The 61,353-nt window shown below is 35.7% G+C and overlaps 1 protein-coding gene across 4 annotated transcripts; it reads left to right on the forward strand.

Annotated features, from left to right (window-relative positions):
- The first annotated feature begins 2,311 nt into the window (after positions 1-2,311).
- On the forward strand, positions 2,312-59,899 carry LOC121727547. 4 transcript variants are annotated; one of them, XM_042115427.1, is made up of 3 exons: positions 2,312-2,456; positions 57,220-57,345; positions 59,472-59,899. In XM_042115427.1, exons 1-3 carry the CDS (start codon positions 2,336-2,338, stop codon positions 59,696-59,698), a joined length of 474 nt encoding a protein of 157 aa, XP_041971361.1. In that variant the 5' UTR covers positions 2,312-2,335; the 3' UTR covers positions 59,699-59,899. The 4 variants fall into 4 exon arrangements, with proteins under 4 accessions (XP_041971361.1, XP_041971358.1, XP_041971362.1 ...); XM_042115424.1 differs by lacking the exon at positions 2,312-2,456 and adding an exon at positions 20,648-20,877; XM_042115428.1 differs by lacking the exon at positions 2,312-2,456 and adding an exon at positions 43,993-44,300.
- The last annotated feature ends 1,454 nt before the right edge of the window (positions 59,900-61,353 follow it).

Raw genomic sequence — 61,353 nt, forward strand, 5'->3', positions numbered from 1 at the left:
AACAGGAGTTTTTAAGTTACACACACGTTACACGCGCTGATCTCAGAAACTACTGATCCGATTTGAAAAATTCTTTCAGTGTTAGATAGCCAATTTATCGAGCAAGGCTATATTTCATCACGCTAAGTTTGGGATGCACCAGAGGCGTGGTTAAAGTTATGGTTATATTTAAATATGGCGTGCTTTAGCTTTAACTTTAAGCGGAGAAATTCACAGATGTCTGTTGCGTTTATTTATTTTTTACTGAAACTACAGGTAATGGGATTGAGGGTATAAAAAACAGGAAAAATATAACACTGTAAAACATAGTAAAGTTTCAGATATACGTATGAGCGGAGCGGAGCGGAGCGTCCTTGGACGCCATGTTTAACTTTAACCAAAGATTTGACATTTTGCACTGTAGTTAAAGTTATACTCCGTACTGGTATAGAGCGAAAGTAGACAAAAAATTGTGTTTTTTGTATGGGAGCCCCCCTTAATTAGATATTTACTTTATTTTAATTTTATTATTAATTAATAAAGTACAATTATAATTAAGGATTTTGTGAAAATTTCAAGTGCCTAGCTGTTACCATTATTGATTACGAGCAAAAAAGGCCAAAAAATTCACGTTTCTTGTAGTGGGAGCCCTCCTTAAAATATTAACTTTATTTTATTTTTAATATTTGTTGTTATAGCGGCAACAGATATACATAATCTATGAAAATTTCAGAAGTCTAGCTATAGCGGTTCTTGAGTTACAGCCTGGAGACGTACAGACAGACGGACAGACAACAAAGTCTTAGTAATAGGGTCCCGTTTTTACCCTTTGGGTACGGAACCCTAAAAAGAACCTCTTCGCGCCCAAACCGCTAAACCGATTTTGCTGAAATTTGGTATGGAGATAGTACTTTGAGACCCAGGTAAGGACATAGGATACTTTTTATCCCGGAAACATGTACGACGCGATAATCGAATGTTGGCGCAACAGAGTTGCGGGCGTCATCTAGTAGAGAATATTAATCAAAAGGCCTATGTAATATGTATACAGCCTACAGGGTGTAACAAAACAAAGTAATAATACTTTAGGGTGCTTATAACTGTCAAAGTAAAAGCGCAGTTTGTACAAAGACTTCTATCAGTTTAAATAGAAGTCTTTGAGTTTGTATGGGAAAAATTTAAAACGAGCATTTACGCCGTTCACGCTCAGTTTGGCTTAAAACTGTACTTTTCAACTTGAAAATATCATATTATCTTTATAAAAATGTTGATTACTTATTTTTATAGAAAATTTCACCGTCTATATAGTTAGTAGAGAAAATAATACGATTTATAGAATACTTATTCCGCCGCGAGGCTTGTATGGAAACATGTGATCCTACAAATTATAGGCATATATCGATTCTACCAACTCTGAATTTGAAAAATTAATTTTAAAATAGTTATTTATATTACAATTTTAAATAATTTATTGCACAATAATCAATACGGTTTTACTAAGAGTCGATCCAGAACGGATGCTGACGTATCCTCTTTCTAGTGTAGGTACCTATATTTTGAAGCATGTGAGAAGTCGCAGGATGCCCTAGGTCTAGGAGTACTATGCGACCTATTCAAGGCTTTTGACTGTGTCAAGCATTCAAAAATAGGGTTCAAAGGGTTGACATGAATAGTAAAAGTTCCAGTGGGATCGAAATATAATTAGGCATCCCGCAGGGTTCTATTTTAGGTCAATTTCTTTTTCTCATCTACATAAACGACTACCTTATCTAGTTAACGACAATGATAATGAGATACAGACAGACAGAGGGACAGACATCGAAGTTTCAGTAAAAGGTTCCCGTTTTTTACTCTTTGGCTACGAAACCCTAAAAAATCGGATGCGTTATGCCAGATTAATTTATTAAAAGCACACAAAAAAATTAAAAAAATGTAGCCTATTTTTAAATACGGAATACTTAGTTTAATTCTTTATTACTCGGTCCTGATAACAAAGCATCAGACACTAAGTTAAAAGTAGACAATATAACAAGTTTAAAGCTACTGAATACAGAATAAAATCTTAGATAGTGAACAAAATCTCAGCAAAAGTGTACCAGTTTTCGTTGCGTATTTTTCCACACTTTTCCACGCATGAGAAAATATTTATTTAATGATAGTGATCATTATAAAGCCATGCCATTTGCGACTAACAAGAAGTCATATTATCGTCGTTTATTTACGATACAGCGAGATTATTAATTTGCTATAAATACTACGTTATTATGAAACCTGCCAATAGTGCTGGAGTGACCGCGTGTGAATTATTAAAATGTGTACATTATTACATTAATTCATAAATAATTATTATTATTCAATGTATAATATAGTGACAATGGAATTGGAGTTGAGTTTAGTTGACCTTGTAGCTGCGTTTTTTATGTTCGTAATATTTTGCGGTTTTACGTGGTGTTGTTACAGTGGTTTTGTTTATATTGGTAAGTTTTTTGTTTTTCTTTTTTAACGATGGCTATTAGTGGATGTTAGTCATTAGATTACAAGCTATACCCCATGTCCCTTCCCCCGAGGGGGCAGGGGATGCCTAATGCATTTCCCCTCTTTAATAAAATTTAAAAAAAGGTTACAAGCTATGCTTTTTTAATTTTTTTGTAAAAATTATTTTGGTTTCTAGTTTAACCCTTAGCTGGTTTCGCTAAAAAGGCAACGTATCTGGTATCAGGGGTAAAAAGTGGCCCCACTCCAATGAAACATGAAAAATAGATTAAGACAGCTTTTTCTCAAATTAATTACTTTTGTATAGTAAAATTAATCTCTTAACCTAAATAAATTTTAGCTTTTAAAGACCAATAACATTATTGAATTAAATAAATAATAATTGAGGGGGAGCTCCCATGCAAGACACACAATCATTGTCAATTTTTGCTCTATAATGGTACGGAAGTCGGAACCCTTCGTGCGCGAGTGTTATTGCACTTGGCCGATTTTTATTTTAGCATGTTAATTTACATTCATTGTATAGTTAAGTATTAATAAAATAAAAAATATCCTTTTAAAAATAGATTAAGCACATAGGCACGTCATGATTAAATAGAATAGTTAATTTGTTAAAACAGATAGACCACGTTTACAGCTGACATAACAATAATAATTAATAAAAAGCACTAAAATTGGTTATCTAATAATAATAAATATTAAAACAGGCTTCTTATTTTCACTAAAAATTTTAATAAGCGCCCAAGATAGGTCGTTTATTTTAGCATAGTTTTATGTTCTGTTTCGGCAAAGTTGTTTTGCCATGTAAGGTACATACTTCGCCCATATATTTTATTGAAGTGACTAAATGTCACCATGTCAACGTCCATCGCTATTCCGTCGCACAAACAATAGTCGCCGTCAGTCTCGAGTTGTAACAATTTACTAATTACTATTATTTATTCAACAAAAGCACGTATCAATATAAAAATGTTGATTCTCAACCCTAGCCGATATGCTCGCTAAGAGTCACGAAAATCGGCCGAGCTGTTTCAGTCATGTTCAATTACGCACACCGTGACACGAGAATTTTGTAATATAATATTAGAATTATAATTTTAATGTTTTGATAGTCATACTGGCACACTTAGAGACGATTATTACAATTTACAATTATTTCATTGTAGGTAATTTAATGAATACTTTGACATATTATAATATTATGTAGCTTATGTCAAAATGTTCCGCTAATCATAACAGATAATTATAATATAATTAATATTCCTCTCTGTCTGCGGCAGTTAAGAACTTTATGATTTTTTAACATCAACAAAATAAAGACGCATCACATTGCTTACAAAGCAGGTACTTATTATTACATAGGCTTTTGAAACCAAACGCCTATACCGTTATTAATAGCAAAGCCAAAAAGTTACATTGCTAGAAGGTGCGACAGGAGAAGGGTCACAAGTTGTACTTAAAAATTTTGAATAACTAAGATCTCAAAAGTTGAAATAATGTCAAATTAAAAAAAAATAGAAAAAGATTGGGAACCCCTGCCCTAAAGTATTATCACTTTGTTTTGTTACACCCTGCTTAGACGAGTAGGGTGAACCCAACGAGCGTAATTTGTGAGTTGTGAGTCGCAGAATTTCGGTCGCGTAAATATCTTTTCGTACAAATCACGACTCACAAAATTACGCTCGTGTTAATCAAACAGGATTTTTGTATGAAACTGAATGCAGCAGAATTTCTGCCAGCCGAAATTCTGCGGCTCACGACTCACAAATTACGCTCGTTTGGCTTTACCCTTTTGGGTTTCATCATTAGCTTCATGAAATTTTGGCTATTTCTAGCCACCCAAGCAGCCCCGGATTTATAAATAGGCCGTTATAGGCCACGGCCCATTTTGGGTTTCATCATTAGCTTCATGAAATTTTGGCTATTTCTAGCCACCCAAGCAGCCCCGGATTTATAAATAGGCCGTTATAGGCCACGGCCTAGGGTCGCAGTGTCCATAGAGGCACTAAAGATTACGTACATGGGGCGGCGGAAATAAAGTGGCCTACTTTCAAAAAAATATAAATTCGGCGCCGCCTAAGTCCCTGCTGCCTAAGTCCATACACGAGCCTAAAATGCGGGCCTAAAATGGTCGCTATGGAGAATCATGATATGAAACATAATGATTATTTTTTCTAATATAGCAAAATGCAAATCTGCTTGCAATTCATTAATTGCAAGCAGATTTGACATTTGTCATTTTGACAGTTTTGATAATTCATTTGCGGAATTGATTGAGAGGAATTGCTAAATGTGACCATTTTAGCCCCGCTGTAGCTCACGGAACTGCAGTTTATTTTGAAACGAGCCGGCAGAGATAAGCTCAGTAAATATAATTAACTCCGGAGGTTAAGTAAACTCATTTGAATTAACACCAAACGTAGGAAATACTAGAAACAAAAATTCCTAATCCTTGGAAAAATTTAAAGTATTTAAGTACTGACTCTTTGAGTTAGGGACACTTACAAAATAAAGCTAATTATATAACGGGAACTTTCGCGATAAAAGCTAATACTTACAAATTTTTATCTAAGTAATTAATTTTTTTTGATGACTTGATAAAAATTACTGCATAAAATATTACGTAAAAAAAATATCGAAACCACTTCTGTATGATATTTTATTATATTTTCTTGTGTTTTGTAAGTAAATAATACTTTTCAATTGTTAATTGTTACAACAAGTCCTTACTATCTATATTATACCCATAAGATATAATAGAAATTTATAGCCTACGTAAACAGCTTCAGGAAAAAAATAAACAACTCGAGCTGTACGACTCTGACGACACTTTAACAAATAGTCCCTCTACACCATCATATAAAAATCGCAATTTACGATCTCTATCTCCCAGTGCCTATGAAAGTAATTTAAAACTTAAAAATAATATAGAGAAAGAACGGACCAATAGAAATAGAAGTTACCAGCAGTTCGACAAGGAAGTCATTTCATCATCTTGCAATAAAAGCACACAGCAGAACAAACAGAAAAACTGCGTACATATTATAGGAGACAATCAAGCACGTGGATTGGCGTCTCAATTGTTTATCCAACAAGAGCGACATCAGTCTAACTTGAAGAAAACCTACGACATTCTAAGCACAATTAAGCCATGGGCACAGAGTGATGAATTGCTTAAATCCTGTGAAAATCTAATTAAATCGGCTAGCCAGGATGATATAGTCATCCTCATATTCAGGTCACAAGACAAAAACCCTACAAAATTTCTCACGAATTTAAGCAATTCGCTCTATCTGTTTCGACACCATAATGTTTTTATTATAAATACACAATATAATAGATATTTAAATGAAAACATGTTAAACAAAAATATAAAACTACTTGCAAAAAATTACAAGAATTGCAAATTTGTAGACATAGGTAGCAATATTATTAATGGGAACTCTCTTAATAATCATTACGCTTTTACGCGATTGTTAAGTTTTAAAATTTTGGTAGAACTAGAATTCTTATCAACGCTTAAACAAAAATATGTAGAAATGTCTCCCATCTACTGTATAAAACAAAAAGATGACCAAGGGTCAGGCAATGGAAATAGAAATAATACGCTGAATAGCTCGCAAAAGGGTACTATCCCATTCTACTTTAAACCAACTCCAAATCGCCAACATAGCGCTAAGGACAGTAGGAAAAGTGACAAACAGAATATACCAACCTCTACAGAAATTGACTCACATGATACTCTACCTAATAAGTTATTTCGTTCCAAAACACAATAAATATAATTTAAGAATATTACACCAAAATATAGCGGGTGCAATAAACAAAACCGAAGAAATTGACTTCGCATTGCTATATTTATCAAAACAGTGTAAAAAAATTGATATCATATGTCTGACTGAAACCTTCATAAAAAAGGGGAGTGAAAACCTATTGAAGTTAAATGGTTACAAATTAGTCGCATCATTTTCGCGTAATACCAAAAGAGGAGGATCCTGCATTATTTTGAAGAATGACATTATGAATTTTAAAGTTTTAACTTGTATTAATAAATATTCCTGTGATTTTGAATTTGAATGCTGCGGAATCGAACTATTAGAACCCAAGATAATTGTGATTTGTATTTATAGAACTCCAAATAGTAACCCCCATATTTTCATATCGAACTTAGAAAAACTTCTCACAAAAATGTCATATCGATCCAAAAAGATCATCTTGTGCGGAGACTGGAATTTTGACACCTTAAAGCCTAATAAAAATTGCTACGACCTAATGAGTATCCTAAAGAACTTCAACATAGAGATGCATATAAAATCAGCAACTCGTCAACATGCATGTCTCGACCAGATCGCGAGCAATATTAAAGAAATTAAAACCGAAATTTCTCATTTAGGACTTTCAGACCATGAAACATGCCAAATTCTTACTTTAAACACTAACAAAAAAATACATTTAACTAGCTGGAGTGAAAAAATTAGGGATTTTAATAAACAAAACATCATGAAATTCTGCGACGCTATCTCCTCAATTTCATTCTCTGAAGTATATGAACAACATACTCTGACTGACTCATTTAATAAATTACACGAATTATTTGCATTATTTTTTAATTTGTGTTTCCCAATCTATACAATAAAAAAATACGGTAATACAAGATCGAAAAGCACGTGGCTAACTAAAGGCCTAAAAAAGTGTTGCATAAAAAAAAGGTTACTGTTTTTAAAATGCTTAAAAATTAAAAACAACAACTACAAATTATATAAAAGATATGCTTTAATATTAAAAAAATGCTTACATAAATCAAAACAACTACAAAATAAAAATTACATTTTAAACAATAAAAATAAATGTAGAGCGACTTGGAAAATAATAAATCAAAATACTGGTGATCCTATGTCAAATCGAAACATAGACGGAATTTATCATAACAATAAATATTACAGAAATCCATCTGACATTAGCAAAATATTTAATGATTACTTTATAAATACGACTAATAATAATAATCTTAAAATTGACATTTCTTCTTTAAGTAAAACTATAGCTTCGCATACAAATACAATGTTTCTTAATCCAACAGATCCGTTTGAAATATACACTATAATTAACGGTCTTAATAAAACAAATTCGGTAGGCTTCGATGAAATTAACACTAATATTATTAAACTCTGTTCAAAATACATCTGTAAACCGTTAAGTTACGTTATCAATCTTTCATTTCAAGAAGGTAAATTTCCGGATCTCTTAAAGAAATCAATAGTGAAGCCACTGTTCAAAAAAGGAGATAAAACAAATGTTAGTAACTATCGCCCAATCACCCTCATCCCTATCTTCTCAAAAATTTTTGAAAAAGCGATGTTAATAAGACTCCAGAATTTCATATCAAGGCAAAACATCATTACCAACGTGCAGTTTGGGTTTCGAAAAAACAGCACCACATCTTTGGCATGTTTCAATCTTATAAAACAAATTACCGAGTCTCTTAATAACCATGTACCAGTGACCGGCGTATTCCTCGATATGAGTAAGGCTTTTGATTTCGTCCACCATGGTCTCTTACTTCAAAAATTAGACAAATATGGGATCAGAGGTGTTGCTTATGATTGGATCAAAAGCTATCTAACAGGTCGCGTTCAGTGTGTAGAAATAACTAAAATGGACGGAAATGTCAAAGTCTCTAGCAGATCTGAATACGAATTAAACGAATATGGTGTACCGCAGGGAGGTTTATTAGCGCCCGATTTGTTTCTGCTATACATTAACGATCTCCCCAACGTCACCCACCATGAAACAATTTTATTTGCCGACGATACAACGTTAATCATTAAATGTGAAAACAGAGAAACTTACGAAGAAGATATTAACCTAGCACTTAGAAATATTGTTAAATGGCTTAATGACAACAACTTACACATAAACACTGACAAAACACAAGTTATACAATTTCAAAACTATAGAAGAGAAAAAATAAATTTAGACATAAAATATGACAACAAAAAAATTTGTGAGGTAGATAACGCAAAATTCCTAGGTATCATGATAGATAAATATTGCAATTGGAAGGTCCATGTAGAATACATTTGTGACAAGCTTGACCGTTTTGTTTACGCAATTAAAAAATTAAGGCAAACTGTGAGCACAGAAGCGGCTCTAACGGCATACCACGGCTACGTTTCTTCTAATCTTTCCTATGGTCTTTTGCTATGGGGTAATTCGGTAGAAATTGAAAAAGTCTTCAGAGTGCAAAAAAAGTGTGTTAGAGCTATTTCTGGCGCCTCGCCTATGGACAGTTGTAGACCGCTTTTTAAAAAATACAACATATTGCCATTAGCTTGCATGTACATTAAAGAAATATGTATCTTTGTTAAGTTTCATCCACAGTATTTTGAATTAAAATCAGAAGTAGAACGTAAAAATAACAGATTTAAATATAAACTTTATCGTCCAAAATGTAATTTAGATATTTATAAAAATAATGCATTCATACAAGCCATTGACATATATAATAACTTACCTGACTGTTTCAAATCTCTGTCATTTAATTCATACAAAAAAAAGTTAAATATATGGCTCTTAGAAAACTGTTTTTATAACCTAAACGACTACTTGTTGTATTCAGAACGAAAACATTACCCGACCTAAATTAACTCTATAAATTGTATTAATTGTAATCTAATCTAAATTACTGACATTTATATTATAATAGTTGACATGTATAATATTTATATTGACAAAAAATGTGATACTCTTGACTAAAATGAAATACTGGATTGGTTAATATGTAGAAATAATTTTGTATAAAAATATCTAATTAATTTATGAATAATGTTAAATTTATTTTAATTTGTTCTGTATACAGTAATGATATTCACACACCATTGTTATGGTAGGATATGTAAGAACTATTATAACCTTTGTTACCCTTTTGACTACATATCTGTGAATAAATGATCTTGATTCTTGATTCTTGATTCTTAAGCCTTGTTATTATTTTTAATTGGTGAGCAAAACAAAAATATTGTTTTTCACAAAGAGTTTTCATCTAGATAAACAAAAATATTTTTGTCTAAACACATATATTCTTGTAAGGCTTTAACTGCCAAAAACAATTCCAAGAACATAATATTATAATCGCATTACAAACAATAACAACTTCCGACATTGTTACGTGCATGTTACAAAAAATTCTGAGGTTTATCAGAGAGGTGACGTAAAATAATGTAACTGCATATCTTATGTACACCAACGGCAAGGCCTTATGAGCTCCAATTATGAAAATAAGAAATAAATATACTGAATTTTTTATCATATTGTAGGATTAAATAGAATATAAATATTATAGTTGGGGAGGGGAAGAGGGGATTTCGGGAGTAGCTCCAGCGTGTCAGATTAAGCTTGTGTAGGCTTCCGACATGTGTCTAGTTATCATGGTATAGAAATCAGATTTCTCATGTGGTGGGTTAATTTGATTTTTTTTTACATTGAAATGTCATCGGATCTGTCAGATTAAGATACTGGATGTTTAATATACCTTAAGAAGCTTCCATATAAAGCACTGACGATTCAATGGTTTGGTAATTTTCCTAACTAAGCTTCGCAGATATTTTATTTTGCACTAAACTAAATGATTTAGTCCTTGCTGTCTAAAATATATTTATAACTGACTTAAATAAGAAATTTTCTGAATATATTTTCTTTTTCAAAACTTTAAAATCACTGCAGTTTCTGAACCACTAAAATAAAAAACGCTCTTATTATTTTTAATCAGTTTTATGTAATGTACACAACCTACTAAGTCTCCATGACGCTCGAGTGACTAAAAAAATAGTACCCTCCCCTCCTCTACTATTATGTTTATCAAACAACAAAGACACAGTTTCTTTGATCACGTAACAAGGAACTAACTTTTCTGTAAAATTTCCACACGACGCGACGGTCGACTTGCGTAGGTACGTCTGAACTGATAAATATACCAAATTATGAACTATTAGCTATAGCCCTTATCCCTTATACTTTCAAACCAAATGATAATAATATTAAGAAACGAATGAAACTCAGTTTTCAAAATTCCACGCCTCTGGAGATGCAAAAGTCCCCGTCTGGCTTAAAATAATATATTTTTTAAATATTTTTACTAAACTCCACTTAAGGTATACTTACACTATACACACCCTTAAGTAATTTCACTTTGTTACACCCTGTAGTGATGATAGTAATGGTTTATGGTAGAGTTTGCAAAAAGTGACAAAGGATACGAGTTACGACATATCACATATCACAATATTATAATTAATCACCTCAATAATCATTATTAATGGCCTAATATAAATCTAAAATAATCACTTCTATTTCTGTACATTGTACCGCTATCGCCTGTCATCACTCATCAGTATCTAAACAAACGTCGCACGTACGGTGATGACTGATGACTGATAAAGTATTAAAGATCAAAAAATTAAGATAAGTATTTAATCAAAAAAATGGATTTGGATTTTTTTAAATGATTTTTGTGACCTTTCCTTATTGTTGACATTTGTAACATTCGAGGACAATCCCTTCTCCAAAATTGTTAGGTATGAATATTTTTTTAAAACCTGATAGCTTCTCCAAAGGCACAGAATTATCAGTACAGTTTTCCACCCAGAAAAAAAAGTTTTCTTCGACAAACCTGCACTTTACTAGCAACAATTTAATGTTAGCGTGTATCACATTATTAATCTTAATTAGTTATGATCTTTTAAAAAGTTCCACGGCCAATAAAATTTTTCTTCAGCTATTTAGTGCTATTTCTGTCATGCCAACTTGAACTTGGCTTTGACATGATGCCGCATGTTCAGATATTGCTAATGACAATGTTGCCAGGTGGAGCAAGTCGCAAGAGATAACCCAGCATTGACATGGCGCGTACTTATTATCAGTCCAGCGCGATCCGCCTTTAATTTTCGATATTCAAACTCTTTAAATTAGAGCTATTTATAGGGAGATATCGAATCTGTCAATGAATCGTATAAAAATTAAACTAAGCCTTTATTTTTATATATTCCAAGGCATTTTGAAATGACGAATAAAGGAGTGAGCACATTGAGACGGGCCGTGCCGGGGCTCAGCGTGCCGGGGCTCATCGCAAAAATCCGCCTCCATACAATTTGTATGGAAGCGGATGCGCGTATCGCACACTGTGTCGCGGCGCAGCAGATTTCCGTCAAGGCGACAAGGCCCGGCAAGGCCCGACAAACCCGCTGCGCCCCGGCAGCAGTGTGACCACACTTCACATAGATTTCCACTTTTTGGTAGATTTGAGGTCAAATGAATGACGATTTAGTAGTCCAAAATATTTTGTAAATTTTAATAGAAGATCGATATTATATAAGAAATAATATAAAAAATTTAAATGTATAATGAAGACAGTCCATATAAACATTTTAGTTTTATTTTAGTTTCAACCACGTAGAATACACTGATTAATAAAGGTAGATTTTCGGTAGAACTTAGAAGCTAAAACACGGTCTAGTAGATTTTAGTAGAATATAGCAACGATTTTGATATATCGAGTCACGAGTGATTTAAGAGTGGTCACACTGGAGCTATCCAAAGTACTCAAAATTTGTCAATGCGATGCGGCCCGGCCCGGCAATAGTGTGCTATAGCGCAAACAACGTCACTCGAGACTATCATCGTTTGATAATCACAACGTGATCGTGTGACGTGATGACGTGTCACGTGACCACAGTTTGTAAGTGATCACTTGAGGTCGGAATTAGGTAGAGTTATTATGCCACATACTACCACATACGACAGTCTTCTATCCTCATATAAAAAGTCTACAATGTCATAAATCACAATACATTGAGTCTTACGAGATTATTACTATATTATCGTTTGATAATCACATAATCAGTGACCACGTTCACAAATGTGGTGAGTGATTAATTCTCTCCACGAACCGAGTGACCTCTTTGCAGTCTGTTATCCTGGAAGAAACGGACTGCAACGTCATAATTGCATTCAAACTTACGAGAATATTCAATTATTTATTTCAGATTTTCATTATACATACATAGTGTTAGTAATTATTAGCACATCGTTTGATAGTCACATGGTCAGTGATCACGATCACAAATGTAGTGTGTGATCCCTGTCCATAGATAACATACTAATCACTAAAGGAATGACCTCTTTGAGGTCTGTTAGCCTGGTAAAAATAATCTGCAACATCATAATGCATGCAGAGTTCAGACTTATTATAGTTTGATTATCACGAGATCAGCGATCAAGATCAAAGATATAGTGATAATCACGAAGTCAGCTGACCTTCACACTGGTTGAAACAGTTATGCTACGACAAAAACACAATACACTCAGACTTACAAGATTATTAATTACTTTCGTTCTACTATCGTTTGATAATCACTCAGTGACCACGTTCACAAATGTGGCGAGTGCAGAGTGATCACTTATCTGAACAGCGGGGCTAAAATGGTCGCTTTGGAGAATCATATTATGAACCATAATATGGTTCAATTTTTTAAATCGCAAAATGCAAGTTTGCTTGCAATTCATGTCTACAGCTCAACAAGGCTTTAAATGAACGTGGCGAAATAAGGAACTAGCGCTGCTGATGGCATGAACTGTCAAAAATTACAAGAATGTAATTTTTGACAGTTCTCCTTTACGAGCAGCGCCACCGCCCACGTTCATTTAAAGCCTTGTCGCACTGTAGTAATTCGTACTAATTCATTTGCTGAATTGATTGAGAGGAATTGCTAAATGTGACCATTTTAGCCCCGCTGAACTCTGACGCACTCTGCGATTTTCATACAATGTATTATTAACTATTATGTAGTGTGTACTGTAGATAGTCGTTTAAGTCGGTAACAGTGACATGTAAGCATGCACAGAATACTCGAGTTATTCCTTTGTCTAAATTTTAATAGAATATCCAGCTAATCCAGGATATAAATCAAGATTCGAGCCGATACTGTATAATGTATATAAGTACGTGAGAGTATGTACACTGTCTAAATTGCTATACACCTTGAATCGAAATTTAAGGTCAATCATTAAAGCATTTAATTAGTATTCATGCTCATTATTTAATTATTATTATGTCAGTTTGAATACTAAATTTGATTGCTCCATAGTAGACAATGACAATCATTTTTCATACAATGATGATAAAAACTAAACTTTAGTGGAAATACACAATACATTTTAAATATAAACTGGGATTTACCAAACCTTTGATCTACGTTCAAAGTACAGCTTTTGCTTACAATTTTCAATTTTATGACTTATTCATATCATATTAAAATATTATGTAACAATGTTTATTATGTTACATATGTCGCTACGCAAAAAAATTTTTCTTGAAATCTGATTGTTTATGTTTGAACCATGTTTATTATATTGTTACGTATGTCGCTACGCAAAAAAATGTTGCTTGAAATCTAATTTTCCATGTTTGAACCATATTTATTATTTTACGTATGTCGCTACGCAAAAAAATGTTGCTTGAAATCTGATTGTCCATGTTTGAACCATTTTTATTATGTTACGTATGTCGCTACGCAAAAAAATGTTGCTTGAAATCTGACTGCCATCATGTAATTTGTTCTACGTTATTCTTTTTAAAACTGCTGAAAAAACCATAGCTGATGCTGGGAAATCCATAGCTAAAAATTTATTTGTAGGCAAGGATCCCGCATAATATGCGTACACTGACTAATTTAGAGTGCCTTCACATTAGGTCGCCAACAGTGCGGCAGCAGCGCGACTGCCGAAGAGCCGCGCGGCTGTCGCGCGTGTATACAGAGTGTAACAAAACTAAGTGATAATTGATACTTTAGTTTAGGGTGTGTATGTGTCCTTTGTAGAAAGAGTTCTAGAATTATAGAAGTCGTGCTGCTGCCGCACTATTGACGAACCAATATGAAGGCAGTCTTACTTGACAGGTTGAGGTTTATTTTCGTGTAATATTTCTAAAAGTAATAATATTTATACTAAATTGTTTAACTATTAAAACTGCTTAACAGTTACCTTTTATTTAGGTATAGCTCTGGTGTGTCAGCACAATAAGTAGCAGATAGCTTCCTATCAGTGATCAGTGTAATAGTTTGACTTTTATTTGTTTAAGGGCCTGTTTCACCACTTCCTAATAAGGCTATCCACCAATTAACTTGACAGATCAAGTATGGAGAATCTGCCAAAAAAGTTGTAAATAGCCTATTAGGCACTTTATCAGAAAGAAACCGGAGGCCCAATCCCTTACCCTATTCCCTTCCCTACCCTCCCCTATTCCCTTTTAAAAGGCCGGCAACGCACCTGCAGCTCTTGCGATGCTGCGAGTGTCCATGGGCGACGGAAGTTGCTTTCCATCAGGTGACCCGTTTGCTCGTTTGCCCCCTTATTTAAAAAAAAAAGTGGTGAAACAGGCCCTAAATGACCTATTCCTACCGACTATTTCACCTTCATCAGAACCTTTTGCTGAAGACTTATGGATCATTCTGACAGGCTCCAAGGCAAAAAAATTTTATTTAAGTATTTGTTTATTTAAATAACTCCGAATGGGCTAAAAATCAGTTACTGATCATTATTAGTCTAACCGGGATCACGTGAAGCCTATCACATTAAATAGGAGCACACTTAGCTGCCTTCGGTATTGTTGAGCAGGGCTCCTCAACTGTTCATTTCAAATATTAATGTTCAAATCAAAAAGGTACTTACTTATAAGTTATAACTGACATAAGTGTTATTAATTGGCTAGAGGTACAACAAAAACCGAATATAATATAAGTCTCAATTTTATCGCATTCATTAAAATATAGTTAAGTATAAATCTCAGTTTATTCGCGATTAAAACAATGGTACCGAACGTGCATATCAAGGTAAGAATCAAACGCTTTATGTTTTATTAGCCTGTAAATATCGATCTTTTATAGTAATTACAATGAAAATATTTCTTTTTATCAGGCACTTATCAGAATATTATATTGATTCGCGCTGATTGCTGTTGCCTGTTAGCTGTATCGCGACAGCCATAACGGTAACAGCCCGTTACCTTGTAGTTCAATATTATGTTGTTGATAATATAATTAAAGGCATTTAGTTCTATTTATCGTGCATTGAGCTATTGTTCTAAAATGTAAGGGGTTCATTGAACATAATATTTGTTATTTCCTAATCATGTCTGGTATAAATATATCACTAATATCTTCACTTTTAATGTAAAAAATGGGTCATAATATCATCGCTATCAAATGAGTCTAAAACATTATTTTCAGTGCATGATATCAGGTTTTGAGGAAAATGGCACTTGTGAACCAGAGTATCAGGGGAAGTACATTTCGAGACACGAAGATGAATCGCATGACAGATAAGGAAGCAATAATAAAATCACAGCTATTTTATCAATTCCAATACACAAAAATAGATTTAAAGAATTTCTGAATTGATTGAAAATACTTTTGGAACGAAGTTCCTTATCGCGCGTTGCGAATGGGGGCTAGACGGAAAAAGTTGTAACGAAACATTTTTATTAGTTCCTGTGCTGTAGGGGCAGAGGGCATTGATAGTATTCCTGGGCGTCTAGATGGCGTTTTTAAGCATAATCAGCGACATCTACCGGACGTTTAAATAAATTTTACTACAATTTCACAAAAGTGTCGTTGTTAGTATTCCTGGGCGTCAACTAGATGGCGATTTTTTATAACTTCGTTCCATCCGAATGTCCCTTGACAGCTCTCAAGTTTTTTATTTTAAACAAGGTGCAAAAAGACCACGGCTATGCCAAAAATAACGAAATCATGGAGAGTTAAAAAGTCATGATAGATACAGTGTTAACATTTTTTAAATATCATGACATTTAATTTTCAAAGAAAAAGACAAGATAAAATACAATTTGAAGTCAAGAACAAAAGTTGAAAAGGTTGTGTATCCTTGCGCGATACCTATATGCGCATTGTGTAAGAGGTGTTGTGGTATGTTATTACTGTAATGTTTAGTTTGTCTAGAGTCTAGACTATAACCTACTTAGAACTGGCCTAAGGTACCATCAAATATTGGTTCAAAGACTGTTCGTGGACCTATTTATTAAACGACTTTAAAAGAAAGGTTATCAATTCGACCCGTACGTACTACGTAAGTATTTCCAGAACTGACGTTTTCGTTTGTTATAGTTATTCCATATCAGCATCTGAATAAAATATGTGCCAAATTTCAAAATTGTATGTATGTTTTTATGTTTTTGTCCGCATATCTCCGCAACAATAAGTCCGATTTAAGTGATTCTTTTTTAATGTATGTGTATAGATTTCGCTGTGAAAGCAGCAGCTCCGAAAGAGCAACTTTTTTTTAAACTTTTGTTTGGGAAAATCCAAGACGCTGGAGCCCTTGCCCCTAAAAAAATCGGTGTTTCAGTGAATTGCTACTTCCATAGTGAACTCTACAGGGTGTTAGGTTTAACACCGTTATCCTTGAAACCATCAAATGAGCCCGTCAAAATGAAAAACTTTTTCTATGAGAACAATGCTGGAAACTCAAAAAAATCCGTCTTCATACCCATACAAATTGCCGATTCGGGCATCCTGCATAACATAACGTTACATCCTGTAGATACAAAGTCTTCTCAAGGCTTTTATCTTCTCTTTCTTCATTATACTATAAATAATATCGTTTCCATAAATTCCATAGAATGTTTGGGTATGTATTACGTATTTTTAGCCGTGAACCTGCTTGGTAGACAGTTGTGAAATAACTCGTTTTGTGCATTTCCATAAATTGTTGTTGCTAATACAAGAATGTTCTAGACCAGAGGTACTCAACCTGCGGCCCGCTGGGAATTTATTAGTGGCCCACGTGAAGTTAAACCATTGTTAAATTACGCCCACTGACAAAATAGTGCAATGTCGTCGTGAGAGTCGTGAAAATTTTGCCACTTTTAAACCGGCAATTTTGAAGAACGTAATTATTTTAGCCTAAAAATTTTGGTTGCAGCCGTCGCGTCGACCGCGACACTAAGACCAATTTTACGTGATTGTGGCCCGTTTAAAAAAAAGGTTGAGTACGACTGTTCTAGACGCATTGAAAAGTATTCTACAAATGACAAGGACAGGTATAGAAAGATTTTGACAAAACAAAGACATCGAAAAAATCCATTATCTATCTATACTTTGAGAGCGTTGTGTTATGTGTATGTTTGAAGTTTTGAACGCGCTAATCTCACGAATTACTGAACAAATTTAGCACATGTAGAGTAGATTACACTACATGTGCTAAATTTGTTACATTAAGCAATTCCTCTCAATCAATTCAGCAAATGAATTGTCAAAGCTGTCAAACTGACAAAATATGTCAAATTAGTACGAATTACTAGACATGAATTGCAAGCAGACTCGCATTTTGCGATTTTAAAAAATGAATCATATTATAATAATTCATAATATTATGATTCTCCAAAGCGACCATTTTAGCCCCGCTGCGCGGAACATAATATAGAATTTTCGGTGATACGAAAGGGCATAATAAGTAATATGTATTAAGTATAGACGAAATTAAACGTGTTTCTTTACAATTTTAGCAAAGCTTTAATTTAGGTTTCAGCAGTATTTACCAAAAATTCGTGCCAATAATTTCTTCTCTCAACTCTCAAGGCGACTTAAGATAATAACGAGCTATAAGGTCATCTTAGTGAACAATTAACGAATTAGATACAATTATATTAACGAATAATTAACAATTAATTTATCCTTGACAATTAAATTGAACAAAAATGCGAATTGATATCATAATCGCGGATCTTAAGAGCCCATATGACCCTAACTTGACTACATACTTTAACCTAGATCTCAAAATCTGTAAGGTCTAGAAAACTGATTTTTTGACACAAGTGACTTCAGTTCATAAAGATTAAATGCTCAAGACGAAAACACGATTACTCAAAAAATGCTCGATAGTTTCTTTTTTTACAAAAACCTTGTTTTAGACACATTTTTGCTTGGATCTTCGAAGTTTGCTGTCTTTTCTTTAATATTTTTTAATATCTAAAAAGGTATTGATAAAACCTAAATTTGCTCAAAACACTTTTTTCATAATCATTATAGTTCGTCTTTTATTCAAGTAAAACTAACTCGGCCATGATTCCGCGCCGTCCTTTTTCACCTGGCATATGAAAGACGGGCGTGAGTGTGAAGAGAGAAGGACGATGTTTGATTTTTAGAGTCAGGTGAGTTCTTAAACAGGTCTCTTAAAATGATTAAGGTATTAAGACTTAATCAATTTACTAGATGATTTTCCGGGATAAAAAGTATCCTATGTCCTTTCCCGGGACTCAAGGTATCTCCATGCCAAATTTCAGCAAAATCGGTCCAGCAGTTTGGGCGTGAAGATGTAACAGACAGACAGGCAGACAAACAGATACACTGTTGCATTTATAATATTAGAATAATATATTATGGATATATGGATGGAAGTATGGATAATATTCACGACCTCTGTGGCTCAGTTGGTAGCTCAAGCCGGGGGTCGCGGGTTCGAATCCCGCCGACGGAACAAAAACTTTTCAAAGTTTCTGGCTCATGAATCATGATCCATGACCCAGGAACTTTGAAAACTTTTTGTAAAAAAAATTAATACACATCCATGACTCATGGATGTGTATTAATTTTTTTTTAAATGAAATAAGGGGGCAAACGAGCAAACGGGTCACCTGATGGAAAGCAACTTCCGTCGCCCATGGACACTCGCAGCATCAGAAGAGCTGCAGGTGCGTTGCCGGCCTTTTAAGAGGGAATAGGGTACTAGGGGAGGGTAGGGATGGGAAGGGAAGGGAATAGGGAAGGGTAGGGAAGGGATTAGGGTAGGGGATTGGGCCTCCGGTAAACTCACTCACTCGGCGAAATACAGCGCAAGCGCTGTTGTACTTACCACGGGGCCAGACTGACGGGGTGTGAAGCGTCCGTAGATAAAAAAAAGTATAAATAGGTAAATTGTTATTACAAACCGATCTATATCCCAAGTCCAACAAAAAACAAAATGCGTATGTCAAACCTGTTCTCGAATTTTTACCTAAATGTTATTATTTGTGTTATAAATTATAATAATATGTGATAACGCTGTAACAATAATAAAGACATAAGTGGATGAAATGGGTAACTAACGTTTTACAACATACTCTGAGCCATTACTCATTTTTCCCCAATAATAATATTATGAACAAACCTTAAGTACTTAGGATGAAGCCAAACGAGCGTAATTTCTGAGTTGTGAGTCGCAGAATTTCGGCTGGCAGAAATTCTGCTGCATACAGTTTCATATAAAAGTCCTGTTTGATTCACACGAGCGTAATTTTGTCAATCAGTTCTCGCGAGATCTTGGCCTTTTTAGCGAGATTGATCTCGGACGAAAAAAAGGCGATCTCGCGAGTTTCACGAGATTGCACTTGAGCATAGAAATTTAAAAATGTTTTTCGAAGTGCGGACTGACACGGACGGAGTTGCGATCACGGAATAAAAACAAAGAGGAGCTAGCCTGTGCACTGTGATTTTCAACTAGGTCCGGAGTACTTAGAAGTTTATTAAAATTATAGACAGATACGTCAAACAATGTTTGATGCATAAAAGTCTATTGAAAAAAAATCGTGGAATTAAATATTTATCTTATAAGTACTTAATACTTATATTTTATAACGTTTATAATTTTTTCCTAATTTATTCAAATATTGTGATTATTTGCAAGAAAAAACCCACTAGAAGCTAATCTCGCGAGATCTCGCAATATTGTTATTCATAAACTCGCGGGTTCTCCTATTTTCCCAGTCCTAAAGCCTTCGTTACTGCTAAAACACGACAGTTTTCAAATGCATAGGTAGTAACCCACTGTAACAATTACTCTTGTCTTCAATTAACAAATACACATATGTAATTTTTATATCAGTTATCAAAAAATAAACTGCACTGATCAGAATGTTTACATCTTAAAATTCGAGCGACTTCTAAGTCAACTTTCAAGATAAGCGACTGGCATGGCGGCCGACTCAACATTTACAATTCGAACCGCACCGCCTTGGAGACGTGTGAATCGTAGCTTCGAAATTAAAAAAATAACCAATCCATTCGAAATTTAAAATAAAACGTTCCATTCCAAATTGAAAAATTAAAAAATGAATTTTTATTTTTTTCTGCGACTATAAAAAGTGTCCAATGAGCGAGTGTAAAGACAGTAACTGTATTTTTTTTACTTTAATAATGGACGACAAGTCGGTCAACAATAGTGAGAGTGACGTGTTTTACGTAGTTAAGAAAGAGGTACACAAACAGATAAACGATGAGAGACTTTTGGGACTTCTTCCTGTTTTTATACTGCTTGTGATAATATTTGTGAGAATCATATACGTCATTTACAAAAGCAGAGGTAAGTTTCTTTAATAACAAACGTACTTACTGTATTTTTAATGTAATAATTTGTTGGATTGCTATATTAAGGTACACAACTTAGATTTAGGGCCTGTTTCACAACTTCCTGAGAAATGACGAATAGGCTATCCACCAATTAATGTGACAGAAGTATTGAGAATCTGTCAAAAAAGTTGTGAATAGCCTATTCGGCACTTCATCAGAAAGTGGGGAAACAGGCCCTTTATAAATTACTCAACCTAAAAACAAACACATTTTAATCAAACACACAAAACAAAACTTACCTCATTAAAAATACTTAATCTTACAATATTATGTTTAAAATTTTAATGAAAAAAGGGGTTTTGTTTTGCTAATTTACATTTAGAGTTAGTACTCTAAGAGCCTGTTTCCCCACTTCCTGATAGGTGCCGAATAGGCCTTCCACCAATTAACTTGACAGATCAAGTTAATAGAGAATCTGTCAAAAAAGTTATGAATAGCCTATTCGGCACCTTATCAGAAAGTGGTGAAACAGGCCCTAAATGTTAATTGAACCTGCTACTTTTTTGAAAAATTTCAATGGTTTTTCATTTTACAATCAAAAAATCTACATTTTCTGTTACAAAATTCCCAATCTCCAGTCGTATTTAAGACGAAAAACTTTCTGGCAAGTCGCAATATTTCGGAATTAAGTTCATTCCTACTTACAGTAGTAAACTTACATGAACATAAATTATGTAAGTAATTTCCATCATATAGGATCAAATCTTGGAAGATAAGTATTAGCTTGTCTTTTTTGTAGACCTAAGCTGAAGTTTGTAAATTAGAAAAAAATCTAGTACTTTTTTTTTGGACATTAATAACTCTTGACTAGAAACTCTATAGATATTAATGTTGAATAAATTTCTTCTAGTGGCAGATACATAATTTGCATATTTTATAATAATACTAAGTAGATGACGCCCGTAACTTATTTGCGCCAAAATTCGTTTATAACGCGGGAACCGCGGAAAAAAAGGATCCTTAAGAGGATACACCAGGGGCTAGAGAAATGAAAAAAAAGCACGTGTAATATCTATAGCTGTCTCCCTTACCTCAAGCCTATACCGCAGAACGCGATAGAGACAACTGCAGAAAATCCAGAAAATCAACGATTCGTTGTCCCCTGATTCCTTCTCCAAAACTTAACCGATTTAAGTACTTTTTTCATTAAAGATTAATAAAAGGCTTGAGCTGTGTTCCTATGTTTTGCTTTTTTTGTATACTTAATCTAGCCAAATCTGTTTTCTGGACGTTTGAACACAGCGGAAAATCTGGCCATTTTTTGGGTTTTTGAACGTTCATAGCAAAACATGGGAACACAGCTCAAGCCTTTTTTTAATCTTTAATAAATTAGATAGTAAATTACAGTGGGGTCCTCATATTGCTAATCTTGCAGGTAAGCTCAGTTCTGCAGCATATGCAGTCAGAAAAATTAGGGAAATTTCTGATGAAGACACGGCAAGACTAGTTTATTTTAGTTATTTTCACAGTAGAATGTCTTATGGTATCCTTTTATGGGGAAACGCTGCCGACATCAATACAATTTTTGTGCTGCAGAAGCGAGCTATACGCTCAATTTATAAAATGTCAGCTTTTGAATCTCTGAGAGAAAAGTTTAAAGAAATTGGTATTCTAACTGTTGCTTCTCAATACATTTTGGATAATGTATTGTATGTTAGAAAGAATTTAACTAAATTTAAAACTAAAAGTGATAGTCACGGTAGAAACACTAGAAATAGGCACAAGCTGGAAATACCAGTGATCAGACTTAGCAAAATAAGTAAATCTTTTAAAGGTCAATGTATACGCCTTTACAATAAAATCCCGGAAAACGTTCAAAATCTATCAATTAATAAATTTAAAAAAGTAATTAAAGAACGTTTGTGTGCCAAAGCCTACTATACGGTCAAAGATTTCCTAAACGATAGCACATCTTGGGAGTAGGATGGCTGCTTGCAAGGCTGCTTCTACATTTATTATATGTGACTTACAATTGTGTATTCATATTGTATAGATTAAGTTATTTACATTGTAAATTTTATTTTTTTAAAAGACAAATTTTCCACTTTTTTACTAAAAAGTGGCCCCGTGCGAGTTTCTTACGCCGGTTCTTCTCGCCGGGTTAGTTCCCGAACCGGTGGTAGGCAACATGTAGTTCAACATTCTGAAAATATTTGATTCAAATTTATTCAGAAATAAAACAATTTTTATTTATTTTATTTTATTTAATGAAAAAAGTACTTAAATCGGTTAAGTTTTGGAGAAGGAATCAGGGGACAACGAATCGTTGATTTTCTGGATTTTCTGCAGTTGTCTCTATCGCGTTCTGCGGTATAGGCTTGAGGTAAGGGAGACAGCTATAGATATTACACATACTTTTTTTTCATTTCTCTAGCCCCTGTTGTATCCTCTTAACCCTTTTCTGGGAGTTCAGTAGTTCAGTAGTTTAGGCGTAAAGAGTTACCAGACAAATAAACATACTTTCGCATTTATAATGTTAGTATGTTGGTGATATTGTTATACTAATAGCTATGCGAAAGTGAGATATTTTTGATATAAGTATATATACTTATATCAAAAATATCTCACTCAGGACTCAAAGTATCTCTATATACAGGGTGTAACAAAAATAAGTGATAATACTTTAGGGTGTGTACGTGTTCCTTGTAGAGAGTTCACTGTGAAAGTAGCAGCTCTGAAAGACGAAAATTTTTTTTCACTTTTGTATGGGCAATGGCCCGAGCGTCACGAGTTTCCCCATACAAAAGTGAAAAAATTTTTTGGCCTTTCAGCGCTGCTACTTTCACAGTCAGCTCTCTACGAGAAACACGTACACACCCTAAGTATTATCACTTATTTTTGTTACATCCTGTATAGAGATACTTTGAGTCCTAAAGGACATAGGATATTTTATATCCCGGAAAAATTTGCGGTTTCCGCGCGATAAACGAGTTTTGGCGCAATGGAGTTGCGGCAGTTATCTACTTAGTACAAAACTATAGTATTTGAAAATCTAGACCCGCAGGGGCGTGGCCGAGCCTGGGCCCATACCACGAAACGGTTTTGAGACTCAAACAATCGTACGAGAATGCTGCGTCCTACTGTAACAAACGTGAAATGACGTTCTTAGAGCAGGACGCGGCATTCTCGTCCGATTATTTGAGTCTGAAAACGGTTTCTTAGTAGGCCTACTGGGCCCGAAACAGTTTTGAGGCTCAAACAATCGGACGAGAATGCTGCGTCCTACTCTAACAAACGTGAAATGACGTTATTAGAGCAGGACGCGGTATTCTCGTCCGATTATTTGAGTCTGAAAACGGTTTCGTAGTAGGCCTGCAGGTTCGGTCACTGACTTGAGTCTGAATGTATTTTTAGCTACGAATAATAAAAACTAATTTTTAGCATATTTTTAGAAACGGATCATTCGATACTCAATAACGCTCACGAGATTGGCCCTGGATGCTTGCATTAAAACAGTCCGGTTTTCAAAGTGAAAACTTCTTTAGCGCCGTTGTGACTTATTTTAGGAACCGTACATTTTTCCGGGATGAAAAGTATCCTTTGTCCTTTCCAGAGATTCAAAGTACCGCCATACTAAATTTCACCAAAATCAAACCAAAAGTAAAACCAAAGTTTTGCTGTTTTTTTTAATGAAATAAGGAAGCACACAACGGGTCACCTGATGGAAAGCAACTTCCGTCGCCCATGGACACTCGCGGCATCAGAAAAGATGCAGGTGCGTTGCCGACCTTTTAAGAGGGAAAAGGGTAATAGGGGAGGGTAGGGATGGGAAGGGAAGGGAATAGGGGAGGGTAGGGAAGGGAATAGGGTAGGGGATTGGGCTTCCGGTAAACACACTCACTCGGCGATACACAGCGCAAGCGCTGTTTCACGCCGGTTTTCTGTGAGAACGTGGTATTTCTCTGGGCGAGCCGGCACATTCGTGCCGAAGCATGGCTCTTCCACGTCGGTTTAGGCGTGAAAAGGCAACAAATAAACGGACCTTTGCTTGTATAGTCTGTCAAGAAAGTGAAGAAATTAAAAAGTGGCAACATCGTAGTGTCATCCCTTTTTTCTTAGATTGATTTGAAAGGGATAATACTACGATGTTGCCACTTTTTAATTTCTTCACTTTCTTGACAGACTGTACGTATGTTTAGAGTTTCATATTCACTTCTGCCAGCACTCCCGATTTTTTTTAATTATAAAACATTAAACAACTGAATCATGATGATAATGATCAGAAGTCCATTCAGGGATTAGTGGTCCGATGATGGCGATATAATGACTTTATCTCGAGTGGCCGCGGCCGTCGATCTCACGAGTCACGATAACGGCCGGCTAGAATACTCGAAGGGACAACATCACAACACTTACGACTGGATTATTTATACCGGCAGTACTTAGATGTAGCCTGCAACTTCGTTGCGACAAAATTTGTTTATAGCGCGCGAACCGTACATTTTCTCAGGACAAAAAGTAAGTACCCTATGTCCTTTCCCGGGACTCAAAATATCTCTATACTTAGCAAAATCAGTTCAGCGGTTTGGGCGTGAAGAGGTAACAGACAGACAGACACACTTTCGCATTTACAATATTAGTATGGATTGAGCTACCCAAGAGCGTCCGTGGCCTAATGGGCAGACCTTCGGTTCGCACTCCTAGAGGGTACAGGTTCGAACCCGGGTGGAGGCGTGTACCTATGAGACATTTTCTGATCTCAAGTACATAATACGGACGCTCGTACGGTGAAGAAAAACATCGTGAGGAAACCCGCACATAATTGATTCCAGACGTATTGACTAGTTCTTTCCTCTGGACTAGGCCGACTATGATGCGAGAACGCCGTATGCGCTTGGGCAACCATACGGACATTTAAAAATCTTATCCCAGGCACTACAGTATTTGAGGAGTGGTTACTTCGCTCTAAAAAATACTGCATAAATCATCTACAACGTAAAAACGTGTAAAGGCCTAGTTTTTTTTGAGCTACCCAGCGGCAGACTTAGGGGGTGGCGAACAGCGCAATCACCCGGGGCCTCGCGCTCTCAAGCAGAAGGTCATCCATACTAATATTATAAATGCGAAAGTATCTCTGTCTGTCTGTCTGTCTGTCTGTCTTGCTTTCACGCCAAAACTACTGAACCGATTGCAATGAAATTTTGTACACAGTTATTCTAGAGTCTGAGAAAGGACATAGGCTACATTTTGATGTGGGAAAATAAATATCTTATTTCCATGAAAATATCGATGAAAATGAATTCGCATTTCGCGTGGCCAGCGCTCATCCCGGGGGTCCTGGGTTCGAGTCCCGCAGGCGGAACAAAAAGTTTTCAATGTTCCTGGGTCTTGGATGTGTATTAAAATAAAATTTCAAAAATCTTAAACATATTTTATGTACTAGCTGTTGCCCGCGACATCGTCTGCGTGGACTTTAGTTTATAGCGCGCGGTGTCAACAAAATTTGTTTCAAATTTAAAAACTTTTTAAAACCCTGGTAAGTGGTACCCCTCTTAGGGCCGCGCTACACTGGAATGGCAGCGCTGAAAGTGCTCGCCTCGCATGGCAGCGCCATTCCGGTGTAGCGCGGCCCTTAATTAATCAAAATACCCAAAAACAGCTGTGCAGTGTGCACATAATCTATACTAATATTATAAATGCGAAAGTATCTCTGTCTGTCTGTCTGTCAGTCTCGCTTTCACGCCAAACGCCAAAAGTATCTCTGTCTGTCTGTCTGTCTGTCTGTCTCGCTTTCACGCCAAACGCCAAAACTTCCGAACCGATTGTAATGAAATTTTGTATACAGATAGTCTAAAGCCTGAGAAAGGACATAGGCTACTTTTTTACTGGAAAAAAAGGGTTGTAAGGGGGTGAAAATGCGTAAATTTGTTCAAATTAAGTTAGTTCCAACAATTCATAATAGATGGCGCCGTGCGTCTTCTTACATTTAAGTTTCGATTTTTTTCGATTGTTATATCTATTCTACGGTATTAAATAACTCAGTACTTTATCTGTGCAGTGACGTAACCTTAAATCTATCAATGATAAATAGTTTATGGGTAAAGTTGTGTAATTGGAGGGCTAAACAAGCTTTAAAATTTGGCATAAAATATAAAGTTTAATATAAAAAAATGAAATACTATTGTGTGCACACTGCACAGCTGTATTGATTTAAGGGGTACCAGGGTTTTTTTATAAAAGCTTTTGACACCAATTTTGTTGACATCGCGCGCTATAAACTGAAGTCCACGCGGACGAAGTCGCGGGCAACAGCTAGTAATTTCATAAAGCAGCATCTATTTTAATTTTTGGCGGTGAGGTCCCGGTGCGGCGATGAACAAACGGCCAAAGGGTCTCGCAAAGACCTGCTGACCGGAGCTTCGCAAAGACCTGCCACCCTGGGCCTCGCAATGGGTAAGGCCCACCAGTACACTTGGGAACCAGGATCCAGGACTAAAAAATTCCATATTAAATATTAATATCATAAATTCGAAAGTGTGTCTGGTTCTTACCTCTTCACGCCTAAACCGATGAACCGATTTTGCTCGGTATGATATCTTCATATTATATCTTTGAGTCCCGGGAAAGGACATAGGATACTTTTCATCCCGGTAAAATGTACGGTTCCAACGCGATAAGACTTCACCTTTTTTCAACAACGGAGTTGCCGGCTTCTAGTAAAGTTATATTTACTAGGTACATCATAGTATTTTTTTTTTTATGAAATAAGGGGGCAAACGAGCAAACGGGTCACCTGATGGAAAGCAACTTCCGTCGCCCATGGACACTCGCAGCATCAGAAGAGCTGCATGTGCGTTGCCGGCCTTTTAAGAGGGAATAGGGTAATAGGGGAGGGTAGGGAAGGGAAGGGAATAGGGGAAGGTAGGAAAGGGAATAGGGTAGGGGATTGGGCTTCCGGTAAACTCACTCACTCGGCGAAACACAGCGCAAGCGCTGTTTCACGCCGGTTTTATGTGAGAACGTGGTATTTATCCGGTCGAGCCAGCCCATTCGTGCCGAAGCATGGCTCTCCCACGTATATATGTATTTATAGTAATGTATTTTTCTTGCAAATAACAATAATAAGTCGATGATGATTATATTTCACACCCGTTTTATGCAACATCTACTTTATAAATCAATTTATCTATAGATTATATACATAATGACCGTTATTGTCATTTTCTAAGATAAATTAATGCAAAGGTACATTAAAATGAGCTAACGACTGACGAATTCCTTTGTTTATAATAGTTCCATTATCACCAGTAATTGATGATAAGTTCTATTTTATGGAAATTTTCAAAGCCATGTTGAAATGCACATCATTTCCGTTTGAAATTCTATTTTCAAATTCGTCAAGGTATTGGACAAAGTTGTGGAAAACCGTGTAAAGAGATAATAATATTTTCGAAAGGAAGAATAGTGTACGCGAATACTAAATTTTAAAACGACCCAAAAATGGTCACGCAAATGCGTCACAAATATCAATAGACATACAAGATCATAATGTTCGCCGAGAAATCGAGATCACATCAAATCACACCAATACAAAGTGTACAACTAACAATACAAAGTGAAAATATTTTAGGGTTAGTATATTGTGTCCTTTATGTCTAGAGTTCACTGTGAAAGTAGCAGTGCTCCAAGAGCATTTTTTTCTGTGATTTATGTGGGCAAGCCGCTCCAGCCCCCCATAGAATATATATATATATATATATATATATATATATATATATATATATATATATATATATATATATAGGCTCCAACGATTTTCATTACTTACTCGTATACTATTTTGTTAGCAACTAATTATTTTAACGACCAGCAGATGGCTCGGTCATCGAGGTACTATTTAGTAATATTTAGAATTTGTTGAAGTTTGGCTTTTTTTTTTTTTGATTTTGACTAGCCGTGTAAATTCAAAAGCTTGGCTCTACATGAGATCTGATATCTTGTTTCACAGAGCAAACCTTATGTGGTCGTCTTGGCAACATTTTACATGAAATGTTGTTGGTGGGATCTATACTTCCAGAACCTTGCAATTATGCAATTTCAATCCATCAATCCGAATATTGATAAGACAAATCACATGATCGTGGCACAGCGTGCTAAGGAGATAGTGCAAGTGGCTATTGACACTTGAGGTAATCCGAGCGGTACTTTGATCTACGGTACTATCAAAAATAGATGTTTATTGTTTATTAATAAAATTCTGGTTACAGGAAAATAAACTTTTCCTCGTCACATGCAAGAAACGATAAGCATAGACAGCGCGCTCAATCGATTTAGACTGATTTTGTCTTTGATGAGTGATAACTCATGAACGTCATAACTTATCCATGCTTCCATACTAATATTATAAATGCAAAAGTGTGTCTGTCTGTCTGTCTGTCTGTTACCCCACGCCCACGCCTCACGACCAAACCGCTGAACCGATTTTGCTGAAATTTGGCATGAAGATACTTTGAGACCCGGGAAAGGACATAGGATACTTTTTGTCCCGGAAAAATGTACGGTTCCATGTAAAAAATTTTATAAATCTAGCTATAGCGGTTCTTGAGATACAGCTGACAGACAGACGGACAGACAGACGGACAGACAGACGGACATCGAAGTCTTAGGGTCCCGTTTTTACCCTTTGGGTACGGAACCCTAATAAAATTATAATCAGCTACATTCAGTTCCATAGAGTCTAAAGTAGATAGCTATAAACCTAAGAGCTGGTACACATTGGACGTTAAACGCGCGCTTGCGTGTGTACGCTTTAATAGAATGGGTTCTCAAAACATGCGTTAGCAAACCGCGCGCCTAACACGCACTTCAAAACGCCCAATGTGTCCCAGCGCTAAGTGTAACAACCGCACTCAAAAAGTTCTACTATAATTTAGAGTTTGTCAGAATATAGAGTTTATGTCAAAATCTAAAATAAAATCTTAGATGGCGACTAACCCCAAAAATCAAACATCGTCCTTCTCTCTTCACACTCACGCCCGTCTTTCGTGAACAAGAACGATGCGGATTGCGGATTCATCGCCAAATTAGTTTTTTCTCTATAACTCGAATAATTTTGCTAATTTAACACAATGTGTTAAAATATTAACTTAGTTCAATGCAAGGTTATGGCAATAAGTAAATGAAAAATTCGTGAAAATTAGATGCATCTTTGTGATTTTTTTCTATAGAGAAATTTTTAAGGTATCCTGTTTTTGCTCAGATCGACTTCTCGGAAATATAATGTAGTATCTAAATTTTGAAAATGAAACAATTCGGGGCTTATTTTCAAGTATAAAAAAAAATATAAAATCGACACTTTAGGGTTAGTCGCCCTAATTCTTGTTAATAATAATAGTGTTACGGTACACGGTATACGGACATGTGGTGCCATCTAGCGGCAAGCCAGCGAAACTGATCAACAATATAATTATTGGAGTCTCGGAATCGGCTACAACGATTTTCATGAAATTTAGTATGTCAACTAGAATCGGTTTTTAAACTTTTACCACCAAAAAACATTAGTTTTTTCCTAGAATTTTTTTTTGGTGTGACTTTTTTGGTGACGTGAGAGTGACAACTGACATCCCCTAAGGGGAGCCTAAGGACAGTATATACATATTAAGTCTAAGGGCATATGTTTTTGTCCTTCCTCAGACGTGATGCCCTAGTTATTTTTTTCTAAGTTCGACTTTTTTTTATAATATTCTCTTTGTGTCAAGAGCAGACTATTTATACGGGCCTTAAACCTTAGTATTGAAGGTATAATTTCATTGAATTTGAAAATTGATTTGACGACAAGCAACTCAAAATGAAGAATCAAAACTAAAATGTCACACTTTCGGAGCAACTTCTTTTTTTTTTTAAAGAAACAAGGGGGCAAACGAGCAAATAGGTCACCTGATGGAAAGCAACTTCCGTCGCCCATGGACACTCGCAGCATCAGAAGAGCTGCAGGTGTGTTGCCGGCCTTTTAAGAGGGAATAGGGTAATAGGGGAGGGTAAGGATGGGAAGGGAAGGGAATAGGGGAGGATAGGGAAGGGAATTGGGCCTCCGGTAAACTCACTCACTCGGCGAAACGCAGCGCAAGCGCTGTTTCACGCCGGTTTTCTGTGAGAACGTGGTATTTCTCCGGTCGAGCCGGCCCATTCGTGCCGAAGGATGGCTCTCACACGTATAAACTTACATCTCATGGTTTTCGGTTTGCACGCACGAAACCATGAGTCATGACAAACATTTATACAATGATTTTAATATCATGTTTTCAGAATACATTTCCTAATTGCTCCAATCGATAAATGATATCACGATAAGCTTTCGCGAGCTTTCGACTTCGCACATCATTCTGTATACAACTAGATCTCAGTCAATTAAAAAGTTAATAAAAAATAAGTACTTAATTTCTTTTGGATTGAGACATCTGTGCCTTTTGTTCGCGCGATAAAAAAGGATTATTTTAAAAACCTGAGTCTTTTTCGCGCTATAAATAAAACAAAATGGATACAATAACGAGCGAAGAAGAACATGTTGCCAAAACTATTTGGTTCAGAGTAATTGTCCTGCCTCTCGGCACAGCGTTTGTAATACTGTCGTGTTTACTGTGGAAATGTTACAAGACGAATAAGAAAATGTGAGTATTTTGATCTAAATAACTGCAGCATTCATAAAAAAGTATTTAATTGGATATTATAATATTTTTAATTTTTATGAAGATTCTATTTGACACTTATCGGATCAGGAGCTTAGGCGCTGCGGTAGAACTAACATACACCAAATTACCCTTCGTTTTGGCTACGCAGTAGACCGTAGTCGAGTACCTAATACTTAAGTATATTATTATAATTAATACTGGGTGTGCAGAAACAAAGTGATATTAATACTAGTTTAACGTGTGTACTTACATATTTATTATGTTTCCCTAATATGACGTATTGAGTTGACTGTGAGAGTAGCAGCGATGAAAGAGCAACTTTTTTTTGTATCCGGGTAATCCGGGGCAAGCCCCCTCTATCAGTTACCTCTACATAAGTATTATACAGGGGACTCATACACACTCTAAAGCAAGGGTGGCCAACCTTTTCGACACTTGGGCCGAAATTCGAAAGTAGAATTTTACCCCGGGCCGCACTACCAAATTTTATGTATACTCGTAGTGGAATGTAAGTCAAAATCGGATACTAATTTTCCTATTAGTTAGTTAGAGCTTTTATTTAAAAAGTAAAAGAAAAGAAGTGTTACAAGTTTGCTTTTTATTGTAGGTATGAGAAGGTAATTTTAGTATTAACTTTTTTACTTTAAAAAAATATGCTCGGCTCCGCGGGCCACAAGGTAACAGACGGCGGGTTGCATGTGGCCCGCGGGCCGCGTGTTGGCCACCCTTGCTCTTAAGTATTATCCTCTGTTTTGTTACATCCTGTATAGTTAAAAATGATTTTTTAACTATACAGAATGTAACATATAAGTTAGTCTCGCCTAATATATATTCTGTGGTCTCGCTAAAACTGGACAACGGCTGAACCGATTTGGCTTAAGTCTTGAAATATTCATGAAACTTGAAAGACCCTTGTTTTGAAATTTCATATTAGAAGGGAATGTGAGGTTCTAATAAAGTTATAAATAAAATTTGTAGGCCCGATTACCTACAAAGGCGTTGTTCACACTTAACAGCTAGGTTTCAGCACGGGAAGCGCGCGGTTTCTTTGTCTGAAATATCACCAATTATAAGTGCAACAAAAGCTTATTTTTTTATGTTGTTGTCGCAATATTATATCCCACTCTACTTCACTTCATGTGTATTTTTGTAGCGCGATCATACTCCAGTGAAGATTTTATTTTTGTCAGCGCCATCTATTACTGAGTAGCTTCACTAATCACAAGCCTACAATTCACTTGATGTACGCAGAGCCCTCTCGTGGACAACTGCAACGTTAATTATTTTTTTAATTTTAATCACCATCTTTACCCATATTTATTATCTAATCGATTTTTCATTATCTGTTCAGATTGTTCTACTTCCTTTCAGTTTTATGTTTACACAACAAGCGCCACAAGTTTTTTTATAAAGATTTAAAAAAAAAAAATGGACGTGACAATTCAATTTATCGGCGCCTGTATTTTGATTTGTGCTTTTATGATTTTGTACTTGTTGATACGCTTTAGTGGTAAGTGACAAATTGTTTTTTACTCGACTTACCGCCGTACTCAGAGACATTAGTATGATTCACCTTCAATTTAATGAAGAGTTTGACAGATAATGTATGGGGCTTATATCAACGAATTAAATAGGTACATAGTTCTTTTACTCTGAGTGCGGCAGTCAGACGCTAAAGAGTCTAATCATTGTGTCAGTAGATGTTTGTATGTTTCACCTTAAGAGGAGTCCACACCGCCCCTTTTTCCATACAAACGTTGTCCCCGGTTTCCTCCCTGGATAACGCTAGTAGAGTTATAATTTTTTTCCTGAATATCTACGGCCACTAATACAATGTCCCTATGTTTTCTTTTTTTTTTAATAATTTAATTATTAAATAAGATATGAACGCTCAAAAACCCAAAAAAATGGCCAGATTTTCCGCTGTGTTCAAACATCCAGAAAACAGATTTGGCTAGATTATACAAAAAAAACATAGGAACACAACTCAAGCCTTTCTTTAATCTTTAATGAAAAAAGTACTTAAATCGGTTAAGTTTTGGAGAAGGAATCAGGGGACAACGAATCGTTGATTTTTTGCAGTTGTCTCTATCGCGTTCTGCGGTATAGGCTTGAGGTAAGGAAGACAGCTATAGATATTACACGTACTTTTTTTTCATTTCTCTAGCCCCTGGTGTATCCTCTTAACACTAGCAGTGACGGGACAAGACCTAAATATAAATTATGTTGTGGGCAAGAAATATTTTACGAGGCCCTCTGATGGATGACGCAAGAGGACGGATTTTAGTAAAAACTTACAATCTACGCCTTACAGCGTGGCTCTTAACCCGAAGTTCGTGGGTTTGATTCCTGCGTTGGAAACATGTTATTTCCAAGTTTGGTTAGGACACTGATAGGAGTTAGGACAATGTAGGCTGATCACCTGACTGTCTAACAATTAATTAGATGATCCAAAAAGTCCGTCCTGCGCCTTATCTCTCGCCAGTCGTGTCTGTCGTCCGTCCCACTCGGTTAGGAGAGAAAAAGGAAAAGACAGTGCTCTTGTGTACTGCGCACACACCTGGGTACTATAAAATTACTCCTGCGTAAGTTGCCTTGGTTTCGATAAAGCCGGACACCGTCATCGAAACCGGTGTGGGAGTTATTATTACAGGGCCTCTATCATGAGCTCTTAAATCCATTCACTTTACGTCCTTATACAGTAAGTATAAGGACGTAAAGTGAATGGATTTAAGAGCTCATGATAGAGGCCCTGGTCATATGACCAGGGCCTCTATCATGAGCTCTTAAATTAAAATTTATGAATATTCATAAAGACGTTATTTCTTGGTAGTTACAAGCACCTTCTTACTAATGACACATAATTTATACGCTGGATTACGCTATACATACCCCGCGTTCCATTTGATGTTAAAAACGATCAAAACGCTCAAAGTATTTCGAGCGTTTTGATCTTTTTTAACATCAAATGGAACGCGGAGACATTATAATGTTTTGTCCTCCACTAGTCCATTGGAAAAGTCGGTCAAAAGACAAGAAAGAAAATTGTAAACCTTATTTATTAATCGTGATTATTTTTTGTTATTATTTGGGTTATACCTTACTATGATAACTATAAAGTTATTGATAAGTATATTTATCATTGCTTTAATATAGTGTTGCCATTCATTTTCCAACTTTTAATTTTCATCACTACTATTAGACTAGCTCAAAAACCACTTTAAATTATTAGTTACTACTAGTTTGACACAAAATATATTGTGGCCAATTAATTAATGCTATCTTTGATACAATATTTTAAATAAATATGACTAACCTACTTGATAATGCATTAATCATAATGCGTAATAATAACAGTTAGTTCCGATCATTAAACTTTATTTAAATTGAAATGATTTTTCACAACTAGTACAAAATTTCCTTGTTCCGTACTCAAGGATAAAAACGGGTTACAGGTAAGACCCTTTACAAGACTTCGCTGTCTTTCTGTCCGTCTGTTGTCAGGGCTGTATCATTTTAACCGCGACAGCTTTTCTGAAATTTTCACAGATTGTGTATTTCTATTGCCGCTACAACAACAAATACTAACAATTAAATAAAATTTATATTTAAAAAGGAGGACTCTCATGATACAACCCACGTGATATTTTTGGCCTTTTTTGCTCGATATTTAATAATGGCAACAAGCAGGCACTCGAATCAAAACTTTTCTAAAAAAATATTAAGTAAGATATTTTTGGAAAGGAAGAATTTAAAAATAATAATATTCAAAATATACCTACATTTAAATAAAAATATTATGTATTTTACCATGAAACAGCGCCACCTATTTTCAGAAGACAACTATTCTTATTATCGTTGGATCGCGTTGTTTGATATTTACAGCAGATGGCGCTGTAACTTCAAAATAATTTTGCTGCACTGATAATAGTTATTAGGATTATTATTAATTATTGAGATTTGAGGATAATTTAGAAACAGTTACAGGATCATTCGGTTAGTTTTTAAATATTTGCAAAATTGTGGAGAAAATAATCCAATTTAGTTGAGTTGTGAAATAAATTGATACTTACAATGAATTTCTATTAATTTGATTAAGCTTTTGATTGCAAATCTTTCAACGTAAGAATGGACTATGTTGGGGCAGAGCTGGTAGCGATGACGGTGGTGGGATTGGTGGTAGTGCTTCTCATGTGGTGCAGCGGTTGTGAGTACCCAATTTTTATCAAACTGGATAACAGTTACAGTTGGTTACAGTGGACGTGGGTTGCACCAGAGGCGTTGTTATAGTTAAGGTTATCATCAAATATGGCGCCCATTATTGACTTTTACTAGGGATTTGACCAAGAATCTGTACGTGGGAGAGCCATGCTTCGGCACGAACGGGCCGGCTCGACCGGAGAAATACCACGTTCTCACAGAAAACCGGCGTGAAACAGCGCTTGCGCTGTGTTTCGCCGAGTGAGTGAGTTTACCGGAGGCCCAATCCCCTATCCTATTCCCTTCCCATCCCTACCCTCCCCTATTACCCTATTCCCTCTTAAAAGGCCGGCAACGCACCTGCAGCTCTTCTGATCCTGCGAGTGTCCATGGGCGACGGAAGTTGCTTTCCATCAGGTGACCCGTTTGCTCGTTTGCCCCCTTATTTCATATAAAAAAGTCGATTTTTTTTATGCATTTGATTAGTTGATTAGGTACATAAAAAATACGTTATTGTTGTGTATGTGCGTTGCGTTATTTTGGTCGAAGGGGGGGTGGGGTGATTTGAATTTGATTTACCCTGGAAATTTTCAGAAATAAAAAAAACGACTTTGTGGTGCACTATTTCGGCACGTGTTGGTTTATCGCGCAGGAACCGTACACTTTTCCGGGATAAAAAGTAACCTAAGTCTACTCCTGGGACTCAATGTATCTCCATACCTTTGGGCGTGAAGGGGTAACAGATAGACAGACACACTTTCACATTTATAATAAGTATTAGTATGGATGTTTATTAAACAATGAGTAACTATTACGTTATAAGGAATGCACTAAATTTTGCTATTGAGTTCCGTCGAAAATTTCGCTTTTCAAAAGGGTTATGTCGTCAAAAAAGTATGAGAACCGCTGGCCTAGACCGTAGGCGTAGGATTTCGCTGGTAGCCGAGTATTTTCGCTCACATATTATCACAAGCTCGGGTCGGGTGTCAACTGGCAATTGACTAAACGCATCCTGTGTACTGTCCACAAAAAAAATCCATAGCCAAACATAGAACCTCCTCCTTTTTTTAAAGTCGGTTAAAAATACAATACGTTGTCGGTATATAACCTTCTAGGAATTATTATGAATCAAGTCTGAACTCTAAATACTGTGTTTCATTGAAGATAAAAAAAAAAAAAATCAAAATCATGTATAGTGCTGATTAATAATGTAGGAACTTAAGTTTGCTTTTCAGCCCTGGATACAATATTTTATGATTTTTTAATTAGCCTATACTGTCCCACTGCTGGGCAAAGCCCTTTCACTCTTTTTAGTTATTTACTACTACTACAAGACAAGGCTTTATGCGTAGATAATCACTACGAATATTAAATACCTATTCATATTATAATACTGTAAGCAAAATTGTGGTAAATGCTTGGAGTTATCTAAGCGATGCTGCAATTTCCAAATTTTCATCTTTAAAGGTTCAGGAGTTCTGTTCAGTGCCTTTGGACCAAGAGATACCTTCGTATGAAATTTCTCTTATTCGTAACATATGTTTAAGTTACTAGAAACAACATTTTAACCACTATGAGTGTTTTGATACATTTCAAGGATTTCCCTCGATTGCTCATAGATCCCATCATCAGCTCACCACTTTCGTAATTGTCATACAAAATTAAGATTATATCCTATACAACATACTAGAATTTTGAAAATCGGTCCATAAACAGCGAAATAATCATCAAAAACATCTGCTCCGATGTAAATATCATGGAAAGTACCAACAATTGGGTCTTAGTGTGATGACCCATGGTATAATTATGATTGTGATGATGAGGATCAATCGAATTGATGTGTTGGCTTATGCTTTCAGTTGTTTAAACGACGCCGAAATCCCCGAACCTGTATCTATAAGGATTCAAAAGTTCTGTTAGGTACCTTCGGATCCAGGGTATAACCTGATGCGAAATCTTACTTTTTGGTAGCATTTACCTCGAATGCTTCAGAAAAAAACGAAATCACTATATGTTTCCATACAAATTTCAAGGAGTCCCCTCGATTCCTCATGGATCCCATCATCAGATCACCACTTTTATGAACATGATACCAAATTCGGATTCAACCCTGTACAACAACAAAAAAATCATGAAAATCGGTCCAGAAACGGCGAAGTTATGGTTGAACATACAAAAAAAAATATATACAGACGAACATATAACCTCCTCCTTTTTGGAAGTCGGTTAAAACGACGTTTTGGAAATATTTAAAGTGAGTAAATTATCTTTAAGCCATTGAGTTACTTTCTGCAGTCCAGTTTCGGCATTTTTGTGAACCTCAGTCCAAGTGTCCCCATAGAAAATTAAAGCTGTATCATCAGCATAGGTAAATATCTTGTTTTTAGTTAAATTCATGTTATTGTATGCTCTTATATCGTCCTATACACCTGCAGGCGTAGCGGAAGAAACGGTTCCTTTCTACGGAAGAATCGACATACTGACTTGACATTTTATCGAGAAAAAACTGTCAATTTGTCTATTCTTCCGTAGAAAGAAACCGTTTCTATGGTGACCATGCTACGCCTTCTGGTGGTTCATATGACCCATCCATTTTCGATGGGCCTGTAGTCTACTATCAGAGAAGTTGATTCCTAGGCAGTTGACGAACCCATGTCATTTGGTTGGATTACGTCAATTCAATATTAGTCGTGATTATAGTCGGCTAGGTTTGGCACAACGCGACCAAATTACGCAGGTGTGCAATCTACCTATGAATCAACTTCTCTGATAGTACTCTGCTGACCGTACATTAATTGCATGAACATTAACAACATTAGTTCATAAAACAGTAGGGTCATATTTTATGATGATGATGTAGTAAAAATATAGTTTAGTATATACCTACTTACTTTATGCTCTATACACGATTTTCGATCTTTTCGATGATAATGTAAACAAAAATACGGGGACTGCCGCGGTAAAGCTATTGCATAGCATTTTTTGTTAACTTATGCAATTAAAATTAGCATACGTCTACTCGCACGCACACAAACACCGTGCCGAAGTCGGGTAACGCCGCATCGACCGACGGACCATCGGAGTGTGTTTGGGTTTTTTCGTTACGGAATTACGGTCGCCGCGCTCAAAGCCCGCGGTAAAAACTATGCAATAAGCTAAGTACTCACATACGGTTTTGCTCGATCGAGCCATAACGTCGACCAAAACCCGCGACTCGGGATTTCGTCCACACATTCAGCATTGCTCGATAGTTTTATTCTAAATCGATGTATTTCATTCCATCAAGCCGGCTCGATGCCAGCCTTCGAGCGGCTCGATGTGAGACTTCGAGCGGCTCGATGTGAGACTTCGAGCTGTCAGTTTTGTGGTCCACACAGTAATTATTACTCGATTTGGAGTAAAACTATCGAGCATAACCGCATGTCAGTACTTAGCAATAGGTAGCTAAAAATAGCACAATAAAATGTGACACTAATAATAAAACTCCGCACTCAGACGAAAATTGACTACTTAACTGTTATAATTAAACTAGGATTAAGGGGAGGTTATTCCTAAATTAGCAGGTCGATGACTGTCAGTGCGAATATCGACGTAAATGACATTAAAATAACATTTATATCAGCGCGCCTTGTACAGTGCCGGTTACGACGCTCGCCGCGTCCATGATAGGGCGAAATAGGAGAAAAAACCTTTTTACTTAGATAAAAAATAGTATAACTAAACATGTATCCGTACATTTCCCTGTAAAATTTTAATAGTAATCGAACTATCCAAATTATTTTTTGATTGAGTCCCTGTAAGTCCTATGAAACTCAAAAGGTTTTTAAAATCGAGGTTGTTTCGGTTTTTTTTTTATCGAGTAAAATTATCTGTATTGTGTTTCTAACCATAAAAGTCACTAGTTAAAAGATGTATCTATACATGTATATATTTTTCAGTTTTTTTAATGACGCTTTCTTTAAAAATTACTCATACTAGAAACGTGAATTTGGAATAACCTAGCCTTAAGCCCCGGTCTTCTCCGAGTAGCACCTCCTCGTTTCAGAGAGGAGGTCGCGGGGCGAAGACCTGCAATGGGAGAAACTCCGGCGGGTCCGAAGGCTGGGAGAGCAGTGGCTGCTGAGGTGGGGCGAGGACCTGGCGCAGGCCCAGTACGATCAACGTACTGCTCAGGCTCTGCGTCAGGCGGCACCTCCACGCCGCAAGCGAAAACCTCTCACCTTCCGCCTTACACAGGCATCACCGGGCACGGATGTTTTGGTGCGTACTTGTGTAAGGTCGCCAAGAGCCTACGTCAGCCTGCCATGAGTGCGGCGCTACGGAGGACACGGCCCAGCAATCCAGCGTACCCTCGAGGTGCGCGATCGCTCTCGAGCATGGTTCGCTGCATGCTCGAGAGCGATGAGGCCTGGCAGGCGGCGGTCTCTTTCTGCGAAATCGTCCTTTCGCAGAAAGAGGCCGCGGAGTAGAACAGAGAGGATGATCCATCCTCCGTTCCGCTCCGCCGGCGTAGGACGAGAGTGCGGGGCTCCGGGCAATGATGGGATCCTGCCCGGCTTAATGAGTCCCGGCGCCGAGGGGGACGCTTCAGTTTGCCGGAGCGTTCTCTTATTTTGGAGGAAGTCCGGTCCCTTTAGAGGTAGACCGGCCGGTCGTGGAGGGAGTCCTGTGTTAGACAGATCCAGGACATCCCTCCGTATATGGCTGAAGGCAAACCGCAGGTGGCTTTAGTGGGTAAGCCCGTCGCTTCTCGCCAGGAGTCCCACATAAGTACCCCCGTGGTGCTTCAGCTTAACTGAGGCACACTCCCAACCGCCCGGGGCGGTTTATGGGTATAAAAGCTTTCCCTTGCACACCAAAAAAAAAAATCATACTCAAATAATCGGTTATATTAAATACTTGAGGCAAAAAGTTTTGTTTATCGTTAATATTATAATTATACCGATAAAACGATATCTACCGATAACACTACAGTACTAACAAAGGGCGCCCCAAAGTATGAACACTTTCCATGCCTTTCTCATATTGGCCATTTTCCCTACGCTCGTAATGTTTATATTTATATTGTTAATCGCTGCATGTGCATTGGTGTACTATCGATGGGATAAATGTAAGTTTTTATGCATACCTATAAAAAAAGGACAGTGGAAATTCGGTCGTGTTTTTTTTTTTTTGTCTGTGGCGACTGGCGACTTTACGTCATTATAATGCAAACAAATTCGGAGGTTTTTTTTGAGGAGAAATTATTAGACCAAAGTGTATAAGGGATCAATATTTTATGCAATTTACTATTTACTTAGTAGAATTTACAGTTCATTTTCAAATGCGTTGATATAATCTTCATTCCTCTCCGCTGCGTTCCGTTCAAGTATGGTTCAAGTCTGCGATGGCCGATGATCCTATTTTACTGACGTCTAGTCAGTTCGCACTTCGAAGTACCAACTTTATAATTTCATTGCCCCTACATTCATACGCAAACTATCGAAACTAATTGAAGCAAAAAGTTTTATTTATCGAAATATTTTTTCGGATAAAACTCATATCTACTGATAACTCTATATTAGTATCAAAGCGTGCCTAAAAGTATGAAGACTAATATGGCTTCCTTGCATTGGCCAACTTTCCTTATTCCTACGTTCGTTATGATAGTAATAATTTTGTTAATCTTAACTTGTGCAGTGGAGAATTACTATGGATGTTGCAAATGTAAGTTTTTTTGTAGTACATTTAGGTACTTTTTTTATAATTGTAGGTAGTGGTTTGATTTCACATGCTTCTGAAATCGGTTGTGTTTTTTCCCACTGTGCAAAGTACGTAATAATAAAGCGAACAAATTCAGAGGTGCCTCGCCTCCCACGTACAAAAAGCAACCTGCTTCCTCACAGAAAACCGGCGTGAAACAGCGCTTGCGCTGTGTTTCGCCGAGTGAGTGAGTTTACCGGAGGCCCAATCCCCTACCCTATTCCCTTCCATACCCTCCCCTATTCCCTTCCCTTCCCTACCCTCCCCTATTACCCTATTCCCTATTAAAAGGCCGGCAACGCACCTGCAGCTCTCTGATGCTGCGAGTGTCCATGGGCGACGGAAGTTGCTTTCCACCAGGTGACCCGTTTGCTCGTTTGCCCCCTTATATCATAAAAAAAAAAGGTTTAACTCTCTCTTTAAGGCTTCAACTATCCATGTAGCTACAGGTAGCTTTCATTGGCAAGTGGCTCTTTCAACGTATAAGACAAATACAGATTTATATGGGGGAACGTTATAGAATAAATTAACTTTATTTAATTTAAAAAATCCCTAGAATCCACAATCAAATTTCTAGATTTTTTAATTAAGTACATTTTTTGGCTACTAGTTGATGCCGCAACTCCGTTGCGCAAAAATTCCTTAAACCGTACATTTTTTCGGGACAAAAAATATCCTATGTCCTTTCTCGGGACTCAACGTACTTATACAGTGTGTAACAAAAATAAGTGATAATACTTTAGGGTGTGTACGTGTTCCTTGTAGAGAGTTCACTGTAGTAGTAGCAGCGCTGAAAGACGAAGTTTTTTTTTCACTTTTGTATGGGCAAGGGTCCGATCATCACGAGTTTCGCCATACAAAAGTGAAAAAAAATTTTGGTCTTTCAGCGCTGCCACTTTCACAGTGAACTCTCTACAAGGAACACGTACACACCCTAAAGTATTATCACTTATTTTTGTTACACCCTGTATATAAGTATATGTTACGCTCAAAGACCGAAATCGCTCAATGAGCGAAAAAATGGCTCACAACGCGTTGTGGCCACAATGAAACAGCCACGACGCGAAATTCGCGTCGTGGCTCTAATGAAAACGGCCACGACGCGTTCTGGCAATCTCAAAAAGACCATAACGCGAAATACGTGTGGTGGCTGATATGCTATTCGATTTTCTTGATTTGTTCTTGATTGATTAATCGTCCATAGGTAAGGAAGATTATATTTAAATTACCACGCGTACTACAAGATATTTTTTCTTTTACTAAATCACTGCATAACGTGTTTTTCATTATTATTTGAAAATATCCATAGTTCCATAATATCCGTGCTAATATTATTACTTACTGTCTGTCTGTCTGGTGCAACGTGTTATTATTTGTTGCTGTTTTTTTAAAATATAAGGTACTTAATCTGATCTTAATAAATTATAAAAAATTAGTTTTATTTTTATTTATATAATTTAAATATAATATTACTAGTTGATGCCCGCAACTACGTTGCGCCAGACATACAGTAATAATATTAGTACGTATAGAATGGAATTATGGATATTTTATAAATAATAATGATAAACACGTTATGCAGTGATTTAGTAAAAGAAAAAATATTTTGTAGTACGCGTGGTAATTCAAATATGTATAATCTTTCTTACCTATGGACGATTAATCAATCAAGAACAAATCAAGAAAAATGAATAGCATATCAGCCACGACACGAATTTCGCGTTATGGTCTTTTTGTGATTGCCAGAACGCGTCGTGGCCGTTTTCATTAGGGCCACGATGCGAATTTCGCGTCGTGGCCGTTTCACTATTACCACAACGCGTTGTGAGCCCTTCATTCGCTCATTGAGCGATTTCGGTCTTTGAGCGTAACATATCCAACAAACATAAAAATCGGTTCAGCAGTTTGGGCTTGAAGAGGCAGGGGGGCCCTGCCTCTTCAAACCGTGTCCGTAAACCTCGTAAGGCCTACTGGCGCCTGTGTGCAAAAAAAGATTTTGGCACCTCATTTTGAATCTTTTTTTATGGTATTGTCTGGTAAAGCAAATAAAAATCGGCCAAGTGCGAGTCGGACTCGCGCACGAAGAGTTCCACACCGTTAAAGTGCAAAAATAGGCCAAAAATTATGTTTTTTTGTATGCAGTTTATATAATTTCAAATTTTGCCATTATTGATATCGAGCAAAGTAAGTACATAAGCCAAAAAATCACGATTTTTCAAAAAAAATTTTGGGCCCTTTGTTTTGGCGTCCCTAAAGGATGGCGATTTGGCGCCCCTAAAGGGCGGCGCCCGTGTGCATTGCACACATTGCACATTTGGTAGCGGGGGCCCTGAAGAGGTAACAGTCAGACACGCTTTCGCATTTACAACAATAATATGGATATAGAAGAACTAGGTCGGGAATTTACGTATTACGGTGATATCTGAGACGTGTAACTAACAAGTCACGTTAAATCACTCCTTCCTTATTAACTGGCTCAGTGCACGATCGTTCGGTCACTTACACAGAGATTTTTATGTCGCGACCGCAATAATAACATTCGCGCCCTTTTTGACATTTTCTTTTAAATTTAGTACTCTCTTGCACAATATTTCATTTAGTTATGCATGTTTTGTGTACGGATTATAAGTTCTTCCCCGGTTTTATCGTAGATTAGTTGTGATAAGATTGTTACAAACATAATTTGACAGTCTGTAATAAAACTACAAAATGAATTTAGTGTCGGCGTTGATGTCCGGTATATTTATTTTTATGTGTTTGTATCTGTTCTGGATGTGGTTCTGTTTTGGGACGTTCGCTAAGAGACGTAAGTTATTTTTTGGGTTAACTTTATTCACAATAGTAAGTACTAGAAAATACATTTGGTTTTCCTTGTTTTCCAAAATATAAACAAAAGTTAAATTCTGCTAGCATCCCATCAAAAATTAAACGTTAAGCTGGTTATGTTTTTATGCGATTTATACAGGGTGTAACAAAAATAAGTGATAATACTTTAGGGTGTGTACGTGTTACTTGTAGAGAGTTCACTGTGAAAGTAACAGCGCTAAAAGACGAATTTTTTTTTTCACTTTTGTATGGGCAAGGGCCCGAGCGTCACGAGTTTCCCCATACAAAAGTGAAAAAATTTTTTGGTTTTTCAGCGCTGCTACTTTCACAGTGAACGCTCTACAAGGAACACATACACACCCTAAAGTATTATCACTTATTTTTGTTACACCCTGTATACAAGAATCATCACGATGATAATAATGGTGATGATATTATAAAAAAAGCAAAACTAACATTTCGCCCTCTGACCGCTAAATAACGCTATAAGCTATTGTAAGCTATTGGCACAATCTATTAGGCTGAAGACTGGATAGGGAACGTACTGGATCTAGTAGGTAGCACAATATGTCAAATAATGGAAGTTTCGGATTTGTAACGCCAGTTGGCAGCACTTTTTTTATGTATAAGAAAACGTGCAGGAACAAAAAGTGTTAAAAAAAGTTTCGGTTTTGCGACACCAGTTCCCAGCACCTACCCTTTAAGGATTTTAAGCAAAAAGCAGAGATTAAATAAATGGATGTTATCTACTAAATAATAATTACAATATTATAATTTACAACAATATTACTTTCCTATCAGGCAATAGATGGCACTTTAAAGAAAGTATTTAATCAAGCATTTTAAAATGCACAACAAGGATCTTTATAAAACAAAGGCGATAGCAGTTATCAAATATCAATATGTAATCCTTTTTAATAAAACACGGAATGTTATTCGGTTTTATCGTTATCTTAATGGTATAATCGATAGCGGCTGATTGCGTTTTTTGCGATACCACTTGTTATTCTAATTTCGATACAAAATGACAAACTTAACGTCGCTCTTAGTGTTTATGGTGTTGAATATACTGCTGTTCTGGGTTCTGTATGGTCTGCTTATTAAGTTTTTCGGTAAGTTTTCACTCAGTGAATTTTTTAGCGATGTTGAGAGTGAAGATCCATGTTTCTTCATAGTGCGATTTTTGTAACAAATTCAAACTAACAACTCTGTTGCACCTAAATTTGCCTAAAAAATGTACAGTGGGAATAGGAAAAATGTACTGTGGGAACAGTACAACTATTTGTACTGTTCCCACAGTACATTTTTCCTAGGATAAAAAGTATCATATGTCTTTTCCCCGGACTCAAAGTATCTCCATACCAATTATTAGCAAAATCGGTTTAGCGGTTTGGGCGTGAAGAGGAAACAGACAGACACACTTTTGCATAAATTATAATATTAGTTGTTGCCACAGCTAATTAAAGTTACTATGCAGGCTTAGTATGACCACAAGTAGAAATGCAAAAGAATAGAAAAACTGGCAGATTTTAGGGACATATAGAGTTCCTTTATAAATCTTTCTTTCGCATACTTCGGCACGAATGGGCCGCCTCGACCGGAGGAATACCACGGGCTCACAGAAAACCGGCGAGAAACAGTGCTTCCGCTGTGTTTCGCCGAGTGAGTGAGTTTACCAGAGGCCCAATCACCTACCCTTTTCCCTCCCCTATTCCTTCCCTACCCTCCCCTATTCCCTTCCCTACCCTCCCCTATTACCTTCCCTACCCTCCCCTATTACCCTATTCCCTCATAAAAGGCCGGCAATGCACCTGCAGCTCTTCTGATACCGTGAGTGTCCATTGGGCGACGGAAGTTACTTTCCATCAGGTGACCCATTTGCTCGTTTGCCCCCTTTTTTCATTAAAAAAAAAACTGTCACTTTGTCTTCTTCGGAAGCAACCTGTCGTAGAGCTAAGCTTACTAGTGAAATCATAATAAATAATAAAAAAATATACAGGATGCAATTAAACCTTCCGGTCAAATTTCGATATATTGATCCTCGTTAAAAATAAAAATATACGTATTTTTCTTTTATAATCACTCTGTACTAAAATTTTAAGAAATAGCTTCTGAAAGTTATCGTAAAAACACCACAAGTACGCGTCGCCGGCGCGTGGGCGTGGGCGTGGCCCCCGCGCCTGTCGCTACCGCCACTCTATCCACCGCCGCGAAGTGACCGTTCTGCAACGATTTTAAGTGGGATAAAATGTTATTGTAAAAAGATTAACACCCTATTTTTTCATTAAATGGACTCTCCTTTAATGATACGTACTTCAGCCCTAAAATAAATTAGCCGGTAGGTTTAATTGCACCCTGTATTATGTAACAGATGGCGGCACATAATTGTTTTTATTCTATTCACATTCGACATATTTTACATATTTACAATAATTATCATTATACCTGTAATACAACATTAATATTAAAGTAGGTATAGCTCACGCCAGAGCATCTTAATCAACTTATCAACAAAAAATTTTTGAGGGGGTCGATTCGACGTCACGCGACCGCTTGAAGGTTAAAACTATATGAAAGTACTATAAATAATAATAGTATAAAAAACAAAAAAAAACATGCTTTAGCAAATCCGCTATATTGGATGTCCGCCATGTTGGATTTAAGTCACGTGACTATTTTTTTCGTATTTTTGACAGCAAACCCTTTCATTTGATACCTATAGCATGGGGGTGATTTTCAAATAGCCTGTCCTCCATCTTGGGGAGGCCGCCATATTGGATTTGTAATTACGTTTAGCTAGTCATGTATTGTCATCAGAACTCAGAGTGTGTGCCTTCATCCTAATCGAAGACCGGGAAGTGGGTCAAATTAAGATTCCAAGATTTTCTTACATAGGTACATAGTTACAACTTACAACTGAAGCTCATAAAAGCGTGTTAAAAATGCAACAGGATAGGACAAACAAAAACAGTCATAAACAAAAGAATCTGATAATAAACAGTACTAGGTACATTGAAAAATTTTAAACATTCCATTTTGTTCTAATCAACAATACTTAATCGATTTTGATAAGATTCAAAAATACCAATTATCAGGCTCAGTGATACCGCGAAAGGTTGAAGTGTTACGACATATTAAAAAATATTTAAAAAAATGTATCCGTCTTTCGTGTTCTGGTCTATGGTGCTGTTGATTGTTGTTTTGATGATATTATATCGGCAAATACGTAAGTACTGTAGTATAAACATACAAAAAACATCAAAATTGTATTTAAAAAAAAACTGTCTTGATGCAAAAAGAAGTCTATTTGAAATCAACATTAACTAGCTTATCAATCAAATAAATTTTTTAGTAAATAAAATCATGAATAAAGTTTTATTAATTATTATTTAAGGGTTTTCAATATTTATATTGCCACTAGAGGGCAGACCCAATTCACACAAAGCGCCACCTGGTGGTCTCGTGATTTCAAACACTGATGTAATAGGAATTCTCTGTATCAACCATGTCCTTATCAGCAACAAAACAGCTGCTTCATGACTTAATAAAACCCTAATCACAGTAGATTGTACTGTAGAACTTTAGAAAGGGCCAGGGCCAGGGCCATAAAAGCCTGGTTGCAACTAACATTGTCATTTATGCTAGCAGGATTCTGCATTTGCCTTTATTCAATAAAAATTAATTTGATGGATCTAATAATTTACGGCCTTTAAAACTTCAATTTAATGAGAAGTGTGACTCACTGCCACACTCAGAGTGGAACATTAATTACTTAAATGCAATTAATTCAAAATTTTGACATAAGCCCCATACATTATCTGTCAAACTCTTCATTATATTGAAGGTTAATCGTAATTAAATGTCTCTGAGTACGGCGGATACGAATATAATGACTCATTATACATACAAACATAACAATATTATATCCTGGCACAAATCCTCATTTCTGACAGTTAAGTAATATTCATTGTCTGGTATGAAAAAGTGGTTGATAGATAAGGCGAAACATTTTCCAGGATATAAGTAAATGTTTTATTAGTAAAAACTAAAAAGACAAAACTACAATGACGTTCTGACAACAAAGTGTGAATAATATTTTCGTATCGATCACGATGGCTGTGTCACTACACCTTTATCTACACCTTAGTATGTACCTACTGTAGGTACTGGGTACATTCACAAACAAAATAAAAATCCCAAGTTTTGGATGTATTTAAGTATTTTTACTCTTTGAGACTGCAAACATTTTATTAAATTCTTTATTTAAGACATTTTTAACATGACAGAAGTTTAAAATTTAATATCATTTACTTATCACTTTAAGAAATAGATAATTTTAGCGCCTAAATCCTCCGCCAGGGGGCACTGTTACAAAACAAATTAATGTTAAAATATTATTGTTCGCTTAAGACTATCGCAAAAATGCTTTTCCATTTCATATTACAGATGATATTATTCATTTATCCTTAATACCTATTCTGACGTTTTAAGATTATCTTGGTAGAGATCAGCTCATGCAAACGTGTGCTCTACTTCCAACACGTCAGAGCCGAAAATCGAATGAAACGTCATGTAGATCATCAAATGGAAACGAAAATCAATCATTCCGAGATAATAATAAAATCTATATTCGAAAAACGTCTGTTGTACATTTGGAATTAAGATTATTTACTAAAGCGTTGTGTATTTTTGCCCTTTAAGTATCGCAAAAAGACCGAAAAAATGTTTTTCTTTCAATTTTTATCGAAAAATAATAATCAGTGAGTTTAAAATATTTGTACTATAGTTGTTACTTTAACCGTTTTTATGCATAAACCGTTTTAAGTAAGCAAAACACAAACGTACCAAGTCAATTTATTTTCAAATAAATGTGAATTTGGAACAAAAGTGCAGTGTAAAGTGAAGTACCTATTCTAAAGTGTTATTAGTAAGTAATTATAAATTAGAAGTGTGCGAATTGATTTTTAAAATGGCTACCAAAGATTACACAGAAATGGAAGTTCCTACGACCAACTCTATCTACTCTGTGGTGTACATCTCTGTTTTTGGTACACTACTAGCGATGTCTTTTCTTATTTTGTGCATGAAAATGGCATCTTTAGGTAATATTTTAACTTTAGTTTAATTATTTTTATCTCTAAACTTATCTTTATAGGCGCTCTGGAACTACCTAACACTACCCTAAATTTTTCTTCTATTAGAAAACATGAAAATATTTTTTATGCTAGGGATTTTATGGTGTAGATATCTATATCTAACATCTTATCATAGCTAATTTTGGTTCTATAAATCTTCAAATATATATATTAAACCTAAAATTTTTAAGGTTCCGTATGAAGAGGTTAAAAACCAAGTAAAACCATATAACTCAGACTTCGTTGTTTGTTTGTCTGTCCGTCTGTCTTCCTCCATGCCGAATCTCAAGATCCGTTATAGCTAGACTTTTGAAATTTTCATAGATTGTGTATATCTGTTGCTAACAACAAAAACTAAAAACAAAATAAAATTAATATTTAAGGGGGTGTATGGGAGCCCCCATACAACCTAAACTTGATTTTTTGGCCTGTTTTGCTCGATATCAATAATGGCAACAAGTAGGCACTTAATATTTTCCTTTGTGAAAATATTAAGTGCCTACTTGTTGCCATTATTGATATCGAGCAAAACAGGCCAATTATAAATTTATAATAATATGTCTACTACAGCCTTAATTATAAATTTATAATAATATGTCTACTTCAATAATCTATAATCTATATTATATATAAAAATCCATTATTCCCTAGGTCGAGAAATCACGCGTAAGCAGCTGGACCGATTTTTCTGAAATTTGGAAAAGAGATACTTTGAGTCCCTAAAAGAACATACAGGGACAAAATGTATCATAATATTATTAATATGATACATTTTGTCTCAGAAAACGGGACGGTACGGTTACTGCACAATATACTTTTATGATTTGCGCGTAAACTATTCAATCTGTTTTGATAAAATTTGGTACCTATGGAGATACTTTGAGTCTTGGGGAAGGACAAGGGATACTTTTTTCCCGGAAAATGTACGGTTACTGCACAATATACTTTATGATTTGCGCGTAAACTATATTTAATCGATGCACGGGAACAACTATTAAATAAAGTCCACGCAGACGAAGTCGCGGGCAACAGCTGGTTAATAATAATTAAGTACCCTATTAAAATGAAATAAAATTTAACATGGGTCCCGTACAAAAAACAATTTTTTGCCAATTTTTGCTCTATAACGGTAGTACGGAACCCTTCGTGCGCGAGTCCGACTCGCACTTTTTGAACTAAGTGAATAATAAACTCCTTGTAATAAGTACTCAAAAGTATTTCGAAATAAGAATTCGATAACACAGCACCAATTGTCGTTTCGAATTATATCTCAAAGAGATATGTCAGCGTATCACTGATAAAATAAAAATACTGCAGTTTGTTTTACACTTCTGTGAACAAATACAGAAAAAAAAGTGTTCACTTACGACAAATTAATTAAAAATGAACAATAAATAAAGAAGTGAAGTTTAGTGATGTTTAGTGATGTTCCATAAAATTGCCGGAGTAATTTTATAGGGAGCGTTTACCGGATTGGTTTTAAACGTTTGTTCATTACCTACGTGAACAATACTGTTTGGGATCATGGCGCCGATGTATGGTGTACCGAGTTACGACTTTCTCGATGAAAGTTCGGAGTCTTCTGAGGAGTACGATGGTACCGAGGAAGTGAAGGACGTAGGGCTAACAGAAGTGACGTTTTGGTACATGATTGTCCTGCTGACGTTGCTGGTCACGTGGTTTCTGGTGTTTTTCTGCTTGCGAATGCTCACATTGAGTACGTTTTATTTTTATTTTACCTACAAAAACGACAAAAAAAGTGATTTCAAAAAAATATTGACTAGACTTTATATAACTTCAGATAAATAGATCCTGTTTTATTTTTCCTTTTGTAATCTATAGATATATCAAAGATTATATTCATAAAAGAGAAATGATGTGAATCACAAATAGTTTGCCAAATTATACCTGCTCAGGACTAAGTAAGACAAGCGATGTGCAAATATTGCTCCAGTAATCAACGTACAAGATTTTTGCCCTCTAGGTGTCGCCATATAATATGGTCCGCTTCGCTTATTGTTACCTTTTTTGACGTGTGACGTAACACCTGTTCGACATAATATAGAGTATAGACCACAGTATAGCAATATGACATATCCTTACAGTAGTGAAACGAATGTACTTGCGCAGAGCAACGGAGGGGTGCCCGCGGGGAAGCGGGCGGCGCGGGCCCGCGTACACTAACTCGCGCAGTTTGTGTACCTTCGCCCACAGGGGTGGCGTTGGCGCGTTGTCTACGAATTTTGTGTTGTAAAACGATAACTTATCTTATAAACAACGGGATATTATAATAAATGTTCAGTGTACGGATATAAATCTGATTCAAAAAACAAAAAGGATTTAAATTTTCATAAATATCGGCTCACAGTTTACACTAATATTGTGTTGGCCTTGGCGGCATGTATTTGCATCTCTGTTTTATTGTTTACGTTGTAAGAAGTGTAACAAGGAGAGAAACAATATAGAATAAATTAAAAATATGTCAAATACCCTGTTACATACTAATTAGTACCTACCTACCCAGGTACACATATCAAGTGTAACATACCGCGTACGGAACCCTACGTGAGCGAGTCCGACACGCACTTGGCCAGTTTTTTAATAATAATTATTATTTATTATTATTATAGGGTCTAATCCATGATCAGAAATATCCAGTTTTATCGAGTCGCTTGGGTCCCGGACTCCCGGTACATTTACCATAGGCGTAGAAAAAATCATAAGGATCGTAGGTTTAATAATAATCTATTATCTACAACTTTGTTTCTTCAATTATTTGCGCTAAATTTGATTTTAATTATTGAGATACAGGCGAAATTATACTTTAGACTTGTTGTTTGCAGTTATTTCCGTAAATACTGATTTTACAATGAAAATTATAAGGACTAAAGTTTTAGAATATCAAATTTGTGATAGCTTTGGTCCTTACCATTTTCGTAAAAAATAAAAAATGAAGGAGATATGACTAAAGAAAGATATTGTTTTTTTAAACAACACCTAAAGTCATTCAAGCCTTTGAATTTCAACTTTATATGAACCATATTTGATATTCCACTTCATTTTTAGTGTTTACTAATTCATTTAAGCTAATAATTTCAATAAAAAAATATTTTTCCATTATTTTTTCAATTTTTCCGAGCTTTGAAATTTTTCGGAAAATTACCCATCACTGATTATAAGTATGGTATAATATTATACAATATATATTTTATAAGTATAATATATATTTATTATTTTTTTCTGTCTTTTCCTCTTTCAACTCGACTGGCACCTATACAACTATGTCCTTGTATCGCCCAAAGGTTGACTGGTAGATAATGACATACGGCATTAAATCCACCTTTGTACCTATATTATGTGCATAAAGTTAAAAAAAAATGTAAATATAACACGCTGATTAAACAAATTAAATGATAACATTTGCATTACAAGCACAATATTTTATTTTTATTTTATTTCCCATTTCGTGGCAACCCTGGCATATCTGCTCGGTACCTGTCATCGGTGGCGGCATCGTGCGACGTCAAAGGCGTTTCGTTACTGTAGGGACTTATATTCCTATACTGTGGTATAGACCGTCGAGGCTTTAAATCAAAGAGAATATAATCACCACACTTTACGTTTGAACGTGGCGAAAAAAGGAACTAACGCCGCCATCATACAAAAACCCCAATTATTGACAGTTCTCCTTAACTGGCAGCGCCCCCGCCAACGTTCATTTATAGCCTTGTCGGTCAGTAATAACATTTGGCTTGATACAGGTTCTAACAAAATAAAGTATTAATAAGTACTTTAGGACAGGGGTCACCAAATGGCGGACCGCGGTCCGCATCCGGACCGCCGACCCATTGCGTGCGGACCACCGACCAAGCATTTTCGAAGATGAACTTCGTTTGATGTCAATAGCTTGCACCAATTTCACTTTTCTCATTTATAATATGTAAATAAAATATACTTACCTATTTGTAAATTCCGTAATAATTATAGGTCTACCAGAATCTGATGGCAAAAAGGGAGAACAGAAATTGACTCTAGCAATACCGGTGTAATAGGAATAAAGCATTTTGATCCTTTTTTTTCCTTTACCGGCTTATTATGTGTGTGAAACATGCAAATACAAAAAAATATCCAATGATAAAGGATATTTTTTGAAAGTCTGCCATCAAAATTTGCCAATCAGATCCTGGTAGACATAGACCTTTCTTAAATATTTTTTTTTATATATAATGTGAGGACCGCGAAGGTCATTTCATTTCTTAAAATGGAACCCGAGCGAAACTAATGCATGACCCTTGTCCTAAAGTATTCACTTTAATAAGTTACAGCCTGAATAGATCATATAAATAGCGCTCATTGTAAAATCTATCCCATTCCAAGCGTTTATTTGAGGATCAAAATTAAATGGCAGCGAGCAATATAAAGGAAAAAATAAAAATACAGTTTTGTAGTGGGAAAACGAATTTCGAAAAAGAAATAACTTTTTATGTCCCAGTAACGTACAAATTAATAATATCATAATAGCCAACTATGTTGAATTATATTAAATGCTAGTTGCATCATTTAATGATACTTAACCTTTAAGTACACGCGTTGTTTTGGGTAACGTTCCGTCAGGCGTGGGGTCTAGAAGTACCCCAATATAAATATACTTACATATAAATTCGGAATGGTTTAATACTTTTTAAAACCCGTTTTATATTATAAGACAAGATATTATTTTATTTATGAAAAGTATTTATAAATAATATACTAACCATTATTATTATTATGACAGTAAAGAACATTTTTATGAACTAACCAATCTCGTGCATAGATTTTTTAGGTAACATGTTTAATGTACTAAAATTCAACAAAAATGTCTACTTCTGACTAACTTATTATTATTTTATAATAAAATAAGACTTAGAAATAAGTAATCAAAATAAAAATTAACAATAAACATTACACAAAAAAATGACATTCCTTGAAAAGTACTACCTACCCTAAACTAAAATTATTCCTTGAGTAGGCTAGGTAAGTAACAAATAATTTTACTGAATGAGGCTTGCAAAGAGTTTTATATCAAGGCTTACGGACAATAATAATTAGTTCTGGGACAATAATAGCATCTTCGCTTCATTTTTGGTGCACTAGGTCTAGCCACCTTCTAACTCTTTCAATTTCTAGCAATATTTCTAGTCACTCGATTATTTTTAATCTTGTGTGAATAATTCAGTACATAAACAGTGCAATTCATACGGGAAGTTTATTCATTCGTTCGAAGTTTTCACTTGCATTCGAAAATGGAATCTCACTTGTTTGACAATTCTAGTAATGTACCGATGAAAAGTGAAAACTAATTATCGATTTTTAGGCTTCCTATGGTATCTTTTTTATCGTGTTCGGGTTTAGTTATGGTAATGGCTGATATTGCAATTTGCCGACGGTTGCAACTAGGTATTTTTAGGGTTCCGTACCTCAAAAGGAAAAAAACGGAACCCTTATAGGATCACTTTGTTGTCCGTCTGTCCGTCCGTCCGTCTGTCAAGACCCTTTTTCTCAGGAACGCGTGGAGGTATGAAGCTGAAATTTATATCAATTACTCAGGTCTACTGTCCCTTAAAGCTATGAAAAAATCAAACTTCTAAGCCAACGCAATCAAAAGATACAGCCGTTTATGCCGCAAATTTTCGACACTTGCAAGGGAATCAAAACCTACAGGGTGCTTCCCGTGAACTCAGAATCTTGAAATTTGGTACGAAGCAACGTCTTATAGCATAGATAAAGGAAAAATTACGAAAACCATAAATTTTTAGTTACATCACATAATATATATTTTTTTAATAATTTTAAACTTACTACCCATTTCCTCATAAACGCGTAGAGGTATTAAATTGAAATTCATACCAAATACTCAAGTCTATAATACCTTTAAGCTGTAACAAAATCAAACTTCTATGTCAACGCAATCAAAAGAAACAGCAATTTAAGCTGCATATTTTGAAACTCGCAAGTACTCGCAAGGGAATCAAAACCTAAAGGGTACTTCCAGTCGACCTAGAATCTTGAAATTTGGCATGAAGCAACGTTTTATAGCACACATAAAGGAAAAATTCCGAAAACCTTAAATTTTTAGTTACATTACAAAATACCATAGTTATGACTCGATTGTCGTAATGAACGAACTTTGTAAACCTTGCACGGAAGCGGAACCCTCGGTGCGCGAGTCCGACTCGCACTTGGCCGGTTTTTTTTTTATCTCACACATAACATATATTTTGACTAAATAAAAGATGATTTGTAACTTGTGAAATAATAATATGATGGATAGATAAGCTATTTTTTTGTGAATAATATATTTTTGGTAGTAAAAACAATTCAGTAGTATTCAAGGCAAATTAAAACAAACAAGATATAGAATATAATAAATGTTTTTGACTGTGAAACTCCGGACGATTTATGCGTGTCAGTTAAACTATAGACAGCGCCAACACCCTTCATATATTGTGTGAACGGAAGTCGGAACAGATTAAAATAGAGCTAATAAGGAAGACAAACATGATTTACGTTAGAAAAACATATTTAAAAAATTACACTATAAGATTTTATGTTAAGTCAGCCTCTTGATTGTCTAATCTAATTGATAAAAGCTAATATATAAGATTATTTTAATGAGCATATAGCCATTCAGTACAAGTGTTTCGTCAGTTTTCTTATAATTATAGTTTAATTAAGTAAAAAGTGTACGAAAAAAGTTTGACGAAATAACAAAATGACTTCTCACACACATGATAGTGATGTAACAGTAAATAAATGTGAAACTACCTTCTGTCCGGACGCGGCATATTATTTCACTCTAGCAACGTTAATATTTGGCATCATAGTGATATTAGTTGCAGTAGGAAAATTTGTAAAAGAAATGGGTATTTACAATGTATTACTTTATAAAATTAAACTTTAGCTTCGGTATATTTTAACAAACTTTTATAATTTTTCTATTACTTACATTATTTTTTATTTATTTATTTATAAATTCTTTATTTGCATTATAAACAATATGAAATAACAAAAACAACATTAGGCAAGGAACATAGCAAATAGGCGGCCTTACCGCTTTCAGCGGTTTCTTCCAGGCAACCAAAATATGGTGGCAGAAAATAATGTTAAAGTGCTAAACTTAAACAAAGAAAAAAAAATATCCTCATATATATATAATGGTAGCTAACAGAGATAGAAAGGATTTCATACTTTGATTTGATGGTCCTAAAATATGGACAATGTTACTCTTAAATTATATAACTATTAGCCTACCAATATAAAAAAAAAAATCAGCTTGTTAGGGTTCCGTTTTAGGGTTCAGTAGTCAACCAAATTTTGTTGATTACAGAACCCTATAACGGAACCCTAACGAGTTGATTTTTTTGTATATTGATAATTATACAATTTTCTTTTTATATGCTTACCACAAGTAAAACAATTTTTATTTAGATTAATTTTCTCTTAAACTATTACAAAAGCAGTAAGTACATTACAAAGTTGTGTGTAGTTAATTAAAATTATTTTAAAAAATATTTTTAAAGACTATTACACAAGCCGTCCTACAATCAAATTAGTCAATACAAAAGTCGCAAATCAAAATCCTTAGGTATATGATCGTTTTAAGAGGACTTCCACTAAAAATGGAAATATTTTTTACTTGGAGACTTTGTTCATCCTTTCCCAATGACCATATCGTATAGCCAGGTATACATTGCTCGTTGCTAACCGTATGTATTCGTGTTACAGGGCAGAAGACGCGCAGTCAGCAGCAGAGGCGGGCGTTCACGGGCTCGCGAACACGCCCCTCCCTGTCTCAATCAGAACCAACTATCTACGTCAGCCCCGCCAACTTACCCCCACCGCCTAAATACGGTAAGATATTATAATATCTATTTAGCGATAATAATATAGTGTGTTAGTGTAAGCACCGTTATTCTTGAAGCCATCAAATGAGCCCGTCAAAATGAACAACTTTTTCTATGAGAACAATGCTGGGAACTCAAAAAAAGCCATACGGATATATACGGATGCCCGGATCGGCAATTTGTATGGGTATGAAGACGGACTTTGAGTCCCGGATAAGGACATAGGATACTTTTTATTCCGAAAAAATGAACGGTCCCCGCGCATAAACGGATTTTGGCGCAACGGAATTGTGGGCGAATTTTGGCGCAACGGTTTAGTTACATAATAAAGCCTAAAATCTAGATTTAAACATTAGGGTTAAATTCAATAGGGGGCCTCCCCTAACCTGACAACTAAGTATTCTATTCAGGACTTTCGGTTTTTATTATGTAGTTGGAATTAGTATATTATTACGTGTAAGAATTACTCGCATCCAAGCTTTTTCTATCACACACTTTTAAGCTAAAACTGATGATTAGAGTGAGAAGGAGAAAGCATAACTTAAGTCGCAAGCTTGCCACATTTTATGACAATGATAATTAAATATTCACTAATAAAATAAACTCATGGTAGTAAAGAGCACCAAAATTTTTCCAAATTTTTCCACAGTTACAAACTTCACTTTTCCTGAATAACATGCTTGTAAAGGGGGTGACAGACACGCGAGTAAGTACGCGGACTTATGGCTCGACGACCTTACTCGCCTGTGTCTCACCTAAAGTTCACGTACTTAAAGATTGCTGCGTAAGTTCGCCGTCTTGGAATTTTACTCGTAGCTCGTACGTCTGGCAGCACTGCGAGTCGCGAGCCGCGAGCCGCGAGTCGTCAGGCAGTGTTGCCAACACGACTGATACAAAATTTGCTAAGCTACTGTTAAAATTTACTGTAATTAATGCTAAAAATTATGCTAACATTTTTCAGTCAAATAAAACGTTTTTTAATTTTAAATCTTTAATAATCAACAAAATCTCAATTTATTTTATGTTATCAAACAAAATATTAATTTATTGGTGTTCATCGATAGCTGATGCTGCTGATGTACCTACATGTAGACGTAGAAAATTAATTGTCCAAACTATAAAATATCTCCTTGGTACCATACAGTTTATATACCTAGCGGAATAGAGCAACAATTTCGAGCTGTCAAACGAAACCGAAATTGGTTTTCATCTGTGTGAAAAATATGTACGTACGTATACACTTAAACTTTTCGATTTAGTTTTTTCTTATTAGTTTTTAAAACGTAATATGATATTATTTTTAAATAAGTAAATAACACAAAGCTTCTTCCGTCGACAACATGGTAACCCAGTGTACTCGTGTGTCACCGACGCGAGCCGAGTAAGTCAGCGGACTTAAAACCCGCGTACTTAAAGTTCGTACGTCTGTCACCGACGCGAGCTGAGTAAGTCCGCGGACTTAAAACCCGCGTACTTAAAGTTCGTACGTCTGTCACCGACGCGAGCTAAGTAAGTTCGCGAACTTAAATCCCGCGTACTTTAAGGTCGTACGTGTGTCAGGCACTTACGAGCTACGAGTAAAATGCCAAGACGGCGAACTTACGCGGCAATCTTTAAGTAGGTACGCGAACTTTAGGTGACACACAGGCGAGTAAGGTCGTCGAGCCATAAGTCCGCGTACTTACTCGCGTGTCTGTCACCCCCTTAAATAATTTCCCATTGTCGTTCGATTATTATCTTTAGTGTTATCAAAACAGATAATGATAAACATGCGTCATATCACGTATTTTTAAGACGTTGATAATATATTTCAATCAAATAAATCCTCGTACAAAGTATTAAGTGAATTCAATAACAAAAATGACTGTCTTAAAATTAAAAAAATATGGTCCAATTCACAAGAGTCAAAAACTTACATAAATTGTCAAAATTTGTATTAATAATAAAAAAATCTTGATATAATATCTTGAGGGTTAGATTTTTATAATGCTGTTCTTTTTAATTAAAAATATGCTTAGTTTAATTGACGACTAAGTAATACTACATAAAACTTAAGTGTTACTGAGTCAAAAATGGTTCCGCAAAATATCATCGGAACGCACACGTTTAACGTTTTTTTTTTCTCAATTCCAGAGGCCATGGCGCCACCTAGCTACGAGGAGGTGGTCGGTATCCACTACCCCCAATACCAGATCCCCGTGCAGCCAATCACGGTGCCCATCACCACAGCACTAGCACAGAACTCCACAGACGTCAGCCCCAGCGGTTCGCGAACTGACGGTTCCAGAACCGAGGAACCCCAAACCGTCATTACCGTCACCACCGACGACAGAAGGACAGTCACAGTCGCCACTTCATAGTATTCTAGTCAAGGAAACTGTTTATTCGAAAAAATCGATTAAATTTCAGTTTAATCGATTTTTGTCGATCACTAGCTGGGCTAGCTTAATGAATTCCGGCAAAATGTATATCGATAAACCATTCACAACACTAGCTGGACTAGTTAGGAATCATATAGTAAATTCCATTTTTTAGGGTTTCGTAGCCAAATGGCAAAAACGAAACCCTTATAGATTCGTCATGTCTGTCTGTCTGTCTGTCCGTCCGTATGTCACAGCCACTTTTCTCCGAAACTATATGAGCTATATTTTTATTGTCTGTTAATTGTTATAACGACTACTTTTAGCTAATAGCCACTAGGTAACACAATAACAAAAAAAATGTTTTATCAATATCAATTATTTTAACATACAATAAGAAAAACCCCTTATAAAATTATTAAATTCAAAAATTATTTATCAAGTTAACAATAATTTTCAGTCTTCTGTGAGGACGTAAGACTGATTTTTATTCGACGTATACAAACATAGAAGGGTGGTTTTTCTAAAACTACCATAATGCCTTATTTAGTAGACGTAGACTTAATTTTATACCTACCAAAAATTTTCCTTCAAGAAGCATTTAGACAATTTGTGATAATAAATTTAGTACGGTCAAAAGCATAAAATATACTTTCGTCACATTCATGACTTTGACTGTACTTGAGCTGCTTGCACTTTGACGCAAACAGCGAAAAAGCGATAAAGCAAGATGCAATAAACGGTGTCAGTGTGCAAACAGCCTAATCGTCTATAATTGTTACGTCCGGTCGCCGGATAAAGAGACATTCGCCCATTGACCAACAGCTTCTTGTCTCTGTCACACGCGCTCGAAAATACTAGCATGGAAACGAGATACCAATATTTTCGTATGCAAATGAAAGAATTAAGCAGAATAAAATATATAATATTATTATCAATGGCAATTATAGTTCTCTCTATCTGATGGCTGGACTATAGTAATTTACGTTGTTATTCGTTATAATATTGTAATTTGAAATGACATATTTTTGTGATTTGTGACTTAAAGTTAAATTAAGTCCCTAAAGTTTGTTAATTTTTATTTTACCCCTGAGTTTCTATAGTGACTCTTAAGCGGTGGTCACAAAGGTGATAATTGTAAAATAATTCGGAACGAACCGTATTAGTCATGTCAAAGTGTTCACAAAGACGCTCTGTATTTTGTTACTATATTGATAGCAATATGTATAGTCATTTTGTAAATATATTTATAATAAATTGTTAGTTTTAAGACTTTTTTCTTTTATTTACATAGTCTCTTTACGCCTTTTATTTTAAAGAAGTTTTTTTTGTTTCTGACATTCTGACATTTTAATTAACTAACAATAATGATTGTAGACTTAAAATGACGCATAATAATTATAGAATGCACCTGAATAAATTAAAAGCCTAGAAAGCAAAGTATGTAGTCACAAAAGCGCCATCTATGTTAACAAAGAAATAATTAACGTTAACAAATAAACTGACATTATCAATACCAAAATTGCGCTCAAGGTGTTTGGCACAAAAATTGGTTTCTTGTGCGTTTACAATTTATTTACACCGAGTAAATGACTAACCTTTTATATCCTTACTGTGTTTCCGAAAAAATATGGCAGTAGAACTCTACACAAACT

The sequence above is a fragment of the Aricia agestis genome, chromosome 6 (genome assembly GCF_905147365.1).
Source record: "Aricia agestis chromosome 6, ilAriAges1.1, whole genome shotgun sequence".
NCBI lineage: Eukaryota > Metazoa > Arthropoda > Insecta > Lepidoptera > Lycaenidae > Aricia > Aricia agestis.

Coding starts and splice junctions, on each gene's coding strand:
- LOC121727547 (XM_042115424.1), top strand. CDS start 20,667: ATGAGCGAGTGTAAAGACAGTAACTGTATTTTTTTTACTTTAATAATG. Junction 20,878..57,219: donor CGTCATTTACAAAAGCAGAG/GTAAGTTTCTTT, acceptor TTCGTGTTACAG/GGCAGAAGACGCGCAGTCAG. Junction 57,346..59,471: donor ACCCCCACCGCCTAAATACG/GTAAGATATTAT, acceptor TCTCAATTCCAG/AGGCCATGGCGCCACCTAGC.